This window comes from Carassius gibelio, chromosome B21 (assembly GCF_023724105.1).
Source record: "Carassius gibelio isolate Cgi1373 ecotype wild population from Czech Republic chromosome B21, carGib1.2-hapl.c, whole genome shotgun sequence".
Taxonomy (NCBI): Eukaryota; Metazoa; Chordata; class Actinopteri; order Cypriniformes; family Cyprinidae; genus Carassius; species Carassius gibelio.
The window spans coordinates 10774236-10835183 of NC_068416.1; the positions used below are offsets into that span (position 1 = coordinate 10774236).

General features: G+C 37.2%; 4 protein-coding genes and 1 non-coding gene across 9 annotated transcripts in view; 4 read left to right on the forward strand and 1 right to left on the reverse strand.

Moving 5' to 3' along the window:
• Window positions 1-3091, forward strand: part of fgfr4 (fibroblast growth factor receptor 4) — a 10981-nt gene extending 7890 nt beyond the window's left edge. For both annotated transcript variants that reach the window (XM_052588242.1, XM_052588241.1), the window contains 5 exons: window positions 161-283; window positions 593-663; window positions 906-1043; window positions 1127-1232; window positions 1320-3091. In XM_052588242.1, coding sequence (XP_052444202.1) covers window positions 161-283; window positions 593-663; window positions 906-1043; window positions 1127-1232; window positions 1320-1496 — 615 coding nt within the window. In that variant the 3' untranslated portion in view covers window positions 1497-3091. The remainder of the gene's footprint in view (window positions 1-160; window positions 284-592; window positions 664-905; window positions 1044-1126; window positions 1233-1319) is intronic.
• Window positions 3092-24917: 21826 nt separating this feature from the next.
• znf346 (zinc finger protein 346) lies at window positions 24918-29094 on the reverse strand. The gene is given in 8 exon segments (XM_052587530.1): window positions 24918-25612; window positions 25702-25801; window positions 26655-26870; window positions 27159-27306; window positions 27406-27495; window positions 28351-28454; window positions 28814-28911; window positions 28913-29094. Coding segments are annotated over 8 exon segments (912 nt in total). The 5' UTR covers window positions 28933-29094; the 3' UTR covers window positions 24918-25476.
• Window positions 29095-29198: 104 nt separating this feature from the next.
• On the forward strand, window positions 29199-40152 carry uimc1 (ubiquitin interaction motif containing 1). Of its 4 annotated transcripts, none has more exons than XM_052587526.1 (18): window positions 29199-30195; window positions 30539-30614; window positions 30717-30844; window positions 31272-31529; window positions 32788-33270; window positions 33873-33939; window positions 34943-35037; window positions 36399-36782; window positions 37006-37251; window positions 37962-38023; window positions 38534-38649; window positions 38740-38795; window positions 38944-39157; window positions 39277-39334; window positions 39433-39541; window positions 39608-39656; window positions 39745-39790; window positions 39888-40152. In XM_052587526.1, the coding sequence occupies exons 1-18, from the start codon at window positions 30088-30090 to the stop codon at window positions 40054-40056; spliced, it is 2724 nt and encodes a 907-aa protein (XP_052443486.1). In that variant the 5' UTR covers window positions 29199-30087; the 3' UTR covers window positions 40057-40152. The 4 variants fall into 4 exon arrangements, with proteins under 4 accessions (XP_052443486.1, XP_052443487.1, XP_052443488.1 ...); XM_052587527.1 differs by having other exon boundaries at window positions 33873-33915; XM_052587528.1 differs by having other exon boundaries at window positions 32788-33162.
• On the forward strand, window positions 34236-34365 carry LOC127986723 (small Cajal body-specific RNA 14). Its single transcript, XR_008160929.1, has one exon. It is a non-coding gene; the product is annotated as a small Cajal body-specific RNA 14 (non-coding RNA).
• Window positions 40153-46045: 5893 nt separating the features above from the next.
• zgc:77151 (uncharacterized protein LOC337153 homolog) lies at window positions 46046-59795 on the forward strand. Its single transcript, XM_052587531.1, has 10 exons — window positions 46046-46202; window positions 49065-49325; window positions 52445-52619; window positions 53238-53468; window positions 54100-54215; window positions 55898-56045; window positions 56259-56311; window positions 56441-56538; window positions 56640-56790; window positions 57203-59795. Exons 1-10 carry the CDS (start codon window positions 46182-46184, stop codon window positions 58520-58522), a joined length of 2574 nt encoding a protein of 857 aa, XP_052443491.1. The 5' UTR covers window positions 46046-46181; the 3' UTR covers window positions 58523-59795.
• Window positions 59796-60948: the final 1153 nt, after the last annotated feature.

The window sequence follows — 60948 nt, forward strand, 5'->3', positions numbered from 1 at the left end:
GTTTGTCATTTCTGTTGAGGTTTCATCTGGTTTGCGGGAAAAAAACGCTAGCCTCACTGTGAGCATGCTTATCTACTTACCAGAAGCGGAAAAGAGTCGCCAAAATATTGTTTGAGTCTATTCAACTAAATAGAAATCTCTTTTTTTTTTGTCTCAACAGTGTATTCACCGAGATTTAGCGGCAAGGAATGTTCTTGTGACAGAGGACAATGTGATGAAAATCGCAGATTTTGGCTTGGCAAGAGGAGTGCATCAGATCGACTACTACAAAAAAACCACTAATGTAAGTAACAATTCTATTCAAAACCTTTAGCTAGATGTTTTTGGTCATTTGAAGAGATCCCTTATGTTTCAGGGTTGTATGACCATGTTTGTGCTCGTTTAATGCCTTAATGCTTTTAAAGACAGATGTGTAATGTGTCCATGCTGATTGGCAGACAGCTTAATAGAAGATAATTAGGGAAAGGGGGGCGGGGATTAGCGAAGGACTGGGCAGTCATATTTTTGAGGATCAAAAGGAAGTGGAGTTCTCTGGCTCAGCCTGTGTGGCAGCTAACTGTCCCACTCACAACCCTGTTGTTTCCAATTTCAGGGACGTCTGCCAGTGAAATGGATGGCACCAGAAGCCTTGTTTGACAGAGTCTACACACACCAGAGCGACGTGTAAGTCTGGCTAATCAGTGCAGCTATGCCAAAGAATCAGCTGAGCAGGGATCCCCTGGCTGGAATGTCGGTCCGTTCAGATTAACCAGAATGCACCAGTATAATTTAATCCTGATGATGGATTTTTTTAATGACAAAAAATATATATACACCCCGATTGTCAATAAGAAGATTGAATTAGTGTGGCTCAAGCTGATTACCCTACATGTTGCACTGACATTTTTGGTCTCTCGTTTCCACAGTTGGTCTTTTGGAGTTTTGATGTGGGAGATTTTCACATTGGGAGGATCACCATACCCTGGGATACCAGTAGAGGAGCTTTTTAAGTTGCTGAAGGAAGGTCATCGAATGGACAAACCTTCCAACTGCACCCATGAACTGTAAGCATCAATCTGTTCACTCAAAAACATGTTTAACGTCGGACTTCAAGGTTTTGTACTTACATTCAAATTGCTTTTATTAGCTATATGAAGATGAGAGAGTGCTGGCATGCAGTACCAACACAAAGACCAACATTCAAACAGCTAGTAGAAGAGCTTGACAGGGTGCTGGTGTCCATTTCCGACGAGGTAAACACCTGTTTCGGCAATAGTTTGAGTCGTAGAGTATTGTTTTATGTCCAAACCTCTAAACCATTTGTATTTTTACATTTTCAGTACCTGGACCTGTCCACCCCTTTCGAACAGTATTCCCCATCTTGTGAGGACACCTCCAGCTCTTGCTCTTCAGACAATGATTCAGTGTTTACCCATGATGCTATGTCAACTGACCCATGCCTTATTGGCTACCATGATGTGCGCTCTCGGATGGATCTGAAGACGACAATGCGATAGTCCTTTTTGGGCACAAGCTTATGGACACAAGATCTTGCTTGGAAACACTTGTATGAAAAGCGGTACAAGGATTTTCACCTTTTGTTGCTCTGCCTAAGAACATTATAACAATGCTTGGCACTATGAAACTTGGTGATTGGTAATTTTCACAGAGAAACAGGACTGAGTCTGGTCATGAGTTTTTTTGGTTTAAAGTTGTTATGGAATGGGTGCTGCTGTATGTAGAAAACTACATTGGAGCAGCATACAGGAGTGTTTTTAAACCAGCTTGTTTTGTTTTTTAAAAAAAGAGAACATTTATTTTGATATAAAAAGCAGATAGCATCGATAAATATAAATATCTCTCTATAAAAAATTATTCTCCTTACTTTTATTTAAAGAACTGTCTTAATTCTCAGGATCTTGCATGTTCAAAATTGCTGTAGTGGCAGCAAAGTGCCTGATTTTTGATGTCCTGTGAATACCTTAAAATATTTTATGTACATATCATTACAGAAGACAATTACATTTTATAAATTATTTTAAATGATATAAAGTGAAGGTGTTACTTTGGTGAAGAAATTATGTAAATCGGTTCTGAAGCTATCCCTGAATGATTCTTCATTTCATCGACACATCCACAATAGCCATTGTCCGCTGCTCGTACCATTGTACATTGTCAAGGCTAAACCTCTGAGCACTCAACTTCCTGTTGTTCTGTTCATTTCATGCCTCAGCGTTTGGTTTGTCATGGTCTTCTCCCCAACCATTCATCCCATTCAAACTGAGCAGCATCGCTTCCATTGTCAGTACTGTACAGAAGAAAAAGAACTTGACTGAATGTGAAATGCCTTGATATTGATTGATTTCAATTGGTGAATCCTCCATTGTTTGGCTGTAACCTTTTAACCACCCCAGTTTGTTTTCGGGATCCAGGCATGGTCCTAAGTGGACAATGGTCTCATGCAGCTGTAATGTGTGTGACTGCTGGCTAGGGTGACTGGGGGGCTGTCTAAGGCCTGTGTGCAAATGAGAAAGCTCCTTATTATGCTAATGGCTCCAGCTGCCCATCTTTATACTGCACTGCATCTTTTAATATACAAATGCTAATGCTAGCCTTTCTAAACAAACTCAGCAATGTCCTTTAGGGAATGCAAAGCCTCATCCCACAAGCTGATAAGAAGCCAATGGCTTTTTTCAAGTTAATTTACCTTGTACTTTGCATTCTTAGCCAGGGACGCTCCTACAGTTCCCTTCAGGCACATTCTGGGACAATTGGTGCACATACTACGAATGAGTAAGCGAGTTGATTTCCCCAATGTGAGCAGAACTGTTCAATTCGATTTATCACTAGAGCTCAATCTTCTTTCAGGCAGCTACAGTGATGTGTGACCTCTTAATTAGAAACAAACACAGTCCTCGACGCCTCCAGAATTGTAAGAGCACATTCTTTGTGTATGAAATTATAAACCACAAGACATTCCATTTGTGTAGTCCTCATTGTAACAATCAAACAATGTTATTATAAATTCCCCATCAAGAGAGTTAATTTAGAAATATTTAATTTATTTGTTTATTGTTCGTTTTATATTAAATAAAGTATAATTTAAAAACTGGCCCATATTGGCTGTCTGAATGTGATCAAATTGCAAAACATGTTTCAGATCAGCATTTTAACAAGGTAATTATTTGTTCTATGGACATCAGATCAACACTTTTTTTGTGCTATTGTAAACTGTTTGTTTTGGGATCTTCAGTCGGGCAGATTGACTTAATGATCACACCTCAGCGTCTCCCTCTAAACGTCTAGACGCTTATCTACTGCATCACTGACTTATCTCTCATGTGTAACAATCCATTAGGAGACAAGCAGGACAACTATCACTGTAGTCCACATGAGTCTGTCTCTCCGTGGAGACAATCTCAGCCAGCTGGTCTTGGTTAGATAAGAGTTTGGAGTCCACCATGGAGTGGGCGTCTCTCATCTTTGCATCTTTAGCCAAAGGGCAAAGGCCCAAACCAGTCTACCAAATGCCATGGGCTGCATTAAGCTCTGGCTTCCTGCTTAAATCTCTCATAATACAGGGTGACCAGATGTCCGTGATTTCTGGGGACAACCCTCATCTTTGTTGGCTGGAGCTGTGCTAGGAAATGTCCCTGCCAAACTATATCAAAATTGTCTTCAATTAAAAAAAAAGGTAACTGAATCATATTTGATGTTGAGGTCCAGTTGTCTGAGGGATTCATTTGAACCCATGACCTTAGCACTATGCTACAGTAATATGTGTAATAAATAATATAATATAAATGGTACTGTGAAAAAGAAGTGCACCTAACTGAATTGAATGTGCACTTGGAGTATACTTTAGATCTTTAAAGTACATAAAAACTGCATTTGAAGATTATATATTACTTAAATAAAGACCACTTAAGTGTACCTAATAGACATTTTCACTTTGTAATAAAATGTCACATTAAAAGTTGACCGAGAAATGTATATTTATAATGAATGTTTTAATAATCTTTAAAGAAGTGCACTTCTTTTTATTTTAACATACTAAAGCACAAGTACTTGATTAGCTTTAGTGTGTCATTTGATATTACATTTAAAATATTTTAATACCCTATTGTAATCTTCATTTTAAATACATTTTTTTTAAATAGAATAGAAATGACATTAAAGTATATTTAGTTTACCATAAATGCTTGTCAGTACATCCGGCTGTATACTTTTAAATGTTTTTCAAAGACAATAAGAAATAACAAATAAGGAGATCAGTCAAGTCATTATATTTAACCCCAAAACTGTCACCGTCCCAACTGTGGGACGCTTGGCACTCTTTTTTGTTGTTCTCTTTTTCTCTATAAAATCTTTTAGTAATCATTATAAATATTTTGAAAGTTTAGAAGCCCTAGATTCATCCTGTGAAAACCATTTTGAAATCGGACATTGCTCTACCATGGAAATGGTACTTTAATATCAAATGGCGGTCACCTCCCCCTTAGTGGGCAGGGTCAAGTGTCATAAAAAAAAGTGCATTACGGTCTTCTAGAACCAAAACTTTTTATAATCTTGGCAACAAACATATAACTGGAAAGAGTCTCAGGATTTCATATTTGGTGGTTATTTTGAGATAGAAGTAAAATTCACAGAGAAATCTAGAGAAAAATATTCAAAATACTTTTGATGACTCCCAGTGGCTGTGTGTGGTATGACGCCCTAAATAAAATCTCACAGGAACCTCAATTTTTTTTCCATATCAACTTCAAATTTGTAACATAACTTATTTAGACACAAGGCTTTAATTTTATACCAATTTTAGAGTAAAACCTGTTATGTAAAATATTTATAATAAAAAATAGCGCATTTTATTTACAGTACATTTAAACTTCTATAACTTTTTGATACTTCCATTTTTTGTCCACATGCAGCCCTGAAAAGTACATTATTACGTTACATACAACATGACACAATTTGTCAATCTTCTTATCAAATTCTCTTGAGGAGTGAACTTGCTAAGGAGCAAAGTAATAACAGAGCACATGCCAATAGAAACATCTTTATGTTCATGTTTTTCGCACAATGTCAATGTCATTTTTATCTGCAGAAACCAGTGTGTTGTATAGCAAGCCCAGCCAGAGTAATTATGTAGCAATTACTTCAAATATTACATCAGCTGTTTGCCTTCCTGTATCCTGTTCCAATTAAGGTCACACACTTAGAAAATCTTTCTTTATCTGAACACATTCCTTCACATAGGCCGACTTTGTGAAGAAAAAAAAACACTAATGAACATTGGACTCATTCTTACTGATTATATTTAATATTGTATATTTTCTCTCAAGGCTCGCCGTAGTTGAGTCATGCTAACCGTTCAGCTGTTCATAGTTAATGTTCAACCGCTTATCCTTCAGCCCAGCGCTCCGGACGAAAGCACAATGGCTTATCTGTGTGTGTGAGTGTGTTTTCTCGTTCTCTCTATCTGCTGATCAAGGGAAGTATTTGAACACTTGTCTGTACACAGAGCCTCTGTGGATAATGCCTGGAGTGTGTGAGGCCAGGAAGTGTAAGGGGTAAACATCCCCCAGTAAATGGCGCCATTTTATTTTGGCTCTTACGCTTCCACACAGGTTTGAAATGAACTGTCAGAACTGGCCTGGCAAACATCAGATTTTATGGCGAAGATATATTGCTGTTAGATTATACGGTGGAGTTAAACTTGACGTCAGACTCCTCTAGTTTTCCACGGCCTCTTCAGTACACTTTGAATAGGTCCAAATTTATGTAGATTGTCTTGCGCAATTAAATAATCTCTCATGTGGTCTTGCCCTAACTAGTTTGCAAGTAAACATAACTATTAAAGTGCTGTTTTTTTTTGGTCATGTAATTTCAGCTGAAATGGTTAAAAACCACAAACGCTGAAATTGCACAAAAGCTAGGTTCCCAGCTTGAGTGCAACTGGACGAAAATAGTTTATTCTATAAAGCTAGCTGTTATTTTATGTGTTTTGGGGAAACAAAAGAAGAATAGAAACTATTATTATGTTATAGCCAACACAGTCTCATGAGAAAATGTCACTATTTTACTTAATCATTTCGTATGAATTATAAATGAACATTAATTTGATTTGTATGGAAACATGATTTTTAGGGGGAAAAAGTTAGCATGAAGGTCTACCCCTAAACCTAACCATCAGTGGGGTATGAGAGTGTGTTGAGAGTGTGTTGGCTGAATCACAGCCTTCATTAAGAAACTTTCTGCATGTCTTTATGAAAGCTGTGCATTTAAAATATATATATATATATATATATATATATATATATATATTAGAGAGCTTTGCACATATGAAAAGGTAAAAGTATCTATGAATGTCTAAAAAAAAAAAAGGGACAAAATCATCCTCCATTAAAGCTCCCGAGAGCTCAAGGGCCAACTGAGGAATTAAGATAAATGTCCCGCAAGCCTTGTAGGCTACAGGAGAAGCAGGGCGCCTGCTACACACTGGATCACATATCCTAAAGCTGGACTGTAGGTCATGAACAACAGAAAGCCTTGAAACTAGAGATGCAGAAGGAATCAAGGGGACCAAATCTACAGTCAGTGAAAGAAGAAGAGCACAAGGAGGACAGAAGAAGGGGGAGCGGCGGGAACCACGAAGGAGCGGTGGGCCTCCCCACCATCCGCAGACCCTCATAACTCCTTCATATTTTTCTGGGGGGTTATTTATTGCTCTGTAATTTTGGAGGTGCTGGGGGAGTGTAATTGATTTGGCTTGGATTTCAAGCATGGGAGGAGTGGGACGTGCCCCTGTAATCGGAATGGGGAATCTGGGCCCCTTCACCGCCTCACTTCCCTTCACAGTCTGCCATAATCTCCAAACCAAGCCACTTTATCAGCATTCCCACAACAAGACGTGTGACGGCGCCTTATACACACCAGTCATTTACACCAGCCCAAACTGTGACAAGTTTTTAATGACCTGGAGCGGCACGGCGGAGGGCGACGAGAAAGGGTGGAGGGGTGAATAAATGTTTGTCAGTATCGAATGGCTAAACCAACATGATATGATCTTCCACGCGAACACTTCAGCTACGGAGCAGCACGCATGCTGGGGACACAGACTGGGATCCAGCCCAAGACTGAGCAGAATGGTAGCTTCCAACCAAGTGGATCAGAGTGTAACAGAAGCAGTTTCCAGACACTGAATGTTGAGGCATAACAAACACTTCAGACCAAAATGAAGGAAATGTCTGTGCTTTAATGAAGTGGCAACATGAGATTCTTAACTTGAGAAATATAAAAGTCCTTTTCAGGCACACCAGTCCACTTGGCTATTTTCTTGTCATGCAATTACAGCTCTTAATGAGGAAATACAATTTTCTAAATTTAAAATCTTCATTATTTTTGTAATCTGCTTTCTGACTGGGGCCCCCGGGCCCCTTAAAAATGTCTACAGAATTTGAATTATTAATCATTTTATTCTGCTTTTTTGTGTTATTGAAATAAAGCTGGAATAAAATAAAATATAAATATCAGCTGGAAAGCTTAAACTGAACGAAAATGAGAAATGTTGCCTTGGCAAATAACTAAAATAAGATGAAGTATTGAATGACTGAAATAAAACTAAAGCTATAACTGAAATAGAAATATAGTTATTTTATACAACAACAAAAAAAAAACATTCAAATTCATATAAAACAGAGTACATTAAGAAATATAAATATATAAAAAAGCTGATCAAAATATGAACAAACTGGGAATCAGTTTATTAAACCGTATATAAGTATATGTTTATATGTCTTTCGTTCTTTCTTTCTTGTGGAAAAAGCTTAAACTGAGCTGAAATATTTTATCTTTAGATTTAAACATGTAAAACAGTGAATGGAAAAAGAGACAGTCAGCTTGCTAATATTTTTCTTTTCTTTTTTTATCAGGGTTTAGCTCAATAAAAATTCAAATCTTGACTTTTTAATTATATTAGATATTTTTATTAAATAAACATTTAGTTTTACAATATCATGTTTTTTATATTTTTATTATACACTATAAACATACCTTACACAAACATTTATATATATATATATATATATATATATATATATATATATATATATATATATATATATATATATATATATATGACATCATATATCAAAAAAGTGTTAAGTTTGAGACTGCCCCAAAGACAACAAGAGGACTTTTTCAATAAAGCAGTCAGCTCATTGTCTCAATAAGTGTTTCCTCTTTATATCTCTGAAATATTCAGAATGATATAGATGTTCTTCAGCGCACAGAGTGCTTGCAGGGGATCTTTTGCCTACAGATACCAATAAACAGAAGTGTGAAGGCCAAGGCAAATGCCGTGCTGACAGGATATCCCATTTACAGCTGAAAATAAACAAAGAACTTCCTCCACAGACTAATTTAGCAACGTAAATCTGTCTTTTCCTTTAGAGCACATTCCTTTCTTTTCCATTTCAGCTTCGAAAGAAAATTGATCAGATTACAGGGCTTAAAAAGTCATTCACTGCGAAACATTTCTTGCAGTCATTTGGTCTTAAAAATACCCTCTGGTTCTTCAAACCACATTATTATAGAAGCATCTCCACACTGATGCTATTTTGTGGGCCAGGCTTTGATCCATGGCCATATTTCTGTGTGTAGAGGGGCGAGTGCAGGGTAAAGTTGCCTAGGCAGGACTGCAAAGCCGCAAACTCTTCCAGATTCCAACGCTCGCCTGTTAACTTGACAGCATTCAATTAGACGCCAAGCTTTCAGACGCAGCGAACAGCCAACAGGACTCCAAGTTTTTGCAAATCTGGATCAGTGACTGTCCATTAAGCGATATGTGTGGATAAGTGTGGAGCGATACGGATGTCGCCACCCCTTCCACAAGCCCTGCACGCTCACAAACATGCTTGTAACCCACCCATCTCAGGTAATTGGCTGTAAGGTATTATCTGCCTAATTATCAAATAAATCCCGCTCTTCCTCTGTGGCGCTGCATTTACTCAAAACAGGAAGGGGGGATTAGAGGGGGCGCGCTGCCCTCAGATCCGGAGCCCTGCAACTCGCTGCAGGAAATCTACTGAGCATTCAGCCTGTACACACGCACACATGCACGCACACACACACGCACACACACACACACACACGCACGCACACACACACACACAATGTTATAAAATTAGAGTGCTTAAAAAAACTAATTTTTCAAACGAACATAAACATAAAAACTTAATTGTCATACAAAAATGGCAGTTAAGAAGTTTTGTTCCAGATTTTGGCCATGCTTTAATCTTAAATTAATGTATTATATGTATGTATATGTATATGTATATGTATATGTATATGTATATGTATATGTATATGCATGTATATATATAAATTTTAATTTTAAAATTGTAATTTTGTACAAATGTTTAACTGTTGACAAATATGATGCAGAACAACAACTCCATAAATGCATTTTTCTCCCAAAGTTAAGATATAGGAAAAAATCATGTATGCGTAATTATGTATTTATTTATGTTTTTTTTTTTTTTTTTTTTTTTTTTTTGAGAAGGTTTCTTTTTTGAGAAAAGTGTTTTCTGCTTTTGATTTTGAATCAAGTCCTGAGTGGGTTGATGATTTTGGCTCTATAGTGTACACTGACACTTAAATCATACATTGGCTCTTGATGAACATAATATTTAAGTTAAAAATCTTTTAATACTTTTACTTTTTACTCTTTAATTTTTTTTTTTTTTGTGGTCTGATCTAACTTGCAAGACCTGTCTCAGGGCATCAGTGAGCTCCTGGACAGTCTGTGGTGCTAATTTCCTTTTTTGTTGATCCAGTACATGAGGATCATGTCAAAAGTATCAACTCCATCATTCTGGTGTTCTCTGGCAAATGCCAAACGAGCTGCATGCTGCTGGTCTGTGAGCACAGCTCCCTTTTTTGGAGGCTTGTCTTGCTGTCGGCTTTCCAGTGCACCTGTTGTCATTTACATCTGCACCAAAGCAAGAGAAACAAATTCACAATCGCTTATGCTTCCAAACTGATGTTAAACGGAGCATAAGTGATTGTGAATCAGTTTCTTTTGCTTTAGTGCAAATGAAAGTGACAACAGGTGCACTGGAGAGCCGAAAGCAAGGCATATTATGCATTATATAAATCCAGTGTTGTGCATACTGTAGACCTCCTGCAGAACCCTCACAGACCCCCAGAGTTCGAGACACTGGCCTTAGATGGAGAAAAGTGGTTTTAAATTGACACCACATCTCAAACTTTCCCTATTCTTATCCCAGAGTCAAGAGATTTCTCAGGAGGTGAGCTACTCTCTCTGTGCTGAGGGGTCTGCTGAACATCTGTTGGAAATCACACTGGGGCAGCGGCAATGGGAGAAAAAGGGCGAGAGAAGGTGAAAGAGGGCCTTAACTCTTTTTCCTCTCATAGGCATTATCTCATCCCATGAGCACTCCCGCTCCATCCTTTCCTGGCTGGCTCCATGCACAGAAGCATTATGCGCATCTGTCACCCATTAATCGGCAAATTACGGAAGAAGTGAGCGTCAAAAGCCATTAGAAGCAGCCTGTCCCTGGGGCTCTCGGTGCTGTCTCTCTCCTTGCTCGCTTCACCTCTGTTAGTAATTCCTCACAAATGAGAAAACGTAAAAATTACGCTTAATAAAACCAAAACATTTTTCATCATGCTTTTTTTTTTTCTTGTAGATTTTCTATGATTTAATTTTATAGCCTTCTACTTTTTAAGTCTAAATAACAAGCTTGATCTCACGGCAATTCGTACATATTTAAGAGGTGGCTTAATCGTACGAATTTGTACGACCTCATTCCTACAAATTCATACGATTTGTGCTAAATCGTATGTATTTTTAGAGTTGCGCAATTCGTATAAATTTGTTCTAATGACCTACACCTAACCACGCCCCTAAACCTATCGGTCACTGGAGTCTAGACAAATTGTACAAAATCCTACGAATTAGCCACCTCGTAAAATACATACGAACTGGTTGTGAGATAGCGTTGAAATAATGGCTGGTGCGTGAGATAAATGCTTTTGTTCTCTTCCCAGCATGCATTGGGGTAGGAATACTTCATATAGTTACCTTTTTACCATTTGACTTTGTTGTTGTTGTTCTTGATTTGCGACATTTTGTAACATCTTGAGATTTTATGTTGCATTTGTTAATGAAATGGTTCATATTAAAATGAATCAACACATAAAAAATTCTATAATAAAGGCAAATTTTAAGTTATGCAAACTTGATATCGTTTAAATTTACATTTAAATTTTTACATTTAAATTTTTACATTTAGAGGATATTTCAAATAAATAATAATAATAACATATACGGCAGTCATAAATCATTATTTATCATTTATTTATTTACGGTTATTTATGAGATTTGTTGAATTTAAAGCAAAATGTAAATGTAAAAATAATAAATATTTTTTTATTAAATAAACAAATGATTACTTCCAGGCATCTCACTAATCAATAACAAATAAAATATATGGTACTAATTTTCTGTAAGTATAAAGACATTTTTTGATTGCCAAAAAATGCTGTGAGCAAGTAAACAATCCTCCAAAACATTGGAGGTACTAAATGGCTTACGTGCCCGTACCACAATATTTCTGTCAGGAATAAATCAATGTTTTGCTCTGTTCTCAGCACTGGCGTTAGGAGTTTGTTTTTATGTTGGCAGTAAAAGTGTTCCTCTTGATTCACTGGTTCACTTGTGCTGAGCTTTTCCCAAGAGTCATAAATTCTCAATAAAGTCTCTCTGTTGTTAAAAGCACAATCTCCCATTGGGTTCAGAGTTGTTTTGTACTGTTGTAGGGCTTACACTGGCAATGCATTACAAATTAGACAATCAACCACAATACATGTCAAATAAATCTCACATACCAAAGGCGTTTAATTAGCAAAAATAAAATCGTCTCATCTGAGACCAAAAACATTTCAGCGTTTTCGAGATGTACAGTCAGAATGCGCCAAGTTCTCAGAGCTAATAATGTAACAGAATTTGGTAATTGGCCTACAAGAAAATCCTTGTTTAAAGCTTGCTTTCAAAAGGAAACTGTATTGTGAAATGTTCTGGGAAGAGGACGAGCTCTTGTGCATGATTTGTAACTTCAATTAAACAAAAGAGATGCTGATATTTTGCAACACCAAGGGGGCTATGAAAAGCCCTGGCCAAAGTCAATGAGAAAACAACATTAAGAGCGTCAAATTTGCTTCGTAGAAAACAAACACAAATATTTAGAATTATGTTTGGATCACTGTTTTTGCTCAGATAAGAGATAAAATACACTCAAGGGCAGATTTATGTCATGAAGCAAACTTGGTTTGAGCTCTCGCACAGCTGTGCGTCTGAACATTCATTTAGCCTCTCAGAGGAGCACAGCAGTAATAAAGGTCTCAGGGCAAGAGGCCGTGGAGGATTAAATTGTCCTTGCACTCCCATATCACCATAAGACCAGAAGTACTTTGCCCCTTCACTCTCTCAAGTGCTCTGTTGACAGAGAAAACAGTGCAGTGGAATAGAAGCCAGAGGAACTTCAAGATCCAATTGCAGGTCTCCCTCAGTGTTGGTGGGGTCTCCTGGCTTGACAAAGGCCCTCGATTCAGGTAGGGCATAGCGGTAACCTCACGTCATTTAACGATGGGGTGGAGGGGAGCCGCAGGGAGGCCGGCAGTGGCTCAAATCGGCCCTTTCACAGCACCCAGGGAACAAAGAAGCACTTATGTATAGCCAGCAATGACAGCTGAAAACATCTTTAAGCTTTGAATGTGGCTGTGTGTATGATTGTGTGTAACGGTAGAGAAGCTGACCACTCAAAACAGCTAAATGGCAATGCATACAATAAGTACAATTCAAACAAAATCTAAAAATAAATGAATATATATATATATATATATATATATATATATATATATATATATATATATATATATATATATATATATATATATATACATATATCAAGCAAGTGATTTTCATAAATTGTTTGTTTTTACATTTAAAAAAATATTTGTTATTTATTGCAATGCAATATACAGTATACAAGATATGTAGATACCATTTAAAAGAAGATCATTCAAAAATCATATCATAGAAAGATAGATACTCGCACTAAACACAAAGACATGCCCCATGTCCTGATGCAAGACCACTCACAGAACTAATTCCAAAAAAGCCCACTTGTGGTAAATGGAGGGCTCTGGCCATCTCAATTGAAGAACAGCAGGCCTCCATGCGTGACCATGGCCACAGGCCCAGGTCTCACCCCTCCTCCACCACAGCTGTTGTTTTGAAGGTTTATCTCAGGGCTACAGGTCAAGACTCACAGACTAGCGCTTCAGACTCAATGTGGTCTTTGTGTGTGAATGGACAGTAAGGTGTGCCCTTTAGCTTGGTGGCCCAACAGCAGGGCAAAGGCCCTTCAAGTCTATTCAAACTGAGAGCAAGAGAAAAAATCAGGGCAACTATTCTACTATTCAAACCAAGTGCACAGTGACTTTCCATACCCAAAAAGTGAATTGCACTCCATTCATTTAATGCATGTTTCAATGTAAAGCAATAAGGGGTACTATTGCAATACACATTTATGGATATTTTATTATTACGATTTTAGTCCAAATTTAGTATGTATAAGTACACTGTAAAATATTTTTTTTCAAATCTGTAAATAAATCAAAGATTATTACAGTACATTATACATGTCTCTTTCTTCAAAATCTTCATTATTATTTCAATGTTACTTGCTGTTTCTTTATAATTAATTGCGAATTTGCAAATTCCGAGTGAAAAGTGTTTCTACATTTTCTACAGTTCACCAAATCAACTTTTTTTTTTTAAACTATTAACTTGGTTTAAATAATTCTGCCGTGATACAAGATGTGTTCCATGCTATAAATATTGCATAGTCACAACAACAACAAAAAAACAGCAACAAACAATATTAATTATCTTTCTTTCTTTTTCATTCTTCCATTAAAATTCATGTAATATGTGTACACTTTCAAAATATTGAGAAGGTACTAATGTGTACATTAATGACTAAATGTAAATGTAAATGTACACTTAAGTATTAGTATGCATATTTTAGGTACAAATAATGTATGAACCATTTAGGAGATTTAAAGAAATTTACCTTTTAGATTTTACCACCCCAGTGACAGGTTTTGTGTTTTTCTAAGAGTATTTACTAGCAATAAGCCATATGTCAAATTATATTACATTGAATAATTTGCATTCATGCATAAAACTGTAACTTTTGTCAGTATTTTAATGTGATACTCCAGCTCTAGTTCTAAAACTGATAGACACAAACATCAAGTTGAAAGATAAGCTTGTTGCACTTAGTTGGAGGAGACTGTTTTTGACCTTCTCAACTACCAGAGCAAAACCGGACAAAGCAAGATTCTGAAGGAAATCATTTTAAAGGATTTAAAGTAACTATAAAGTTCCCAGAAATATCTGGAAATTGCTGAGATCTGTGGTCAGACAATATTTATGTCGTTTTTTCACAGAAACCACTTGGCAGTGATTTTGGATTCTCGTCCATTATAAAACCCCAAGATTCCTCTGCTGGTCACTGCTGTTTCCTCGACTATGTTCATTCAGCAAGCTGTGCTCACTCATACTTTCTGACAATTACATATTCCCGGTGCTTTTTTTGCTTTGACCAGTAAAGATTATACAGCAAATCACTTCCTGAGGAAACGTCTCCTCCACTGACAGCACTCCTGGAGGGACATTTTAATGCTAATCTGGCCTTCTTTAATGCTGCAGAATTCATGTGGCCGATGTGGGGAAATGCACCATGAAACTCAATAGCTCCAGGAAGGAAACTGGAGTCCCGAGGAGGAAGAGGCTGAAAGCAAACACAGCATGTTTGCCCTCCTAAAGCTTACACCTTTGGGTCGCTCAACCCGGCTGAGTGGAGCAATATCGTGTTTTTAGAGGGGGTCCCATCTCTACCCAATTTTACAGCTGGATGGAGAGCTTCAATGGAGTCTCTGATGCCGGGGTTAGACAATGGACTGGTAGTCAAACCGGCACGCCAACCCAGGATTTCCTGGCTTATGGCACAAAAAAAGTGAGCCACCATTGCACAATGAAGAATGAGTCTGACATCTGAATCAGAGTTACGATTCATGTCACATCTGTGTGTTGGAGTTTACATGTAAAGAAAGTGCTTATCTGGTATTGCAAAGAGTGTTGTTGTGAGACAGTTGAGTTTCCAGTTCAAAGGTCAGTGACACATAAGACTCTTCACAATAAAGGAAGACTTAAAAAAAAATTACTTTGAGGAACTTGTGTGCAAGTTAAATGTACACTGTTTTATTCATGTTAGATTCATACGAAAAATGTGGTTTAACTATCATTAAAAAATGTATTTATTATAAGGAATACATGTGAATGTATAAATCTTCATAGTTATTTTACATTTAAAAAGGCCATGCAGTTTATTATTATGATTATTTTGTTTAATAATGACATTTTGGGGAAGTTGCACAGCATGACACCTAAATTATCAGGTATGCAAAAATATCATATCCTCTTTATGATATCATATTTTGTCTTGCATGTTGATTTTTGAGCAGAAAAATTTTTATACACAGTGACTTTGTTTGTAAAGAAGTACCTTTAGAGAATTAACAGACTAGTCGGTTAGGGTTAGTAAAGTCAACATGTACTTTCAAAGTTACAGTAGAATGTCTGTTGAGGAACCATAAAATATTGACTTATAATTTATGTGTGCACTGTTACTTACAGTTGAATGTCTGAAGTGGACTATCAAAATAAAGAACAGTTATTTATTTTGTGTCCCTGTTACAGTGTAATTATACATTTAAGTACTGAGTAATATCAATTAACTGCATGTACTCGTGACATGTTTTATTTTATGAAAGTAAGGTGCATTCAAATGACTGAATAGCATTTTGATGTACTTTGGAATAAATAATAAACAGGGCAAAAAGTTGCATTAATGCCACTCCTAAAAAGAAATCGAAGCGGAACTGGCCTAGAAAACGTGCAGGCTGTATTCATCTCTTCCGCACTGGACTTGCATGGGGGCTGTAAAACCTTGTTAATGGTCTTTAACTGACGTTGTGCCAGGGTGCCATTCACCAGGCATCAGGATTTGTGCTTCGGGTGCCTGCTGCCAGGAATTTTCCAGATTAACTCCTGATTTCAAAGAAAGGTCCCCGTGGTCTGCTTTTGTGCAATGCAACTTACGCTTGTATTCATCTGTGTAAGGAACTATTCATCCCTCCATTTTCATTCATTCACTGAATGGGGTCTTATTTAATAGACCCATCCTTCACCTCAGTCTCAATGTACTCATCCAAACAGCGCTTCCTCCCAGATTAGCAAATAATTATGGATCCTTCTGTATTGCCAAAACCCCTGAAGCACAGAAAGAGCACCAGGGAGATTCTTTTTAAAAGAATTTGCATCTACAGCTAGGCATGACATCACCAGCATTCTGCAGTTTCCTCATCTTTTGCTTGAAAGTCGACCAAATAGTTCACAGAGGGACATTTTAAATCTTAACGGAGTGGTATGATGGCAATGCTCTTTCTCACTTTACCGGTCACTCTTCAGCTCCTCTGATCTCCGCAGTAATGGGTGATTGGGCCGATACCGTCATCCTTCCTGCCCCTCCCTCCTTCATCCATTCATCCTGTGCTTCCTACCACCCCTGGGTGAGGACATAAGCCTCTTACAGGCAGGAGAGAGCACTGAAAGGCTGCGCTGGAGGCTGGCTCTGTTTGCCTTGCACCCGCCGTTTGGGTGGCTAAGCAAACGCCAGTGAGGGTTGCCGAACCGAACAGGCTCAACGCCTTTAAAAAGGACCCAACAGAGTGACCATTGTGTGTGTGGAACAGGGGAAGTCACTTATTATAAGCGGAAAAGTGAAAGATCCTTCCTCCACAAGTCTGAAGCAAGGCTAGAACCAAAAATCCTAAGCTGAGTCTTTTGTTTCACCCCATCCCCCAGAACAAAAGCGCAACTTGAGTGCAACATCCACATTATATAGCAACAAGTATATTTTGGCCCTCGAGTACAAGCTCCGAAAATGTCCAAGATTTCAGCCTTTGCGAAAGTCCATTCTATGAAACACTTCAGATAACGTCTTTCTGAATGAGCAGTTTGAAGCAGCTGAATTATAGGCTACTAACAGGGATTCTGATTCAAATATATTCACAAACTGTCCGTTCTCCCGGTTGAGATTCATTGCCTCCATCCTATTTCACAGTATGTGAAAACAACAGTGTGTCAGAATTCATAGAATAAAATTCTTAACACAGCAGGCAAAAAAAAAAAAAAAAAAACCTTGATGACCTACTACTGCTGAGATTCCAAAGTGCACGTATAATGAACACTTTACTCTCCCATGAGGCCACGGGGCCAACTGATTGTGTAAAGTCACATGATGCAAGTAGCACATCCAGATTTCATTCATGCTACACACATTCATATGAATATATTTCTTAAACAACAGAGTGTAGGAAGACATACCCATGTGCATATTCAAGTTTGACAATGTCAAGATTCATTGGGCCCAAATTATGAAATAATGGTTCAGTGAACACGAGGAATGATTTTCACGCATGAATTGGTCACCACAGTTTCCTGAACTAAACCCCATTAGAAGTCATTGGGATGTGCAGGAGTTGACTTTACAAAGTGGTTTAACTCTCCCACTGTCAGTACAAGATCTTGGCCAAAAGTTAATGCACTACTTGATTGTGTTATGATCAGTGTTGAGGAAGTAAAAGTGGTCCAATGAAATATTAGAGTATGCAACTTTTTTGGACAGGCAGTGAAAGTCGACTCCAGCACATCCCAAAGACTTTCAAAAGGGTTAACGTCGGGACTCTGCGGAGGCCACTCTTTCACAGTTTGAGCCTGATGAATCCAGGCATTTTCATCCTGGAATATGGACATGGGTGTGTCTTCTGACGTACTAATAGTTTATTTTACTGCATTCACAATATTTGCATCGTAACTGTCCATCTTGTGCACTTTACATCTGTAAACAAATGTACATTGACTGGTGGATATATTTCCTTCTCCACTGTCTGTGATGAATCGATGATCCCTTTTTCTCATGCCATTCACAGTGCCCTTCAAATCCCACTTGAAGTGCACTTTGTAGGGCACTTAACAATCGGAGATAGCAACTGAACAAAAAGTCACTTTATTTAAATATCATTCAAATGTAAACATCTAGTAATTTTACATTTCTCCACATTTTTCTAGTATTTCGTACAAAAGCAGGGTGAAACATAGGCTGTTATACAGGAAGAGGCTTGGAAACACCTTGGCACTTAGTTACGCAGGTAAAGGTCTTTTCCAAACCAAAAAAAAGGGAGCTCATTCTCGCTTGCGCTCCATTTTCCAGCAAAAGGTGCTGAGGCTGGAAAGTCACTTTACTAGTTGTTGTACAAGCATCCACCATGCCAGCTGCCTGAAAGAGAAGCATTGTCCCAGGCCAGTTCTCTCCCGGCCAGCCTGCTTTCATTATCTCACTGTTAAGGCCACAGCCACAGATCTGCTTCACATCGACTGGATCAAAGCACAGGGAACGGGTCCTGCAATGCAGTAACGTGCATCTACAGAGGAGCCCTGTTCTGGGAAAGTTCAATAGGTTAGAATATCAGTAAGATTTTCCGGCTGACCGTAACCGCTCACCTGTTGTCTGGTCGAGATGGGATCTTAGAGCAGCTCTCTGTCTCTGCTTCTTCGGACACTTAAACTATCAAAATGATATCCATCTGTTGGTATGCTGTGGGAAACACCCCCTTTTTGGTATTTAGCTGAATGGTTGTCATGATGAATAGTGTCTGAATGAATCAGAGACCCAGAAGAAAAGAATTTGTAACTCAAAAAAACTTGTTTTTCTAGTGGATGCAATGCAATTTAAGTGACTTTTCAAATGTGTAAAACTGTAATCTTATTTATGCACAATATGCCCCAAAAGCTTTGCCGTGCGGTGCCTATCATGTGACAGGGGTCCTGACAGGTGGCTGTCCTAGCTGCCTGTTCACAGGTTGTAGCACTTACTTCCAGCCTGACCGCTGCAGATTAAGTGTGTCCATCTGTCAGAAGAATTAGGAGTAGTCTGCAGGAATTCTCAGATCACGGAAAGGTTTGGTTTGGTGGGTAAGAGGGGGGCTAGAAGGGAAGGAGGGCCCAGAGGGCAGAGGAAACGTTCATTGGGGTGTAATCTGAACCCCTCAGCCACCTGCACTTGTCTCAGAGGCCAGGAAACGAAGGACGTGGGTCTTTCTTTCAGCTCTCATGGTGAAATAATCTTACTTGAGAGTTGCATGCAGACATATACAGCGTACTTTATGGAACTGATGCAGAGAGGGGTTTGTATGAAGTTAACTGCAGTGGTTAATAGCAACTCATTTAGAAACATCCTGCTAATGTTAGAAATGCCTTTAGGAGATCATCTTAGACCCTTCAATATTTATTTATGTCTCACTTAAAGTATGTGAGTGTCTTTGCATTATGTGCCTACATTTTAAACCAAGTGGCATATATTTTAAGCCTCAATGATATGATGATCTTTTTTGTCCTGCCTAATATTTTCATCCACTTTTATAAAAAGCATATTGTTTAATTTCCGAATTACAACTCATGTTGATATTTTTTAGGAGAACAAGGCCAAAAATGCTAGGTTGGGACAACTACTTTATATCTAATGGAGAAAAAAGGTTCACTTTTTATTAATATTTGAAAAGCTCTGCCCAAAATGCAAATATAGCTTACATGCAAAAACTGACCTTTGTGACTGTGTGCCGAGGTCGATACATCTTATAAAAGAATTCCAAAAATTGTATATTTTTATGTCTTTGTTATGTATTAAGAACCACTAATTTGTCTACAGTTTTTGTCATATTGTTTTATTATTTTTTATTGCATTTGCATTTGCAAACGCATGCAGGCTACAACCTAAAAGTCCCAGCGATCGGGCAAACAAATGTTTGACCCTCTCTTATCACCAGTTCAACATTCTCTCATGTTTGTTGGATTATGTCAAGCAAACATCCGATCTGACATTATGAAACAGCCGTTTTGTAACTGCCCATGAACGTCTGGTGGTGTTAATTCCTGGAAACATGGCTCTAGGGAAATCATGGTTTTCTTTCTTTTTTTTTTTTTTTTTTTTTTTGGATATAATATGTTTGAGCTGAAATAGAACATATATTATGGGCTGTTTGTTTCTGGAGGATAAACACTTGAAAATGATTGCAAAACCTCAGGAGAGAGACTCAACCCTTTCTGTGGCTAAAACTAAGCTTTTGCACATCCAGGAAGATAAATGTGAGCCAACAGCTGTGCTTATTTCATTTCTTATGTGTCTTTGAAAGGAGTTCTTATTGAAAAGTGAGGTATATACTTTATTTGTCCATTTTATTTGGCAAAAAAATAATATTGTACCAATATTATCCATTGTTTATTACACTATTTAATGAGAATTATGGAGAAGTCATAGTCTTGACGAAAATCATATATTTTTTTTAATGCATTTATTAAATGCATTTGTATTCAATGTATTTTATACATAATAAAAACATTTATAATGGCTGTATTTACCATTAATTTATGCTATGTAAATAAGTTTTAAAAAACTAAATTACAGTAAGGTAAATTAACATTCAGAAAAAAGCAGTTACAAAAAATAGCTGGACCTGGACATTTTCACTTTTTGTGAGATCCAGCCAACAGCTCACCTCCCATGTGAAAATAAGAGGCCAGCAGCGCATCAAGCAAATTAGCAGTGGCTGCGGAGGGACGCTGAGAACAGTGAGCTCATTTCCATATAGATGTAGCCCATTCCTGCCACCTGTGATTCCCATTTGGTCTGTTCATATACAGGGCTGTTTTGTTCCCTGCCTCACACAGGGTTTGAGGCATTGACCTCCGGATGTCTCCATCCTAGACAATAAGCCCCTGAAACTGTGACAGGAAAAACAGAGAATACAGCCTCCTGCCGCCCACATGCCCCTCCACAACACTTTCTCTCTTCACCCATGAACAAACCCCCAACCCCTATTTCCTGAATCCTGACTGTCCACACACCCTAACACACATATACTGTACACCATCCATGAAAGATAAAACATTCAAAATAATTATGATTTTCTCCTTAACATTAACACAAAGCTATAAAGGCTTATATGTAATGAATCATGAAGGTATTCTTTATAAAGCAATCTCAAAAGCATTCTCATAAAGGGGCACTTCTGTAAAGTAAATTAAAAAATCTTTCTTTTACTTATCAACACTATTCAAAGCTAAAAAAAAAAAAGATAAATTAATAAAATAAATGAATAAATCTTGTGGAACACAATTTTTCCTGACCTGACAAACCCATAAAAAGGACAAATAAAATAAAATCATATATAGTAAATAAACGCATACATACATATATATAAAAAAAATCTTTTTTCTTGTGCACTTTGTGTGCAGATATTAGGTTTATGACTTGGAAAAACAACAAAAATACATTAAGTAATTATTGTAATTAACATTTTCTGTTTGATAAAGATAGATACAATTCATATCTTTAAGGGCCTTTTTAAATGGGCTTTTTTTTAACGCCACTTCATTAGCACTTACATACACCAAATGTTACAATTTATACAGGTTTTTACAAAATGGTTTGAACATATGTAATTTGCCCTGACTTCTAACTAAATATCTAATATGCCAACATAATAACCAGTTTTGAACCAGCGTTCAGATTTCTTTTCTGAAAATGTGTGAAAATCGTGCCCCAAATTGCACATTTTATTTAGCATTTAAAAAAAATTAATTTTAAACTCTGTGCTGTGATTAATCAAGTCTTGCCTTAGGAGAGATAAAAAATAGAAGATAAAAAAAAAATGAATATAAAAAGAAATAGGACAGTTTGCATTAGGTCTATTCCATGCATGCCACAAAACCTCACAAACAACAAATAAAGGATGACTACACAACCCAAAGAGGGGTTTAGCAAACAGCACTCGGTTCAAACAAGTGTCCATGTGGCCATTCAATACACAAGGGCATGTTTGGAAACGCAAGTGTAAACTTGAATGGGTCTGCCAAAGTCCAGCTCTCATTCATCAAGTTACACTCAACATGACCCAAAGCTCCCTGGGCCTCATTTTGGATGAAATGTGAGGGTCAAACTATGAAACTACAGACTATAACAACTAAAGTTACAGCACTCTGTGCTACATCCGACTCGAAACAATCCCCTTTTCACGGCAATTTGGTCCAGGTAATTCTAAACGTCTTTGTAGAGGCAAATTTGTAGAGATTAATCTGTCATCCTCATAAAAACTGCAATTCACAGGAGAGCTAAACCCAACATGGTGCTAATATCTCTGCAGTGAATGTGCATACAGAAAAGCTTTAAGAGGTTTTTGGGCTCATACAGGGAAGTCTGTGTTTCATGCTGGGTATAGTATGTAGAACTGGGTTGTTTATACACCATGGCGCCTCACCGGAGGGGTAGTACCCCTCACTCTCAGTGAATGGAAAGCACCAGATACCTCCCCCTTTGAGTAAATAGATCTTATCAATGAAAATAGTCAGCTCTCCTCCCCACTGCCTTTTTATGAATGGAAATACCTGGCAAAAACAAGCCAAATTTATTTTTACAGCACACAATTATATATATATAATTTTTTTGTGTGTGTGTGTGTGTGTTGTTGATTTATTACCTCTGTTTCAGTAGCAAAAAAATAAATACTACAAAAAGGCAAAGGATATTTTATGAAGTTTTTCACAATCCATACTTGATTTACAGATGTTGTATGGTTCTAGCAACACTATGAAACAAAAATGAAATGAATAAAAATGGAATAGACTTGGAGAACTCCACATTAATACAAATGTATATCATAAAACATTTATCAGAGAAAATGAGAACATTTTATTGTCCTTCATTCGCAAAAAACTAGTGATCAAGAAAGGGGCTAGTGTGTAAAGTACGCCATCTAGAGGACAATATATAAATCTATGCATACTTTTTGGAAGAAATCTTGGAAAAACTGTATTTTATATATACACTTCCTGGCCAAAAAAAAGGTCTGGATTTTAATAAGCAAACACTTCAGATTTTAGGATTGAATCATTATTACAGTGATTAGTGTTTCCAACATGTATTGCAAGTCCCGTATTTGTCAGCAATTATTTTAACCCTAACTGAAAACATAATAGTTGTTTAAATAGAATTTTAAAACTACATTGTATCATTCAGGGTTAAAATAAATTATTGCCAAACATGCAACATGTCAGAAACATTAATCACTGCAATAAAAATCAAATCAGTATTTGCGTATTTATATATAAACTTTTATATAGAAAATTTGTTCAAACAAACAAGTCGTTAAGAGGTCATAACTATACACACATTAAACCATTTAAAATGGCTAGAATTTAGTATTCGGCAAATTTGACCAATCACATGAGAGTTCATTTATTTACAGAACTCTTAAAGGTACAGTAGCAAAAGAAGAGGTAGTGCAGTAGAAATCTTCCAAAAATCTCTAGCAGAAGTTAGCTAACATTTCTTATGGCAGCTTTATTGAAATGGTCAGTAAGTAGATGGAAAAGGGTAAACATATAAATGTGGACTTTTACATTGAAAAGAAATGTACAATAAGCTGCCCTGCTCAAGTTTTTTTTTTTTTTTTTCATAGATACGGCACAGCCACTTTAACTGAAATGTGCTAGGCTTTTGGTGTCAGGCAATTATATATATATATATATATATATATATATATATATATATATATATATATATAATTTAATAAATAGTTTATTTCAACATTGAAAAATAAGGTGGATATGAGAGCAATTTGTGAGAATGCATGTATGTTCATTAAACCAGTCTGAAATACTGAAGTTTTTTTTTTCTCAAAACATTTTACTGGATGAAAAGTAACATACACCTCTTTAGGCTCACACTGTCTGTTGGAAAGAAAATTGACCAATAAAAGCAAAATGACAACAAAAACATATATGCTACTAAGTTTGAAGGCCTTAATCCCGCACATAATTGCTGTTTAGAAGCCTTTAACATTGCAACATTTGTCAATATAACATTTCAGGCTCCCAAACTAAGCAACACTGTACTTACAGTAGTCCTTTTGCTGACTGCTATTGGGTTCATTGACAGATTTGGATGAATCTGTATCAATTCCCAAACATACATCTTTGATAACAGACACAAAGATTAATGGACACGCTTCAGTCTTTCACAACGACTTAAAAATTGCCCCAATAAACAGACTCTTAAACAGAATCATTTGTGAAGCTTAATTATGATGGTTCGAAAAACTAATTGAACTATTGCTGATTTTACATCTTAGCATTAGCATCAGTCTCTTGCACCAAGAACAATCTGCAATGTGCATTGCAAAAATAAACATTGCAAGCCATACATTACACATATGCTCAACAGTCATCAAACTTGTATTTTCGCTTTATATTTAGAGCGCTTTCACATTAATCCTGAACAGAGGATTTCAACTCACAACTACATTTATGACTAATCAGCTTGTAGTACTAGTTTGACTTTGTAAAACAGTTACACCAGAATTTACCGCAAGATTCTATGTCGTGACAATGTCAAGATGAAATCTGCACGTAAATATAAAACTAAATAAATAAATCAACTTCATTATCTGGTGCTAATGTCCTATGACAGAAAGGAACGCTTTTAAAATTAGGACAAGTTCAGTTTGAATGTTAGAAGTGCAGCACCAGTTTAACTTAAATCTCTATTAAGCATATGAAATTACAGTATACTTCCTACATAAAGATTTACGTGGAAATGGAAAGGAGCCATGAGAAATGAAAGACAACTAATATCCAGCCTAGAACAAACAGAGTAAATCACTAAAAATGGTTTTAAAAAATCTTTTTTTGTTTTTTAAATTGACACAGAAAATCTGAAATAAAACACTCTAAGCTCCCAAAAAAAACAAACTTTCCAAAAGTCACACAATACCAAATTCAACAGATCTGAACATCACAGACATTAATTTAACAAAACATGGAGCTTGAGCGGTTTAAAATAATAAGCAATAAGAATATCAAACATATAGACAAAACATCTCCCGAAACCACCTTCCGAACCTGCATCTGAATTACAGAGATTGTAGAAAATTAATTTTCGTAAACCAAATAAACACTTAACATAACACTAGTGGACAAAAGCAGCCTTCTTAAGTTCTGCCTCCTTGCCTTCGGTTTTGGAGCGGGGACAAAAAAAGGTAAAAGCTGTGGTCGTTTATTGTGGTCCCTCAACTGTGTGTGATGGCGACAAGAATAGACAGGAAGAGATGTAGTGTGGTGAAAGCTGGCCTTAGGAGATGCACAGTGCAGACACACATTGACCTGTGCCTAAACAGAGGAAGCTTGTCACAAATGAGAAGAGTGCAGCGGAGTCTGACAGCGTCTTCTCACTCATAGCCCAAGTTGAAGCTGTTCCAGTTCATCGTATTCTCTGGTCTTTCCTGATTGGGTGGGTACTGGAAAAGGGGCTGGTAGTTCTGAGGGCGGCCGGGAAATGCATTTGGCGCTTTCTTGGGTTTGCCACTGTCAAATTGGGGAATTCATTATTAGTCGACCGATAAGATGGGGAAATCTTTTCGAGAAGGCTGTTTGAAGCAGCGTGAGTTACTCACTGGTTCTTGTGTTTGGAGCCGCTGATGTGGGCCTGGTACTGCTCCACGGAGTTCAGCTCAATCTTGCACACAGTACATGGGTAGCCCTTCAGTGTGGAGGCTGAGAAAAAAAGTGACCACAAATCCTCAATTTCAAGGTAAAAAAAAAAAAAACATAAGTGTATCAACTAGGGCAGTGCTGAAAATACCAACGAAAAGATTTGAACAGATCTTTGATGAACCAACATTCAAAAGATCCTCTTTTTTTTTTTTCGTGGTGACTTTTTCTGATGATGCGCAAGAAGCTTTTGATACTTTTGGAATGAAAAAGTCTCAGCTTTCAAACTGTGTACATTTCATCACGAAATGTACACAATAAATACGGTTTCATTTTTGCGTGACAGATCAATGTTGCCACTTCAGCTCAAATGGTTTTTGTACATTAATATTCACAGACACCACTACATATTGCGTTTTAATTCACTGTATAGCCTACTTGTGATTTATTCACCCCAAATTAACCAAATTCCACGGCATTCTGCATCAAGTCCCATATCTATGACTTGATTCTGTGATTCCATCTGCATTGCAGAAGTCATAACTGTATGCATAAACACACTATACTTGAAATATAGCTGCAAACTGAATTTAGATCATTTGAGGTGCATGTAAACATGGTCAATGATATTCCTCATGTTGTTGCCACTGTAGTTGATTACCATTAATTCATATTAGATTTTTTTTTTTTTTTTAAATAATATACTTACAATGTAAGTTTGCAAATGCAGTTCACAGAATTGTGAAGTGTGCACTTTTAAAGCATGCATTGGTTTAACAATTTGTACTTGAATTATATTAATTATTATATAACTACATAAAAGGGTAAGTTCTGGCTATGTGTTCCTGATGTAATTTCCACTTAAAGACCACGTCAAGTTCTACATATGGGATGAGAGACCCTTCAAAGTTCTGACCTAGTGCAGAGGATGGCCCATAAGTCTCCATCAGCTTCTGTTTAGTCAGGTGTTTTTTATGTTTCTTGCCACTGTAGTGCTGCTGAGCCATGAGGGGATTGTTGAAGGAAGCCTGGCAGATGGAGCAGAAGCGGTCTGGGTCCCGCTCTGCTGGCCCCTGCACGCCTTCGGGTAGCCGTTCATCTTTCTTCACCTGCACTTTGGGCTGAGGTAATGCTGGAATATGAGCAAAAACACAGCAAATCAGCTTTCCAGTGTGAAACAGAATGGAATGCAAATGCATTATCATCATCATTACCATTTTTATCCTAAGTTTTATGAAAATGGGTGTTATTAGGTGTCAAATCAGAAAATATGATCAATTGCTTTGCATTTGTGGCATACAGTATAACTAGATTTTATTAAAAATGAAACCTAGGAATAATTACTGACTGCAGAACACCTCTCATTCTGACTATTCTAGGATTTTAAGCTCGAAATATCATGATAATCAAGTCTTCTTACAAGGAGTCGGCTGACCAAAGGTCTTCAAGCGTAGGTTCTTGGAGTGAACTTTGCCCTGGTAATGTGACTGTGCCACTACTGGGGAAGAGAATGTCATGTTGCACACAGTGCAGGCTTTGTATTTGTCCCCTACGCCAACATTAAAAGTCTGCAAAACATAACACTAGCCATTAATGCAGGACACCAACACATCTTTGATCCAATATTCAATAAGTCTCCATCATATCTGGCTTTTTATCGGACTTACATCTCCTGAAGGCTTGAACCGTTTTGCGATTGGCTCCTCATTACCATGAATGCTCATGTACCTGCGTACTTTGCTCTCATGTTTTTTGCTCTACAAGAGACAAAAACTAACATTAGAAGGTATGAGATTTAGTAAAGTGCTTTCGTCATGGAATAACTGTTATGAAACCAAGCTTTATTTACCAATAGCCAGTTATCATGCTGTAAATGCATGTAGCATGTTTCATCAACGTGTGGGTAAAAATGGCTTACATTTTGATAGTCTATGATCGAATAATGAGCAGATGTTAAAAATCATGGGTTATGTAATAAGATGCTGGAACTGGAAGGTCATGTTGAGCAAACTTCATTGTGGGATACAGACTTGGTACCCAAAATATCAAATACTTTCCCTTTTCTTACTGCGTAACCATCTTGGGGAATCTTCTAGTATTTATTCAGTCATGACAGTTGGTTTACTAGAACTATCATATTGTGAACACAAATTTCTCTCATTTATTGTAACTCAAGTGGCTCGCCTCGGCTATATCCGGTCTCTGATAGTACCCAGCCCTTTTCTCTGTTAAATTAGCCATGGTTTTATTTTAGTAAAAGTGTAGTAACTATGTTTTTTGACGCATTGATTACCATTTGTATAACCATAGTTTTCCTAAAAATACCATGGTTAAACTATGGTTAGTGTTGCAAAATAATTGTTAATTTGTGGTAAACATGATTTAACTATAGTAAAAACCATGGTTAATTTTCATAAGGGTTGTAGACTGCAGATTTTCTCAACTCAATAGGCAGTCTGGGTATTCAATGCAAAGGTATGAGTAGCATGCCATTCTGAAATACTTGAAATCAGTATCTAATCCCCAGAAGCCCATTTTTTACTGTATTGGCTGAGGAACAAAGGAAAAGATGCCATCATTTAAATTTTGTCCAAATGAGTGTGAATTCATACCTGGTAATGTGCAAGTTTCTGGGATTCTGAGATTAAAACAGCACTGCATACTTTACACTGAGAATCAGAGAACAGGTCACTGTGCTCCTTTATCATTCGGTTCACTGAAAGAAAGATCAGCATCAGAAACAGTAACAACAAAGCGGCAATTCATTGTTATGTAAAAGACACGCATACAAAACAGCTTTGAGGCAAAATATGCAACGAATCAAAACAAACCTTGCTTTGTATTTAGGTGCAAAAAATCAGACTATGTCTTAAATCGACCTTGGATACGCTGTTCTTCCTAGACACTATAGCAGCAGTCCTAAGAGCACTGAGGAGTTGAGCTCTGCTACCATGCTTTACACTCCCTCACACTCTCAGGCACTGTATATTCTTTAAACAAATGTCATTTTTGGCTTATAAATAATGCATCGATATTTACACCATTTATTCTGAATGAATGTTGCCAATCTCTTACCCTCGGCCGCCCCTGAAGGTAAATATGGAAAATCTCCATTCGGCTCTTGCTGCGCCATGATGTTTGCAGGAGGCGGATCGCGCATGCGCAGACGATATGCGCTGCACAAGTCTCTTCATATATCCGGTAACCCACTTTTATTCTATTTACAAACAAATATTTGAACCATTTAACCACCTTGCTTCACAAAATTATTTCTATACACGTCTACGCAACCACTAAGCAATGCAGATGAAGTAAGAGAATCTATACCGGGTAAATATGTGTCTTGTTGCTATGCGAGTAGGTTATTTTTTTTGCTAAATGAATCATTACGTTACTTTCTAACCTGGCAAGTAAAGTTGGCATTCTTTTAAGTTACGTTTAATCTCCAAACTGCAATTTTACCAGTTTTAAGTGTTATTAATGCTTAATTCCTCTTACGATTTGAGAGGAATATGTAATTATTTGCACCTCAATTCTTTTATCTTTTTGCTGAGTCGAATCTTTCAGTGACTCGGTTCACAAAATCCATTCAAGTATGTGTTCCAGTCCGAGCTAACACTCACTGAACAACAATTCTGTTGTCACGTTAAGTGTAAATTCAATTTTAGTTTTAAAATGACTTTTGCTTTTTCTATTTAAAAAACGAATTGTTTTATGAGCTGGAACACATGAAGTTACAATTAATTTCCTTAATTTATGTGTAAATGTTTATGTTCCTTAATAAAATGTGTGACTAGATGACTTTTAAAATGTGTTAATATTACATACGACGTAACACATTTTATATCCATCAAATTTTGTGGAGTTTTAAAACCATATTTTGTTATTAAAAGCCTATATGTTAGTGATGGAGTTTAATTTTAATATAATTTATTTTTATGTAGTTAATATCGCATTCTTATTTGGGTTAATAAAAACCTAATAAAGGTTGTAATGACGTAAAAAGAATCATTGAATCTCTTTTGAACCAGTTCTTTGAAACAAACGAACGATTCGCGGAAATGACTCGAACTTCCCATCAAATCAAAAAATAGTCCCCGCTCGCGCGCTGTCGGTTGTGACGTAACGTCTTTCCTTGGCCCTCATGTCACGTGACACGACAACCGCCTGTGAAAATATCTTGGAATCGAAGTCCTTGTTTTTCTAGCCTTTGACCGACCGAGCTAACGTTGTATTATCGAATTTGAAAATTGAACGTGTTCAGTAAAAGTTTATGAGCAGTTAGAGTCTCACCGAGTGTGTTTAGAGGTGGACACAGAGGTAATTCATGTTGTTGAGGTCGCGACAAGATGCCCCGCCGGAAGCGCACAACAGATGAAGGCGGAAGAAAAGCGAAAGTCAGCAGAGTGGAGCCCAATGAAGAGATCCTGGAGATATCTGACTCTGAAAATGAAGAGGTACTGTTTATAGAGTAGACAACCACATACTGTGTGTTTGGCTTCGTTTAAAGGTTTCTGTGTGGTTTAAGAGTTATCTAAACGGGACAGCAACAACGTTTCCTTAATAATTACCATGGTAATGATTGTTTCTAATAAATTTCGCTGTTAGTACTAGATATTCAGTATTGGGTATATTGTGCTAATTTCTGTTACTGTAACATCACCCTAATGGAACTGCAAAAATAAAATTGAAAGATTTTCCAAACATTCCCCTGTCTAACTATGAAAATTTATGCTAAATTATAATGGTGGATTATGAGGAATGAAAAACCAACTTGAAATTTGGCCTTTATATCTTCAGGAGGAAGACTGCTCAATTAAACGGTCCTCTCGGACAGCCAGGTGGAAACGAAGGAAGAATCAATCTCAGCTACGAGGTACTGTATCTCAGAATTTCACAACAGATCATTAATTTTGCCTGAAAAACTAGGTGTGCATTTGTTTAGACCTGTTTGTGTTGTTCTACTTGCGATTTTCAGACATGACAGAAGAAGAGATGCTGGACCTGGCCATGAGACTTAGCGCTGAAGAAGCAAACAGTGCTGCCCATAAACAACAGCATGAGGACGACGGCGACATACAAAAAGCCATAGCACAAAGTCTTAATGTTGGTGAAAAAATGATTCTCATAAAGGGTGTTATACATTATATGACGTTTAAAATTGGAAAAGATTTGAAAACAATAGGCATCGGTCACTTTTGCAGTTTGTAACTGAAGAAAACTGAGTGTCATACACTAAATGATTGAGTATCTCACATTACTAGACTTAAAGTGATTCCGAAAACAAACAAATTCACTTAGAAACGTGTGCCTCGCTGCTGTGATATGCATAAAAAGAAATTATATCATGAACGGAAAATATCAAACAAGAATTTATGCCTTTTATATCCTACGTTATTTTTCAGTGAAATCTGTCAACTCCAACTGGCCAGAATCATTTCATTAAGTAGCGTTGACTTTTCTAGACTTAAAATATTTGACCAGTCAAAGAACGAGATGGTATTAATAAAAACAACTGCTTGTATTTCTTCAGGAAAGCACTGGAAAAGCATCGGCGGGTCAAGATGAAGCAGCCAGCTCTACAGATCAACCACAGCTGGATGTAACAAATGCGATATCACGCTTGAGACGAAAACTGTCATACACCGGCCGAGATCAGACACACAGTGAGAATGAGAGGGAAACGACTAGTCCACTTCCAGAAATGCCTGATCTGTCACAGGCGACCTCCTCGCATCTTTCAACGAGAAGTTCTCCAACTCTGGTCTCCAGTCCTTCTGCTAAAACAAAGGTTAGTTGTTATTAAACGGCTTCACATAATATTATAAAATTATACTTCCAAACATTGTCTTCTTCATAACCTTGTAAAACCTATTTCATATGCACACCTCTAAATGATCAACATTGTCAAAATTTTGCTGATCTGTTGTACACAATCTTCTATATGCCTCCTGAGCCCCTTTCACACTGCCATTCTGGCAAATACACGGGTAAAGTGTTCCGGCAATTGTTCCCGGGTCGCTAGATTTGCACTTTCACACTGCCAGTGATTACCCGGGATATGTGCGTGCTTTCACACACAACCAGTAAAGATCCCGTAACGACACGTGACATCAGCGCGTGACGTGTAATGTACGAGTCGAAAACGCTAGGCACGTGATACTTTCACTGAAGCAAGCGAACGGTCTCGGCGCCAGCGCGGAAAGTGAGGAACTAACTGATCTCTGCTTCATTATAGTTTGCACATATGTTTTCCTTGCGAACTTTGATCTTTCTTCAAAACAGCCGGTAAAAGAGTCGTGCGATAATGCGCGTCATCACTTCGACACAGAATTAGATCTGGCTTTTGTTCACACAGCGCTCGTTCCGGGTCGAACCCGGCAATGTTACTAGGTCCCCGACTCGGGTTCAATGTGGGAATCAATCCTGGGATGTGGTTGCTTTCACACAGAATCCGACCCGGCAATGTTCCGGCAATATGTGCAGTGTGAAAGGGGCTCTGTTGTCTGACTGACAGTGTAAACTTTAGAAGGCTCTTTATTATAATTCTAAATCTATCTTAAACTATTCAATATGAAACATCAGGCTTTTGATGTATATCTCTCAGTCATCATTGTAATGTATTGCATTCCATGATATGTTTTCCACAACAAAAACTACAGAGCTTTGATCATAAAGTTAATCATTTAAATATCGTCTTACTAAGACATGATATGGTGATAAAGAGTGACTGGGGAACTGGGGTTTATATGCGTTTTATGGTAAGCAGTCTGCTATATCTCTGAATTATTTTCATTACAAGCATTACTGAAAGCTGTTTTTATTTTTTTCCTTTTCTGTTATGAGCTCTAAATTCTTATTTTATGATACTATATGAGCTATGTAAAGTTTGATGGATCAAATATGATGCATGCAAAAAAATAAAAAATTAGGATTTTGGTTCAACAACCTCTTCCATTTAAAAAAATAATAATAATTTGACATGGACATTTTTTGGTCAGGCTTTAATTACAAAAGTATTAACCTTAAAAAGTATTTTGTTTTCCTAGGAAAAGACCTCAGATAACCAGACAGTAATCAGCAACACGCCTGAACTCTTCAGATCTGTCTCCGATTCCCAGTCCCAGACATCCCCTCTCTTCACCAGGCATGGCTGCTTCATCCGTCATCCTGTAGTATGTGTAGAGAAACTGAGTCAGGACCTCATCCCTTCAAGCACAGACTCAAATGTTCACACACAGGACAGCGCTGCTGCCACATCCCCCAAGCAGGAAGATCTGCCCTTTTCCAAATGCCCGGTCTTTACTCAGAAAGACTTCAAACGAAAAATTGATTTGTTAGAGGACGAAGACTGCTGTAAAAATACTAATGCAAGTGAAGACGATACCCAAATATCTGATGAAGATACTCATTTACAAACACAAGTAAGCCAAGGTTTGAGCACAGGTCCAGATACGTGCCTTTCAGCTTCTAAAAGATCAAGCCCCAAATATGTGCCTAAAAACAGCACTGAAGATGTCACTGTAGCAAGTGTAAGTAGGTCATCTTCGAATGAGAGGTTTTAAAATTTGGGGTTTCGCATCAAGGATCAAAAAGTAAAGACATTTGTAATGTTGCAAAACATTATTATTTAAAATAAATGCTGTTATTTTTTACTATCTTGAACATTTATATTAAATAGTACAAATATTTCAGAATATTACAGTTTTATTGCATTTTTGATCAACAGCCTTGGCAAAAAAGCTTCCTTTCAAAAGCATTCAAAAAATCTTACGCCTTAACATTTGAATGGTAGTGTGTATTCCTCAGAGAACTGTTTAATAAGTCACTTGTATTTGTAGAGGACGAGCTTTACCTTGTTAAATTTTGGGTTAGTCCTTTCTAACATTCTTTGACTTAAAATTGCACAATCCTGCTACTTGAGACCTACGCAAGAAGGTAAAAATCAGCAGAAATAGTATGGTATCTTTAAATGTTTGGCATACTATGTTGCTGATTCTCTCACATACTGTGTAGGATGCATAATATGTGAATTGGGTTTGGCCTGTATCTCCGGAGATGAGATTGAGCACCCTTAACTGACATTTTTTACCTCTATTTGTGTTCTAACTCTTTTGTGTGATCATTTTAACAGAAAACCCCTAATCTAAAGCAAGTGGAGGATCAGACCACTCGGGGTGAGAATGTAAAATCTGACACTGGTATGCCATTTCTTGCACTCATCTTCTCTTGGTGTTTGCACCATTTATTCAAGAGCCGTAGAGCCTAGAACTAAGAGTTTATAGTTTTCAAATTATCTTTGTCTGATTGCGCTGCACAAATTAACACAAATTAACGTGGAGACTTCATTTGCAAGTGGTATAAAGATGCACAGGTTATTTAAGGCCATATAGTTGTGTCAAACTAAATACTTCAGCGTTTAGTAAAGTATCATGGCAATTTGAGTTTGATTTCTGCAACAGAAAAGCAGTTCTTCAATTCTTGAACAAGTTGGTGTGTGGTTAACCCACTGTTGCTGCAAGACTGAGCAGTGTTTTGCAGTATTTGGTACCACACAGAGTGAGTTTGGTTCCTGCCGACAGGGCCTGTCAAGTCATTGGGTTCTCTGTGCGATGGTTCCATACAAATTTTAGAAATACATAGTTTTGTTTTGCAAGGATGCATTAAATTGATTAAAAGTGATGGTAAAAATAGATTAACAATGATTTGTGCTTCAAATAAATGCTGATTCATCAAATAATCCTACAAGAAATGTTTGAAGTCTAAACGTCCACACCAAGGACGATAACTATAAAGATAACAATAAAGATATAGTTATAGAACAAAAAAATTGTTCACACCACAGCTATAACAATAAAGGCTCAGAGAAGCGATATCTTGGGAATCATTTTCAGAAGGGTTGTTTCCAGCTGGTGAACGATACAAACATTGACACCCAACCAGAATCCAACCTGCTATAATGAGCTGGAGAATTTAAAGCGGCAGGCGCACGTGTGCTTGGAATAAACAGATGATATAATTCTCTGGTGTGGACACTAATGTCCTTATCTTTATAGTTACTGTTCTTGGTGTGAACAGGGTTTAAGACTTCTTTCAAAAACAACACAAACTTTTGTACTGTAGTATATAGCGATAGTTATATATGTGATTTTGTGCAGAACCCTTGAATTAGCCCTAATCATTTAATTGTGCTTTTAACTGCAGAAACTGCTCCAAACACTCAGTCTTGGAATGAATTTACTAGTCACATGGTCTTGCATTTAACAGATGAGGATGATGAAGATGATGCCAGTGAAGAGGTAGGTATGTTTATATTAAAAATAACTGCATGTTTAATGGCTGGTCAGTTGAACAGAAGGGCATAAGACATATATTCAGAATATTTGGTCATATTATGAAAGCATGTGTGGCGAGTGGGGCGGGGCCGAGAGGCGTGGGAACGTGGAGTGAGGCCAGGTGTAGTGATTGGAGATGAGCTACACCTGAGCCCCACCGCTAGTATCGAGTCCCACGTAGGAGATGGAAGGATATAAAACTGGAGTGACGACCGTGAAGGACGAGAGAGGACCAGGCCTGGGATATTATTTTATGTTTTGGCTTTTATTTGTGCGCACCAGTCGTCCGTGAGGGGCTGGTGCGCCGTTTTGTATTTATTTATGAATTATTAAAATGCTTTTTGATTGTGCGCCGGTTCCCGCCTCCTTCTTCCCGATGAATATGGAGATTTGTTCATTACAGTGGTGCCGAAACCCGGGAGAAGGAGGGACGCGCTGCTGAAGATCCCTTGCCGCTGTGGTGAATCCGCGGTGCCCTCGAGCTGGCGAGGTATGTGCCGCCATGGACGCTCGAGGCGGTGGGCTGGAGCGAGTTGCCGGGGACGGGCGAGCTCGCTGCCGACCGCCCACGACAAGGAGGGGCGGCTGCCGTCCGTGAGGGAGCGGAGGAGTCGGCGCCGTTCGCCAGGGGGCCGGAGCCTGCCGCCTCCGTGACGGAATCCGGAGGGGCAGGGAACGGGGGACTCCTGCCGCTGCCCAAAATCGGAGGAGCCGTCGCCGTCCACCGGGCGGCGGAGGAGTGTCGTGCCGTCCGCCGAGGGCCGTCCAGTGCCACCGCCGGGCACCGCGGAGGAGATCACCCAGCCGGTGGAGGGCCGAGCAGCAGTGCGTCTGGGAACCGGATTTTTTTTTTTTTTTTTTTTTTTTTTTTTTCTCTCTCCCCTCTCTCGTCCCTGTCGCTCCTCCTTCCATCTCCTTTTCTCTCGCCTCGTCTGTCCTACCCCCAGGTTCCCGCAGGTCCCCGTGAGCGGTCTCCCCCGGAGGGAAGGGGGGGGGGGGGGGAGTAGAGCGCAGTCTCGGGAGTACCCCCCGGCCTGCGAGGGGCGATGGGGGTATGTGGCGAGTGGGGCGGGGCCGAGAGGCGTGGGAACGTGGAGTGAGGCCAGGTGTAGTGATTGGAGATGAGCTACACCTGAGCCCCACTCCACGTTCCCACGCCTCTCGGCCCCGCCCCACTCGCCACAGCATGTTATTGCCTTAAACCGATTAAGATACTGTTATGTGTTCCAGATCTTGAAATACAACATCTGGCATATGCCCCTATTCAGAATTTTGGAATATTCTGATAGCTATAGAACATAATTGGGAAATGTTGTCAATTCCAGGTTCTTTCCCCCAGCCCAGTGTTGTGCAAGGAAAAGATTTTTAAGCCAATCAAGACTAAGCTTTCCTCAACACAGTCATGCATCTCTCCAGCTACCATCACACTCTATTCTTCTACACAAGACACACAGATGTCCCGCTCTGTCCTGGAAGAGGACTCGAAAGCATCCAAGGGTGTGGAATTCAAGTCCTCCGGCTGTAAATCTCCACGTGCTTCGGTGGAAAAAGGAGAATGCATCTCTTACTACTGGGGAGTACCTTTCTGCCCCATGGGGCAAAACCCAGACGAGTACACGCGTGTGATCATGTGTCAGATGGAGGTGTACGAGAAGAGCCTGAAGGAGGCCCAGCGAGAGCTGCTGCACAAAGCAGACTGGGGACAGCCAGTGAGTGACATCAGATGCATTCATTCAGTCAAAACATCATTTACAACAGTAGAAACTCAAACTTACCAGCTTTCCTCATGAAGTTGAATTATGTGACATTTACTATTGTTTTATGGCTGCCAAGACCACTGTCACAATATCTTTTTAATATAACAATTTAATGTAGAATGGCCAATGATCGATATATATTATTATATATATATAAAAAAAAAATTATGTATAGGTGTTACCTGGCTCAGAGAGGCCATTTGGTGCAAGGAGATGGAAGCGCCACAGAGCTCCTCAGCTGTCAGAAGATGAGGAGGAGAATGATGAAGAGGCAGAGAAAGAAAATAACAGAACCGCAGTAGAAGAAGAGAAGGACGAAGCCAAGGAGGAGTCTGTGGCGGGGTCACAGGATGATGCTGAGGGTGGACAGAGTGAAACATACGTAGTCTTGTCATCTCCAGAGACAAAAGATGAGCAAGTGGTTAGTATATTGTTCTTGATATCCCTCTAACCTCTGTCAATGTTCGTTGTTCAGATCTAGGATTGTCACCGTTTGAAATGATGTAGTCAGATTTTCAGCATATCTGCTTTGATCCATGGCTCCAGGTAGCTTTTGTGATTTAATTTTTATTTTTTAACGATATGTTATTCGTGTTATATGCTGTAACCTCTTTAGAGAGAGGGAATTATTAGGGAAAAAAGACACTATAGGGAAAAACAAGGTTTTTATTCACCAATCAATTTTCAAGTTCTAGGCCATTTTGTTTTTTTTATGGAACTTCGTACAAAGCGGAGTCTCAACTTATTTATGAAAGATATTACAGAACAATTAGATTTTCTATTTTACTTTTTAACAGTATTTTAAAACCTATAAAATTATATTCCTTCTCTATGCATTGTATCTATACATAGATATCGATATCCTGTTTTGTAATAGAAAGTCATATTCTGTTTTGAATCCCTAAAGTGCTCCTGAGACATTCATTTGAGGAAAGAAAAAAAAAAAAAAAGAGGAAAATAGTCCATAGCTGGGTCCCAGGAGGATAGAGGATTTTTGACTTGTATTTTGGTGTAATACCATCATCAACCACAAGATGACGCGCCATTTATTATATATACTGAAACAAAGACAGAATGTTGTTGAGAATGTTGCTGCACCTGTTACTGATAACTTGTTTGCTTTCTCACCAGGAAAAAACCTCTTTCCTCAGCCGTGAGGAGCCTGTAACTGCCGCTTTAAATAAACCTTTCAGGTAACCTTTTAGGTGTCTCGTTCTCTTAACTCTGAGATGTAGTTACATTAAAAAAAAGAATCATTTTTTTTCCACACACAAAAAACAAAAACAAATTAAAAACACAATTGAAAGTTGCTCTGGTGTTTTTATTTCCATCAAAGTAGCTTTTTGCAACTTGTTACACATTTCATCCACTGAAAGAATTGGGTGACGTGCTCATGTCAGAAACACCAGAAGTCACCATTAAATTTGTTGCAACCACTGCTGTGTGTGTGTGTTGTGTGTAGGAATAGATATACATGCAATTTTCCAAAGAATCCTGCAAAAAATAGGTTGTGGGTAGATTGAAAAGGTTGTACATTGTGTAATGTTTGAATTATTTTTGAAAATAAAGACAATGGCAGTACATATCATAATCTCATCTCTTGTTTTCCATACAGTGATGTGGACAGGGATTTACATTAGAAAACAAGGACACATAGCACCACAACAGTATTATAAAGCTGTCCTAACACATCTCGTTGACAGGAAAAGTGCTCCATGGGACACTTCAGATGAAACTCAAATACAATGTTCAGCTGAGCGGGAGGAAGAAGAGGCCCAGAATCACAAGCATTGTGAAGAGGATGAGATCATTTGTCCGGGTATGTGACTCAAGTTTCCAGCCCTTCAAAAGACGATGAAACCTTTTCCGCTGTTATGAATTACATTTAGTTTCATGTTCTTCATCACAGAGACTCAGATGACTCAAAACAGCACACCAGAATTAATGGTGACCAGTCCTGCTCAGGTACAGTAGCACCATATAACTCTGTTCCAATCTAAATGCAGCCTCCTGAAAGGAACCTCATACGACAGACTTTCATTTACAACCAGACAGGATCTGAATGAATTTCAATAAGACCTCATCATTTTAAGTGAGCATCCCTCATCCACAGCCCCAGTCTCGTGCTGACAGTGAGGTGATGGAGGTAGAGGAGGGAGGAGGTGCTTCTTCTGTAGAGGAGGAGAGGATGGAGCAAGAGACAGCTCCTTTTCACAGTCAGGAGATGGAATGCCCCTTGTGCTCCAGACTCTTCCCCTTCAGCAAGATCGAGATCCATGCGGCTTACTGTGATGGTGAAGCAGACCCCCAGGAAGAGCAACCACAAGGTTAGCTCTCTAATAGCACTTCTTTAACTTGTCAGTATGCAGATCTTATGATGCCAGCATGGCTGTTAATCGTGGAAGAGGTCGAGAAATCAGTGAAGTGAAATATTTTGTCATTGCAGTTGTTTCCCGAAGGAAAAGGACCAAAAGAAATTTTGATGAAACTCAGCAATCTGGCAAGTAGGTACAACAAACATTCAAACACTGAAAGATCATTATACAAAAATAGCAGTGTCATTAAAAAAAAAAGTGACATTTGAATTGTATTTTCTTTGCAGGTCGACACAGATGGAGAAGTGTTACATGTGTCAGGGATTTTTTACCCTCCAGGTGTATCCAGAACATGTCAGTTTGTGTATTGGAAAGAAAGACTCAAGAGCTAATCAGGTAACATCAGTTTTAAGTGGTTTTGTATTGTGTTTGTATCACGCGTCATCATAACTGCTTTTGCAGGAAAACGGCCTGCTTTCTGCTCTGGACCGGACGGAACGGAGACATACTGGTGTGTCATCTTTCTCTCATTTCTGGCATTTATGCCGATAAAGTTTGACAGATGAGGCCTTTTATTAGATTCAATTCTTTACTTACAGGCACTGATGAACCTGGACCATCTGATGTTTCTACAACAAGCAACTGGTACAGTTCCAAAATTTTTTACTAAACATGTTTAATGTGCATATGCCTTCATGTTTATCCAGATCGACAGTAATTAATTACATATATGTTTCCCCAGTGGCCTTGCTGATCCTGCGGTGGTGGGGACTTCTGAAAGTGGAGACTGCTCAGCGATGACTTCCTGTACCAGTAACGCCTTCACTCCTCGATCAGAGAACACTGACTGCCTTATTGACTCCTCTAAGACCAGCCAAAGACTCTCGAGAAAGAGAAAATTCAAAAAATAGTGTCAACGTGCTTTTAGGATCTTTTGTGTCTGTGCTTTTCAGTGCCTCTTCATTTGTATGGCTTTTTATAAAATAAAAAATGCACAATTGTAACTATTTAAGTCTTTGTTTTCTTATATAATTGTATTAAATAATATTGCCACTTCGTGAAAAGTCTGATTTGATATTTGTCTTTATATCGCTCATCTGCCGGACCACCCATCCATGTAGTGGTGGTCACATTTACTGTAGCTTGGCCAATTTTAATACAATTTTAATCCACAATTTCGCATGAGGATGAAAAAGTTCTCCACGCATATGAACTAGAGGATGACTAGTAATATTTAAACCACATGGAATTAAGTAATTCAATATCAATATGCAGATCTAGTTTGTTTTATTAGCTTAAATAAACTTCAGTAAGTTTTAGGATGATAGATTTGGGATAAGCGGAGTCAGATTTGTATGCAGTGATTTGTGTGGCAATAGCGCCACCTTGTGGAAGTTGCATATTGCAGCTCTTCATAATAAATTACAGTAGATAATATTTATACAAAAGCTGTTAAGATTTTAGAGCTTTTCTGCTCCTGGGGTTGGACGAAGAGAGATCATCCAGTGACCAGCTTTATTATTGATATCTTTGATATCAATAATAATATTATCTTTGATAGTAATTTCATTGCATATTATTAAAAATTAAATAACTTCTTTTTTAATATATTTAAAAATGTAATGTATTCCTGCTATGGAAGTTCCATGGTCCTTTAGAAATCATTCTAAGCAGATTTGGTGCTCAAGCAACATTACCTGTGATTATCAATGTTGAAGACAGTTGTCTGCTTGATATTTTTGTGGAAACTGTGATAAAGTGTTCAAAAGAACAGCATTTGTTTAATAATTTATTTAAAATATATATATATATATTTTTAATAGTTAAAAAAAACATTTACTGTCACTTTTAAATAAAAGTGATTAAGTGATTTACTGACCTCATTTATATATATATATATATATATATATATATATATATATATATATATATATATATATATATATAGCACACGAAAGTAATATGTATAGCATATGATGTTAAATATACAGTATAGCACATGTATATGTCACTCCTTAAAACAGATTACAATAACAAAGATGATGACTGAATTGGTCTGTGTCTTGCTGCTTTGCCCCTTGCACATGTGCTAATGTGCTGGAAGAAAAGAAAGAATATGGAGGGAAACACGAGGAATGCATGTCACAGAGAGAGGGGGTGGGGGTGACGCTCTCTGCGGGACAGTTCTCATTCCAACTGCTGTGACCCACTTATAAAGGGATTCATAAGAATGCCCTAAAGTATGGACAAAACATACTTTTTGTGCACCCAGTATATGTAATTGATAAGAAAATGTGGTGTTTATTTTACACTTTAAATTGTATTATTAAAAAGCATATTTTAATGATACATTTTATTGTTTTATATTTTATTTTAGTATCAATTTACAATAACACTAAATTTATTAACACTGCTTGCTGTATTACTTATCACAAACTAACAATAATTTACAATAAATTTACAATAAATAAAAACAAATCGACATTTACTGTAAATTCTTACAGTTCCTTTATTTAGTTTTCTCTTTATAAGGTTTTATGTTGCTAAAATATTTAAATATTATTTTACTGTTTTTTTTTTTTTTTTTTTTTTTTTTACTTTTTAAAGTAAAGGTGAAATAAACAGACTTAAAGAGCTAGTAATCATAATTATTAAAATAATCGCTCTTATGATGTTTTCTGGTATTATTGCAAAGCTTTAAAACAAGTTAATGAGATTGGACACTGAAATATGCTAAAATAGTAGCTAAAGGATATGAATGTGAATGATTATGCATGCAGAAATTCTTGGAAATGCTACACCCTATTTTCATCTTAGAAAACACAGAGCATGCAACCCTATCTTAGACACAAAAGGAAAGGAGTCTCCAGAAGTGGGGAAAACAAAACTTGGTACATAAGTTTTGAAAGAGGCCTGCATGTCTTGATTCAATTTTCATTGTAATTATAAACCATAGCTCTTGTTATCACTTGTGTGTAGGTGTTCATTTGTCATCAGGGTAAAGTCGCCACAAGTCACAGCTCTACATTTGTGAATGTGATATTATGAAGCATTTTTTATTCTGAAAAATGCTGAGACAAAGGCTTTTTTGTTGTTGAATTTGGAATGGATTTTAGTATTAGCTTAAAGGATTTCTAATCCCGAGTGAAACAGGTCCAGTTTTTGTTTCATTGACAAACTAGATTATCGGCCAATAACTCTTCTGGCAGAAACCCAGAAACCCTGTGGCCTACAGCCTCTAGGGCTCCTGCCTCTGACTTGTGGGAACTGATAAAACTAAAGAAGCTCATGAGCTGTTAATGCTGAGCAGTATTTCTTGCAAGACTGCAAACTAAAACATGAAGTGTCATATTTCATATTTCATTGCCAAGAGTGTGCAGAAAGGAAAACTGCTTCAATACGTATGTTGACATTTAAGCTATCTGATTTCAGGATGCCACAAACTTCCTGAGGAGCTTGCTTTTCCACTGAGTCAAGGTCAGTTTTAAAAGAAATTAAAGTAGTTTTAACTCAAAAGTACCATTGCTATGCTGTTTTGTCCAGCAGGCATTTCAGCCACTTCCTGTGGAATGTTTCCTCTCTCTGGCACTGCTAGGCTTTTGTTTATTTTTGGTATGATATCATTTTCTCAACTTAAATTAGTTTTAATACTTTACCAGCCCAGCCAATGCTGTTATATATTGCAATATTAGTGTATGTGTGTGTGTCTGTCTGTCTGTCTGTCTGTCTGTCTGTCTGTCTGTCTGTCTGTCTATCTATCTATCTATCTATCTATCTATCTATCTATCTATCTATCTATCTGTTATAAATAGTTTTGAAGTATTTAGATTAGTGCGGTTAATTAATCGCAATTAATCGCATCCAAAATAAAAGTTGTTTTTATTTACATAATATAAGTGTGTGTATTGTGTATATTTATTATGTATAAATACACACTCATGCATATATATTTTAGAAAAAAAGTTTTATTTCTATATTAAATATATATATAATATAAATTATATAAATATAAATACATGCATGTAATTACACATTATATACAAAATAGTATGTGTGTGTTTACATATACATGATTAATATGCACAGTACACACACATATATTACACAAAAACTTTTATTATAGATGCGATTAATCGCGATTAATCGTTTAACATGACATTTATATATAACATTTAGATGCGTGTTAAATCTTATAAATATAAACATACGTCTTATAATTTATAAGATTTATAGCATGTTATAAATATAATATGTAAGCATGTTATGAAATACAATCCAGCTGTGTGAGACAAATGCCAGAATACATAAGCAAAATGAAACGTCATACTTGAATAAATCTTTGATATAAAGTGGCTGCACAGACAGTGAAGACATTTGTTCGAACAGGTGGTTTCTATCAAAAGTTCCTCTGTCTTCAAGATTTCCAGGTTAATCTGAGGTATAGTCATTTCAAATGTCCATAAGAACCAACAGAGTTCATTTCTGTCTAAGCCTATTAGAATAGCTTGTGTCTACTGTACTGTATATCTTGAGGCTTCCAGTAAAGTTGGATGGTTCAGGGATTTTAATATAATAGTACTTGGCTGTAAAACAAAAAAGGAGGCAAATTTCCTGGTTTGGGATCTAAATGACCTGATTCTGTATTTAGGGGAACATGCCTGAACCACAATAAATGTGCGTCAGAGAATTTGTATGTATTTATTTCTTTTATTCTTCCATCCTCTACCCATTACCCATTTAATTGGTTTAGCTTAAGAGTGCTTTTCTGCATGACCCACTTAATTAGGACCTATGTACATTTTTATTTTCTTCGAAATATTGTTAAAGTGTGTATCGATGCTTTTCTATTGAATTTTCTATTTCTAGTTTTTTCTAATTAGACATTTGTAATGATGAAGTTGCAAATTAGTGCACTTGAAATATGTAGCCTATTAGTAAATGTAATTGAATAGCACACTTCAAATTAATATCAAGCACTTTTGTATGTTAGTCCAAATATCAAAATAATTGAATGCATACGTTTTTAAAGCACAACGAAAGATTATTAAAACGTGATGATTTAAAATGTGGGCTACTTTAAAATAAAACTATGAAAACTTTAAACATTCTTTTTTTTTTTACATCATCAAATTATGAAAGTTTACGTGTAACAAAAACAAAACAAAAAAAAAAAACATTAAGGAAAGTATACTCTCTTTAAGTGTCCTTGTATTTCATTCATATTATTTCATCTGGAGGTACAGTGTATTTGACTATAGGTATGACTTGTCCATTATCACGCATGCGTAAATTACCCGTTTCAAATAGCCTAGCCTAAGCAAAAGACGTTATTGATCCATTTACAAATCAATTTTGTTGCAGTATTAAGAGAATGTTGAGCGTCTAAGCACCTCTCGACTGTCATATACTAGAGATAAATCGACTGAGGAGAATGCAGAGTTTAGCCCTCACAGAAAATGCGCAACAGCTCCCCCTTCAGGTCTTTCAAACGCAGTGTGAGGACGAGTGAACAAGCTTCCGGTTGTTCTTAAAAGGCATTTTACTTTTAAGACGAATTCTTAATCTCTTCAGAAATTACTTAATTGTTTTTATATATTTATTAAGCAAAGATATAATTTCATGTCGTTAATGTAGTTTGACCATTAGTGCTCATATGCAGAGCCATATGTGAAACAAGAAACAATGGACCTTGACTGCTGCTTCGTGGCACAATCATTAATTCCTTTTATTATTTATTTATTTGTTTGTTTATTTATTTATTTAATAAATTATAATTTAATGAAGCATAATTGACTTAAATCTAGTTACCCTTTACATCATATTTATTCCACTATTATTATTATTAATATTACTGTTGTTATTTTTATTACAGTTTGTGTTTATTTGTATAAAGCTTGTTATGAATAAAATGAAAAATATTATATTTTTATTATTAATAATGATTGATCATATATAAATAGTAGATGAGTTTTAATTAGTGAATATCCTATGCAATAGTCTTTATTGCATTTCCTAATTTTCTTGTTTTTTTTTTGTTGTTTTTTTTTAAGCCCTGCATGGCTCCATATCTCCAGACTATGGGAAATAATTAAATTCTCAATAGTATTTGCATTCAATATTGTAAAGATTGTATTTGTTTGTTGCCCTCCCCCTTGAACAATGAAAGCTAGGCTTCCTGCCTAGTTAAATAATATAAACAAGCTTTAAATAAATGACTAATATGATGATATTTTTCCTTGCAACCCTGACAACCACGAATCAACCATGCTTTCATGCAGTTCAGCTTTATGACGTCAGCAAGAGCAGGGGGAAAAAATTAAATCTCACAGCCATTGTCTCGTGGAAATGATCACGTGCACACTCCCTCTGCTGGAGAACAAAATATATGAATTTCATATTGCTTATTATATAAATATTTTAATATCTATTTTACATTTTAAAACGGGTTCATCTAATTGTTTCAGGAAACAGCATGCTGGCCAACAAGACTAGTGTTTACAAGTTGGAAAATGCTTATTTTCAGATGAAATCTGCAAATATATGACATATCAAACATTATATAGCTGCTATTGTATTATTTAAAATAAATAAATAAACAAATAGCACTAAATTATAAATATTACACGTCACACTTAATGTAAAATCTTTAAGGGTTCACTCTTAGCTTGATACATTCAAAATGTGCAATTTCATTAAAAATCAACACGCATGCTCTGTACTGTAGATATAGATTTTGTCTTGAAATGCTGATTTCAAGGCTCCATATTGAAATTGTGTTGTATTTAATGATCGCAGTTCGTCACTGGATTAAATTAAACAGCCAGCATGTTTCCACAAGCAATATTATGTACAGTGCACAACATATATTAAAGTTCTTTTGGCAAATGGAGTTAAGCCACACCTAGATCCTGCCCTATTTTCACAAAAAAGCACAAGCTTTTCTTCAGCTACATGTATGTGTGTGCCGGTGCTGTTAGTACCCGGCTGTGTAACTTGATAGGGGGCATCGAGAGGGATAAGGGAATGTTGAGTTGCAATGGAGCAGAGTACGATACAGGTAAACTGAATTACAACTTTAAATTGTTACTTTGTTGCAGCTCGAGGCGGTCACCGCGCGAGCTTGAAATTTGCTTCTTTGTTTTTGAAAATAAAAATCGTTGTTTGCTAATCGATACCCCCTCGACACGTCGTAATATTTGAAGTTCGCTAAAATACCGAATTGATTTTTTCCCAATAAAGCCAACGCAGACTTGAAAATATTGTCTCGTATTTCGACGAGAAACTTTTATTTGTTTTAAAATGTATTTGAAATTTCCTCTACGCAATGTCGGTTTTGTGTAAAAAAAAAAAATGTTATATTAAGAACGCGTGCTTTTGATATTTCGATTTTTTCGTTAATGATTAATTTCTTTGTGTCGTGTTGACTACCTAGATTCTCCCTCTTGCCCCCACCCCCACATTTCACATTTGCCAAACAGATTTTGTTTTATTTTCTATTAAAAACAATACTAATCCAGTCCTCGATTTTAAAGGGGACGCTGTATTGTTTTTATTCACAATATGTCGACACATATTTAGATACAATCTCGCGCATATTAAGCATGAATTTAAAATGACGTGGTAATGAAACTTGTAGGAAGAGGTAAACTTGGTGGAGCTGCTGATTTTCTTTGAGACCAAGAAGTTTTTTCGTCATGATTAAGTTATTTTGTCGTCGTATGAGCCGTGATATTACATTTTAAAATATTCTGTTTAGCCAATATAACGTAATATCGGTTAGTTGTTCATTTCTTTTTAATATTAATATGATATTTGTCGTGTTGGCTAGAATGCTAAGCTATGGCAGTAAATATTTGAAATGATATGACACTTTTATGTATGTGGCAGTAGGAAGTTGCTTAAAATATGCTGTTGCACGTATTGAATGAATTCCAATATTAGTAAGCCTCACAAAGCACCCGGATTGAGGATGTTGTTTATCACTGTTGTTATTTAAATGATTATACATATAAAATATAGACATTTTGTATTGTTCGCAAGTCTTATATGAGCGTATTGTAATTTGCATACTAATAAATGTAAACGATTTTGGGCACACTAAAATCTCCAAGGTCATATTGTTTATTATATATTTTGCCTTTCTAAATCTTTCTCAAGCTCTCCGTGTGTTTAGAATTGGGATGATAAATTCCTTGTGGTGTTTGTCGGAGTACATAAAGTAAAAAGTTGACAGTCACAGACGTGTATTGTGGTTTAACTGTAGACTAGTTCTCCTTTTTTACCAGTAGGCGCTCGACATGTGGACGCCGAATCTTGTGGCTTGTGATTGGTCGGTTTTTCGGTGAAAATGTGGGTTACCGGTGGGGGTGGGGCGGGGGTGAGTGACCCATGACTGTGTATTAACGACCTGTGATTGACATATTAAGTTAAAGCACGTTATGTCACGTTCAGCCCGCTTATAAGAGGCAGTAGCACACTGTAACAATGGAAAACATATGATATACAATGCTGTGCATGTCCAAATCATGCCCCTTTCCAAAATACATATATTACGGATAAATGAAATAATTTACAAGTGCATGTCGCATTGTTTATAACCTATTTATTAATACTATAATATATAAATTTCAAACAAATAACAATGAAAACAAAGATCTTGTTTAGATTTAAGTTCTTATAGTGCTGTGTTTGTTATTTGTCAGCATACACTGTTTTTGCAATGGAAATAGCCTTTGGTGCTGATATATAAAAAAAAAAAAAAAATTCAAATTGTATAGATTAAGTTAAAATATAAGTAACTAATTATATGTTATATTATAATTTATAATACATTATCCATACACTGCGCTCAGAAAAAATATATTATCCAATTAACTGAATTTGATACGGATTAGTGAATTCCCATCAGCCTTTGTATTATTTGTAGTTTTAAGTATAGATTAAGTATTTATTTTTGAGATATTTAAATGTAATGTAAAAGTAAAATAATGTATTTAAACCAAACCACAGTATTATACATTCATGCTTTAAAAAAAATAAAATAATGAATAAATAAATAAAAAAGTAATTTGTATTAACTGAATTATCTATTGTTTGTTTAAGATGAATGAATCAGTCTTCATATGCATCTTGAAATATTAAATGTGTTTGTTTGTGTTATGCAGTGCAGCCTTCACTGAGTCACATTTATTGTCCATTTTAGAAGCAAACCACATTTTGGCACCGTCATTATAGAATTTTTATGTTTTACTTTCCATAAAAAAAGTCTTTATGCGTTTTTCCGCTGCTATCAGGCAATTCCTAAGTAGATTAATACATTGGAATGTGTTTTCAACCATGGAAACCAACAAAGACCAAGCAGTTCTGAGTAGGTTATGTGAATGATTAGTTCTTGTGTTATTTGCTCCTACTGTATATTATGATTTGGGAATTTTACCTAATTTGCCTCAGATTACACTGATAAAAGTCAGATTATTCTTCCTACTTCTCGGCTGGTTTGAGAAGACTGCAATGCTTACTTCTCAGACCGATAATTTGAATCATGTGAAGGGTGTTTGCATGTGTGTATTTGAGCTTCATAGTTTGTATGCATAAGTTTTCTTCCAGAGCCCCGACTGTTATGAAGTGTTTGTGTAATGACAGCATTAATATTTGCTTAAAATACCTGCACAAGATCAAATTCTAAATGTGAACTATATGAATTGATAAGTTGTTGTTGTTTTACCATAGACTGCTTTTAATGCTCGTGAACTTGTGCAACCTATAATTTTTGTGCTCTGACTCATTATTGTTGAAGGTATTCTTATCAAATATGTCATTTTCTCACACAGCTGCAAAAAAGCCATATGTGGGCGACTGTATTCTGTTGTTCTCATATGTGCAGGTTATTTTCTAATCTATTTGCTCTTGTTTTAAACAGTGGTTAGGTGCTCCCAGCTGCCTTCGAGGGACCTTTGCCTTTTATAAGTCGGTGGGTTGCAAGCAAGCATCTGGGGGTCCAACGCAGGTTTGGAAGCTTGGGGAGTTCTACTTCATGCGCTGTGGCCCCCAGGAACCAGTGTGTATAGCAGAGGTTACATTGCTGTGGGAAGATCAGACGCAACGGCACCTACTGGCCAGTTCTAGACTTTACTTCTTACCTGAGGACACCCCGAAGGGCAGAGCAGTAGAGCACGGAGAGGTGAGAGATGCGAAAAGTTACATAAATAACGTTTGGCTGAAGGAAAGGAGTGCATAGATCCATCCAACAGCACTTGATTACTGTATGTTATCATCCTGAACGTAGATGAAAGAAAGAAAGAAAGAAAGAAAGAAAGAAAGAAGAAAAGAAAAAAATGAGATATGCGCACATTACATTGATCAAAAATTGACAATTGACAAAAGATTTGCATTTGAAATGCATTGTGTCATTTTACATTTTCTGTTCATCAAAGTTTCCTGATATATAAAAATATTAAAGGTGCCATAGAATGCAAAAATCACTTTTATAAGGAGTTTGAATACAGTTTTGTGGCCGCAGTGTGTGAAATCAATCAGACTATAATGGTAAAAAACTTACTCATTGTTTTATAAATCCAAAAAAATCATAAACAGACTCTCTCCACACAAGCAGCTCCAGACTATGATGACATAGTCAGTGAAAGTCTCGCCCAGTTGTGACGCTCTTTGCCCTATTAGCATATACACAGCCCTGAGTGAGAAGCAGGGGGACAGGGTTTCATATTTTATTGAAGCACCCCTGGGTACCACCATTGGCTAGCAGACCCCCACCTGCGTTAACATTGCATTGACTCCCATTCATTTTGTCATCACTTTGAAAGCGATTAACTTTACATCTGAGGCATTTAAAGACTCCATTTGTCCATTCGTTATTTCTAAAGAAACACAAAAATGTATAAAAGGCCCCATTCCCTTGTATCTTACGTTATGGTCCCGTAGAAGCAGTTTTTGTAAAAATAGGCTAACGATTGCGTCATAACCTGCGACTCTCTGTCGCACAGTAGAGAAAATACCGTATGGACAGGAGGAGAAGCTTGCAGACGATCTTTTACTGTCTATGAGGCTATCGGGGGGACGTGGAGGCATGAAGTCAAGGCAGAAGCCCATAGAGAGTCCATAAAAGCAACGGGACAAAATCATTCAACAACGTCTGCAATTGACTAATTATAACATATAATTGTCTAATTGACTTCACTCTCCGTTGAATCCAATGGGGTGGCTGTGTCCATTTCTTCTCCTGTCTATGGTGAGAAGCTGCGGTCTGCCATTACTGTTCTCTTGCTGTAGCTGCTGGAGATACAATGTCAGCGCCAAAGAGTCATTAAAAAAGTGTTGTGTGTTGGGATGCACCAATAAACATAGGAGTCACCGCTGAGGACATAGTGGTTACATTTCATATTTGAAGGATATGTACCGGGAAAAAAGGGGGAAAAAAGTCTTATACATTGTACTAGCATTTTACAACGGACTGCCTTACAAACGAGGGTCAGTTCAGGTGTTATGCAAAGATTGCTTCTGAAAGAGGGATCGATACCAACACTTTGTGCTCAGATGTCCAGACTCCAGACTCAGTATGCATCACGCCTCATATTTTGTTGTCCAAAAGAGATTCTTGGCTCTCCGTAAGGCTAATGTTGCTAAAGCTACCATTATCAATGCCTGTTTTCACTAATGCTGCCTTCACGTGCTACCAAAATGATTGTGAATAGGAATGTGGTAGTTAAAAATTGCCTTTGGAAGCAATGTGTGAGGTGATTAACACGGTCACCGTAACACCGAGAATGAGCTCTTGAAGCTCCGCACTCTTCTGAGAAAGGGAGAAGGGTTGCCAGGTCGCAACAAAACCCTTCCATGGACATGAAAAGCAACCTGCAGCAACAGTGTTAAAGTAGCCAAAGTCTGCGGGAAAACCACAGTTTTGGCAACACTGGAAGGGAGGTGAGAGCACCAGCTCATTTTCATTTAAAGTGGACATACACTTAAACAGCGGGTTATGATTCATACCCTAAAACTTTGCAAACACACTCTTGGGACATCATAGAACAATTAAAAATATTGTATCAATGCATTCTATGGCAGCTTTAAGCAGCAAAAACTGTTTTCAACATTGATGTTGTTGTTATAAGAGTTGATATTGTTATAATAGTTATTACAAAAGGCTATTTTCTTGCCAAAAACTACAATAACAGTAAACAACAAAACTTTTTAAGAAAAAAACTTTAGCCTGTAAAAGTTATTTTTGGTATATTAAAATATAAATTGATTAAATTATAAATAATGCAAAATACATACAGCAATTATTGTATTTATCTGCAATATATTAATTAAAATGTCTTTCTGCATTGCAAATATCATTTTATTTCATATTGTAAAAACAGCTTTCATGTGGGCAAGCTTTAGGGTCCTATCATACCCCCGGCGCAATGCGATGCAAGGCGCAGTGCAAGAGTGTTTGCTAGTTTCAGTCTAGCGGCGTTCACATTTTCCCGTCTAGTGTCACGTTGTTTAATTAGCAAATGCATTCACTCCCATGGGCGTGCTGGTCTAAAAAAGAGGTGTGTTCAGGCACATTGCTGGCGCATTGCTATTTTAAGGAGCTGAAATAGACTATGTCAATGGCGCAATATTTTTTTGTTATTTAAAGAGTGTGTTGGTAGAAAATGCGCCTCTGGGAGGTTCCACAGTGCGCGTTGAGATTGCTACTCCAATCACAAATAAAGTGAAATCTTGTAAAATGTTGAAGTTGCTTGAATTATTTATGAACATAAACTAGAGCATTTATAGTTTGTTAGGTAATTCAGCTATATATGCTGACCAAAAGTGTCAAGACTGCTTTCAGGTACTTTTATTTGAAAATGAAAGATACTCCTTGCTCATTCTTTTGCTGTATGAAGTAGCCATGCCTGAATTAGAAAGCATTTTGAACAGACAACATATGCTATAAGAACATAAATAAGTAAAGAGTAATTTTCTCTTTTTTTGCTTTTCTCAGTTTCCATCGTAAACAGTTGAATGTGAGAATGTTGCAAAGATAAGCATCTAAATGTCAACTGGCCTTTACACCCCCCCCCTCTTTTTTTTTTTTTTAAGCAGTTTGGATTGCTTTGTTTTTGCCTGAGGTGACGAGTGTCCTATTGTTAACTAGTATAACATAGGAAAAAGGGAGAGGCTTCTCATTAACTGAAGGTGTTAAAATATTTCAAGCCATTAAGCAAAACCTGGTCCTGTCTGTAAGCTCATTGAATGTATAAAGATATGTAGTATTGAGTTATTGATGTTTATATGCGTTTCTGCATGCAGGATGAAGTCCTCGCTGTATCAAAAAAGATTGTGGTCAGAGTGGAGGATCTGGTGAAGTGGACTTGTCAGGAACCGCCACAGTGGAAGCACAGCAGTCAAAACATTCATGTGTCTCACAAGTCTGATGGGTCACAAGATGCTAGTTATCCACAGGAAGGAAAGACGAAGAGCGAGGGTGAGTAACAGATCAAAAATCCTGAGGTGTGTGTGTCAGTATGAAAGGTGGAGGAGAAACTATTCTAAAATGTATTAATTTGGCTCATGGATATTAATTATGTGGTGTCTTGTAATTTATGTAATTAATATTCAACAGGCATTGAACACTGCCTTATTTGATAAAAGGGAGATAAAACCAAACTTATTTTATTTTAAAATGAGCAACAAAAAATGAATAAACGCAAAGTTGCTCTCATTAATACAAAAAATAAATAAATAAATAATATAGAGCTATATGTCACATAGTTCTAATTAAACTAGTAGCAAAAACACACACACATATATATATATATAAATATATATATATATATATATATAAAATCAAAAGGTCAGAGCACGATTTAACATTTAAGGTGGTTCAGCTTACATAAAAGCATTTTTTTGAGATTGTAGATGATATTGATATCGGCCATATTTTTATAGTATTTCAGTATACAGCAATATAACTACGTAATATACATTAATTTGGCTTCGAACACGACTGATCTGATGGTGATGGTGCTGATCATTGTTTTAAAGTAAATAAGTTGTTTTCTAAATCTGTGGACTGACACTTTTGTTTTGTGTTCTCTTACAGATGAAGTATTACACCAGAAGGTTAAGGTTCTCAGTTACCCCCAGTACTGCCGCTTTCGTTCCCTTCAAAGACGTGTCCCAGATCAGGCTAGCTCCCCTAGTCTTCAGGACCCTCTCCTGCTGGCTCTGGGGGGGATAAAAGTGGACCTCGACACCACAAGAGTCCTCTACTGCCGGGATACTTTCAACCACCCGACTCTAGACAGCAATGCCAGCATTCTGACACAGCTTGGTGAGTGCTATAATCTTGATAGATTGTGACTTTAAACTCTGTTGTTATATGGCAGGCTAATGCAGTTGACAGTACAGGGTTCAAAATTTACGTGTGCTAGTTTGAACGGCTACATGGTACAAGTAAATGTTGATAGAAGACCTTTATGCCTTTATGTTTGACAAATACTTAGGCTACATGCCATTTATTTGAATTCATTCATATAAATTTTTAACTCAAATTGAGTGTGTTCAATAGTGCATTAGTTTTTACCTTGTTATTGTCATTGAAAAAGGTGATTGAGTCATTGTGAAAACTCCAAAATTTTGGACTCCAAAAATTTGAACTCAACTAAATGATCAAATGGTTGCTTAATTGATTGCATTCATCATATGCCGACAACTTCATGTGTGGTGCACTTGGAATACAATTTTCTTTAACTAGTGGGTTAATAAAGAACAAGTTACTTGAATTATCTTGAAATTACTTTTTCAAGTTGACGGGTTAAAAAATCGAGAATCGGTCATATCGCCCAGCCCTAATCCACACTACATAAAAGAAAATGGGATTTTCACTGTTTGTAAAATGAATTTACAAATGTCATGCAAGTGGAAAACTATTGCCCTAAGGATGCTTTACGTTTCTGTCCCAGGATGCTCCTCTCTCAGTCTGAAGGGGCGACCTCGTAAAAGAAAGGGCAGTGGTGGCAAAGGTGCTGATCAGCAAAACCATAACCATTTATCAGAGTCATGGATGGAAAGGATGAAGGTATGCTGTGGAATTTAGCAACACAATTTGATCCACAGACATCTATATGGAATACAATTCTGATGGCTAAACAGGATGTTTTAAGATTTTGAGCAAATGGTAAAGTATACTGTGGCGTCACTGTGTGCTTCCTGTTTTGTTTTAACTTTGATGTCTTGACTTCCTTTCACACCATCTTTGTCTTTGTGTCTTTACTGTCAATTTCTTCAGTCATAATCTCGTTCATGTCCTAGTTTGCTATAAACATAATTTAGTTAAAATGCTTAATTACTAATTACTTGTTACATATTATATTATATTAAAATTCTATTATATGAAAGATTCTGATCTGGTTTAAAAAACATTATTAATCACAAAAATCATTATTGCAAAATTTGATTTGAAGCAAAAATAGAAAAAACACAAAAGGTACAAGGCTGAGTAGTTCCAATAAGACATCAACATTTATGTAATCAAATTTGTGTTTTGAAATATATAAATACAAGCATTTACCATGAAAATACCTTATTGGAGAACACTGCGGTTTTTCATGCTTCACCTACAATATTTACTATTAACTAATGTAACATTGATTAGCTAGTCAGCCTGCAATCCTTCAAAACAACGCTGATTAGTTGGTATTCTAATTCATTTTCAAAGTTAAAAGTATATACCATAACTTAACAACTTCAAGTTTATGGAGGGTCTATATTGGAAAGATTTATGAATTGTCTATAAAAGTTTTAATTGGGATTTTAACTTAACTTAATTTACTGTTATTCGGCTAATTTTCACTTAGGGCTGCGAATCTTTGGGGTAGACAGCGATTCTTTTTGATTCTCAATTCATAGGTTCTCGATTCGAGAATGATTTTTGCCAATTTAGAACAATTCGATTCGCGATTAAATTTGATTTCGATTAAAACAATTTGATTCTGCATTCTTTAAGTGCATTCAGTGCATGATAGTTTAATGATGCTATGGCATTATATGGTATATGTAAAAATGTATTTAAGCCAAGATTTCTGAAATGAAAGAAATATCAAATACAGTCATATGCATGTATATATTTTTTATTATTTTCTTATCTATTACTTTGAATTTGCTATAAAATAATTAAGTACACTGCTGGACAATAATGGCAATTTTATGATTGTTTTATATACTACAAATAATTATTTCAATTTTCTGCACAGAATAAGGTAGAAAGTAAACGTTATGGTTTATGTACTTTAAATAATATCTCAATTAGCACTGCATCAATCATAAATTTTATTTATTTATTGTTTCAATTTATTCAGCTTTTTATTCAGATTAGCTGCAGATTTAGCATGGCACGTCTTTAAACACGAGATCACTTATCTTTCAGTGCTCTCATTTTCATAAAATAAAATGCTATAGCGTTTAACTTTTCCTCTCCATCGGCGTATGCTGATTCTGAAAGAAAAGGCCAACGTCTGTTTGCTTTAGCAACAGACACCACTTTCATGCATCTTATTATCAGATAAACCTTGCACTCTTATTTCAAGGTTGATGTTAATGCTGTGGTAGTTTTAACAGTTTCCTTCATACATTCGGTTCAACAACATTGTTAAAACACATGTATCATTCAATGGAACTGTGTGTATGGTTTAGACACTTATATTGCTGTTTAGCAGTTACTGAAAGAAGGATCTTCTTATGTGTTCTAACTGATTCCTGTAGGAGAATGTGATGGGCAGTGTGGAGATGCATTGGGATGGGAACTGGCTCCCACATCCAGAGGAGCAGCTCTTCCTGGATCAGCTGTATATCTTTATGGAGCGCAGGGGTTCCCCTATAAGCAAAGTTCCTAACCTGGGTTTCAGAAAGAGTATGTATGACTGATGTTATATGTAGAATTTAGCACCAGTCACTTAGTAGAATCACTTCTAGGGCTGCATCATAAATCGCATGTGATATTTAATGCGCATTTTGTCAGTAAAGCCGGTTCTGGAGCAGCATTTACTACACAGTACCCTAATCACTTCTATGTATTTTTTGCTAACTTAGTAATTTAACCAAGCTGTCTTTCATTTGTCCACAGTTGACCTCTTCCTCATGTATTCAGTTGTAAAAAGGCTGGGGGGCTATGAGAGGGTATGTTTACCATGTTGTTTCATTACTTGGCTCCGCTGAGTCAGCTGTAATCCATCATAACGGAATGAAAGTGATAGCGGGGATTTCAGTAGTAGAAGTGAGAGTAATTGTCCTCCCCATCACCTGCAGGTGACATCACATCGTTTGTGGAAGACTGTGTACAATGAGTTGGGTGGAAGCCCAGGCAGCACCAGCGCTGCCACCTGCACCAGGAGGCATTATGAAAGGTGAGTGTGAGGCTCTGATTACAGCAGCAGTTCATTCCTGCTGTATCAAAGGGCTTCACTCATCTAACTGATTTCTTATGTTCTCTGTTGTTCGATTCCAGGCTGATGCTCCCTTATGAACTGCATGTAAGGGGAGAAAACACAGAACTTGGCAAGCCTACAGCTACATTTGTCACACCCACTACCATCAAAAAGACTGTGCGGGGCAGAGGGGTGTCAAACAGTCCAAAAACGAATGCAGTTACCAGCGAGGTGAGGATTTTATTTATCTGTAGCACAAGAAAAGAGAAATGCAGACACTTTTGGTTTGTTGCATGCAAGTACTCTTAATAAAATGGTTAAAAACCATAAAGCCACACAGGAAGAGCATCTTGACTGACATGTGATGTGACGAATCACTGTTTGCTTTGTTCGTGTGCTGTTTATCTGATATACGTTTTGTCAAAACTGCTGTATAAAAAATCATTTAAATATTTGTCAGCGAGGTTTGATGTCAGAACTGATAAAAATAGCTGTGTGTACTTGCTCTCAGATTTTGCGTAATACCAACTTATCATAAAGGATAATACTAGATCAGGAAAGCATTGTCTTTTTTTTTGTGTATATGTGTGTACTTTGCGTCAGAAGAATGAAAATTAATTTTCATTTTGTGCTACTTTTTGAGGCCTCACCACCAGATGGGGCTGTTGTTGTACGAAAAAGAGGAAGACCACCTGGAAAACGCAATGCCAAGGTTCTGTCCAAAGGCAGAGTTGGAAGACCGCCCTTGTACCCCAAACCTCCCTTAGAGAAACCAGCAAGACCCCATCAAGAGATTGTCCAGCCACTGACTATTTTTCAAGAACTGAAGCTCACCAACCATCCTCACGGCCAAGGTCTGTCGATTGTATCTTCTACTCCGGTGCCCCACCAACCCGTGCTGGGGCGAGACGTGAAGATAGAGACTGTAGAACCTCAAGCTCCTTCCTTTCTGTCAGTGCCTTGCAAATTGCTGGCAGGTGGTTCCCTAGAAGGATTCAGTCCCATTAAAGGACTGTGTCCTTTGGACCTCTTTCGAGCCCGTCTGGGTCTTAATGGAGCGAGTACTCCTCAAGATTCTTCCACGCCCCACCAAACAATTACAGCGCATCAGCCCAAAGTCAGTATGCCTGAGACTCCTGAGAGTCCCCAACACCAGTGTTCCGGGTGTAGCTCGGATCCCTCTTCCCAGAACGGAGGACTTGCCTTGAATAGCGCTCCCCTACCCCCTCTTAGGATCCTCCCGCTGGACATCGGCTGTAGTCTACAGCTGCGTCAACTGATGCGCACCCGTCTGGGCTCGACTCACATGAACACCTTCACCAAACGACTTTCTGAAGTTCTGGCTCAGGATCTCAGCAAGACCTCCCAACCCATTGGAAGTACTCCTCAAGACCAGTCCCTCCCGCTAAACCTGAGCAAGCGGGCCATTACCAAGAGGTCTTCTGGTGACGTGGAGCACACAGAACTGAGTCGTGATGACCAGTTAATAACCAAAAGGCCGAAGATGGAAGCTGAGGATCTTGGAGTATCTCTGAAGTGGAATGGCACGTCCCTTCTGGTGCCTTTGAACCAAGATGAGCCAGCTGATCTTAGCTCGCCCAGCAGGGCCAGAGCTTTAATTCAGGACAAGACCAGTGTGGCTTTGACTCTCCCTGAGGCCACTTGTTTCACCTTAGTGCCCAAATTAGATGTCCCCCCTGAAAAGCCATCCAGTATTGGTGCTTCCCCGGACAGTCTAGCTTGTATTTATCACCTGAAACCAGGGGAAGACAAGAGTAGCGTATTTGCAGTGACAGTTAAGAAAGAACCAGAGCGTGCAACTCTGGATCCAGATCTAGAACCTCAACCGAACAGTGACCTCTACTCACAGTGTGTACCTACTGATGACGTCAAAGAGTCAGACACCGTTTCCTCTCTCAAAGTACTCTCTAGTTCCCTTCTTTCAAAGCCATCAAGCTGTTAGCATGCATTACATGTTAGCATTACAAACGCTTGTGTACTTCATCACTGCTTTCTGCTCTGCCTTCCCCATGGACACGTTTGTGTTGTGTATGATCAAAGAGACGGGTCTGCAGATGCATTGCTATCTGCCAAGTACCTGCTTTTAAAACACTACTAAACTTTGAACTGATGCAGGTGGCCATGGTTCTACCAAAGATAAGGTGCCTTGAACTCGATTAGTCTCTATTTTAGTACTTTTAAGTTGAAACATATGCTGTAGCTAGAGGAGCATCGAATGTCCAGCCAATAAAGGACACATGACTCATGACATTTTTGAAAAATACAGGTATTTAAGAAAAACAAGGACATGGAATCTGGGTTTGGTTACTGTTGGATCCAGATATCAAACACGTATTGTGACAGCATTGCAGAAGAATTGGTCAGCTACTGTATTTTCTTTCTTAGACATAAATGCTTTGTTTATAAATGGTAATTTGTTTTTATGATGAAAGCAGTGTCATTTTATGGGTGTAGGTCATATTCTTGTATTATTTATCTATTTTACTCCTTTATCTCCGTCTTCACTGTTTTTAGGCTGTGTGATTTTCCTTCTCTTTGTGTGTATTTGTTGAACTCTGCTATTTAAGAAAAGGCCACCGTATGACCTCTGTGCTGGATTTGATCATATTATTTTCCATAGCTACTCGTTTTAAAACAATGTACTGTATCGTGCAAATAGTATGCATATTGTGGGTCTCAATGCAAATGTCCTTTTTTCTGTAAGTGCATTTTCTTAACATGTAGTCATATATTGTAGGTAGTTACTATTTGTGACATCATTAATATGTGTTTACAAAGAAACTGATGTAGAGCCGCCTGTCTGAGAAAATGGATAACTTAATTTGCTTTTCACTCCTCCTTTTAGACTGACCTCTCTTAATGCAATGTATTTCACAGGTTTACAGATGACAAAATTATATTTTCATAATTTACACTCAGTTTGCTATAATGTACCGTAATGAATTGCTTGTGTAAAACATATGTATGATCATTCTTTATTAATCTGTTGGTCGTATTTTCTTTCATTTAATTTCTGTACTTGAAAGGCAGCCAAACAGAACGCTAATCCCTATTTAATGTTAATGTATAAACTGTTGTAATACCACCAGGTTACAAAAAAATATTATTTTTCCTTATTTTGCATGCTTATGCTAATGGGACATGGACTCTGTGACAGATCGTCATTGCAGACATGTTTAAACACTGAATATTTATAATAAAAATATATATACTGACCTTGTTATATTTTGCTGAAATAAATGCAAAAATTTAAATACCTGGAAGCTTCTTAAACTTTAAAGAGATTACATCATTTATGATTTTATAGGTATAATAGCGGTAACGCTTTAGTTTAGGGACCATTCCTCACAGTCAACTAACGTTAGTTGCTTATTAGCATGCATATTATTAGTATGTTGACTGTTTATTAGTTATTATAAAGCACATATTCATGCCTTATTCTGCATTTTAGATGCCTTAATCCTACCCCAAATATAAACTTGACAACTAATTTACTTAATATTAATAAGCGGAAAATTAGGAGTTTGAGACAAAAGTTGTAGTTGATAGTGAGAATTGGTCCCCAAACTAAAGGCTGAGCACAAAAGCTACTGTAAAGTCATAAATCGTTATCTTTAGTGTTTGAAGCTTTGCCATGTTTTTAATTATTATTATTTTTTGATGACCGTGGGCTCCAATGTCAAATTATAGTAACTAACTCCAGTAACTGTAGCCGCCATGATCATTTTTGTAAGGGGAGGAAACTCTGCTGTGTTGGCTGATACCATTGCAGCATTCTGTGGCCACCAGGGGGCGATATCATCTTATGTTATTGCTAACAAGGCCATTCAACAACCTCTTACTAACTTCCTCTACATTTCTAACCAACCTTTACTACAAAGATGTTAATATTGAGTCTTAGACCAAACTAGTCAAAACTGACTGTCAATCCAAACAAAGAAGAGAAGATACGATATTGCTCGGCGATCTCTCAATGCTTGAACAGGTTGGGTCAGCAGTTTCCAGTAAATGCTTCAGCCATGACAAAACATTAGACAGAGTCTTTCATGGGAGGATTTTTGTTATATGACTGAATAAATCAGACAGTTCCTCTCCTTTTTTTTTTTTTTTTTTGGACATAACTCTCGGGTCTTTCCGCTGGTCAGATTCTTTGTTTTAACTTAAAAGGCTCTCCATGGGTCTCACTTTCATATGTCTGGTATGTGGATTGTATTTTCACAGAGCTGCTGTGATTCTTTAACCCTTTCGAATCATCTTACTAACTCTTTTCAGATATCTGAAATCTGAACTTAACAGTGAACTTTGCACAAAGACTTGAGGCTAGTGTTATACATTTCCTCTAATACTCATTTGCATTGCATTAATATT

Excerpts from the sequence above, each read along its gene's own strand:
- uimc1 (XM_052587526.1), top strand. The coding sequence starts at position 30,088 with ATGCCCCGCCGGAAGCGCACAACAGATGAAGGCGGAAGAAAAGCGAAA. Across the intron at positions 39,335-39,432 it reads GAAACTCAGCAATCTGGCAA|GTCGACACAGATGGAGAAGT; the intron begins GTAGGTACAACA and ends TTTTCTTTGCAG. Across the intron at positions 39,657-39,744 it reads GACGGAACGGAGACATACTG|GCACTGATGAACCTGGACCA; the intron begins GTGTGTCATCTT and ends CTTTACTTACAG.
- zgc:77151 (XM_052587531.1), top strand. The coding sequence starts at position 46,182 with ATGGAGCAGAGTACGATACAG. Across the intron at positions 46,203-49,064 it reads TGGAGCAGAGTACGATACAG|TGGTTAGGTGCTCCCAGCTG; the intron begins GTAAACTGAATT and ends TGTTTTAAACAG. Across the intron at positions 56,539-56,639 it reads ACCAGGAGGCATTATGAAAG|GCTGATGCTCCCTTATGAAC; the intron begins GTGAGTGTGAGG and ends GTTCGATTCCAG.